The following is a 60,948-nucleotide window of genomic DNA, read 5'->3' as shown; positions in this document are numbered from 1 at the left end:
TAATGTATTATATAGAACTGGGGAGGGAAGTGTGTTGACTCATTTCAAGCAGATTCAGAAGTTGTGGCCTGAATTATTATTACAAACAGACCTGGCATTGCTGCGCAACTAATTCTCTACAATTGCTGAATCAAGCACTCAAAGTCTTAAAAGCTGACTAACAAAGGAAGTGTATAAAGTGAAAATATGCTGCTACCAGTAAGAAGAAGCAAACCATGGAAAAACCAGAACAGTTAATGTGTTTAATATAAAATCACTTTCTTTTCCCCAAAGCAGCAGCACTGCATTACAGGTGTATTACACTTAAATTAAAGGAACACTGTTATAATTGAGGACTTCTTCAACGATGAAGTAAAATCTTCTAAATAATTCACAGTCCATTTCTGTACATTTTAACTTATCAAAATGCAGTGGAAAAAATAATATTTGTTTTCTCTTCAGCAGGTCACTACCACCATTTCTCAAAGAAAACACAGTTTCTAGGAACACCAATGTTAAACAGTAGTTTGGATATAGATTCTATCATTGGAGGTGGACCGCAGATGTACCATGAAGTGTTGTTAGATACATGTTTTTCTAGATCCTTTTCAGATATTCTTCTCTCTGACAAAGAAAAAGTGTAGGAAATGAGAACAGAAATATTAATCATGAAGTCATTTGAAAAAGAATGTCTGGTTAGCAGCATTTCAGCCACTCATTTCTTAAACATGCCTGGCCTGTTTCAGGATAATAGGTATTGAGATTTCAGGCTTCCAAACCCATTTATTCTTTTGGGGATTTAGATCAGTACTTTCACTTGGAATGCAGAGGGTATTAGGCACTGAAGAGGAATACAGCTTACAAGTAACACTTCCACATGAAGAAACAGGTAAGTATCTCTAACACAAATACAGCACAAATGGAAACATGCTGAAATACCTCTTACAAGCAGTCAGCTTATCCTTCATCAAGCCCACTTTAAGCAAAGTAAATAGGAAAGTAAATACTTTGCTTCATAGTTTCTGGAATAAAGTTTACAGTGGGAAAAACCAGTATAAAGTTTAGCATTAAGAGAAGAAAACAAAAACTGGAAAGGGAAAATTTTTCTGCAAAGCGTAGTATGTTCAGTGAAATTACTTAAACTCACATCTCATTCTGAACCTTTAAATGTAAAAATACTGAGTTATGCATATTAACTGCATCCTTTAGGATGTAATCAAAGTTGGACTTTAGATACCATCTCTGTACATTACCTGTAACATGTGGCTGAAGTTCTTTACAGATCTGTGAACGCTGTTGGGTAACGTGGAAACAACATGTGATCTTTCCAGGAAACGTGTTCATCAAACCAAGAATATTTTTCTGTAATGTTAAACACACTTGCTTACACCACAGGCCATTAAGTCAAAGCAGATGTATGCACGCAGTCCCAGAGCACCAGTGATTATTACTGAGAACCCAGACTTTGCATTTCAGCACTGGAAACCTGATGGGCTTGATTCCACAGGGCTGACCTGCACACGTACACAGAATTCCCACACCCAGAATGTAAATACCCTGCCAGCTCTGTTGGTGCTTTTCTCCTTTTCTGAGATAGGTCCAAATCTTACAGATGACAACCTAAGAACCAGTTATGTCATTTCCCAATTTCTTTTCCTTACCTTAAATAAGAGTTCACTTGTATTTTTTGCACTGTAGTAGAGCTTCACTGTTCCCAGTTTGTGTCCATTTCCTTTACCCCCTTGGTATCCATGAAGATCTGCTATATGCAGCAGCATAGAAAACAATGGGTTAATTCCAACACCCCCTGCTATCAGTACTAGGTTTACTGGGGAGTCACCAGGCTGAGGATCAAAGAAGAAATCACCTCCCACTCGCAGCGCCACTTCTGAGTCAACAGTACACTAGGATGGAAAAGAAAATATTTAATTGCAAAACTAAAAGCGAAAGTAGAAATCTTACTCTTCTTGCATTCCAGTCACAAGACTTACTGGGCTGTGATTTTTTTATTTCTATTGACCAGTGAGGGAAAAAAGGTACTTTAGAATATACACACAATTTTGAGCCATCTGAGGTAACTCAGTGTCTCTAGGGATCTAGTTCAACTTTCAGAAGTTTCAGTCCTATGGTAAGGCAGGATGGTGACTCCCCCTTTTCATCTCCGTAAGAGCTGAAAGAGGAATGATTCACTCAAGGGTTTTCCAACAGCAAGATGTGGTTGTGAAAACCTGAGGTCAACATGTGAGATCACATTTCTACCCAAATCCAGCCTCATGTCAAAAAAGGCCTTGCTATGAGGTCACAGAAGGAAATCAGAGTAAGTTGCATAGACACAGAAGGTTTTTGCATCCCCATTCCTAAAAAATTAAAAACATCCAGAAGCAAAGCAAGTATCCACAAGAATACTTCTTGCACAATGATTCTGCACTTGCAACTTCAGAGGCACAGAAGAAGAAAAATCAGGGCCAAACCTTCTCCACTTACATGTAAGATACTATTTCTTACAGAAATTTGTCCAAGCATGTTTTTTGATACATAGAAAACAAAAGCTACAACAAAAAAATTCATTTGGGTCAATATCTTCTTGGTAAACTGGCACTGCATCGGTATGAAGGGGGAAACAGCAGTACAGAGAAGTCAGGTGAGTTCTCTCACATCGCTGAAAGCAGACAGAGCAAGTAAGAGCAGAAAACAACTCACTTCAGGCCATATATAGGTTTTAAATAATGAAAAGGATAGGGAAAACAAGAAAGGGGGGAAAAACAAGGAGAGCTACAAGAACTGCTGAAAAAATAGCTTAGAGAAAACATTTCCTCCAAAGAATCCTTTTGCTATGAGGAAACAGTAAATTGAAACAAAAGGAGTTCCATCACTGACAACTGCATAGACAGCACAGGTCTGAACACATCACAATTCCACTAGAAGGAAGGAGTAGGCCCTCGGATGCAGGTACTGCACAGGACACACAAGTTCCTAAAGTAATTAGCATGATCATTATAAAAAACCACCCCCAACTTTCTTTATTAATTATTGCATGAAGTCTTGTCTCTCAATTACAGTGCATGACAATCAGCCTCCATCATCTGAAGCTAATTTCTCTCTCTTCTCCTGTGCACTGCCAGGCTTTCCCACCATGTTTTCCTCTGGTTTATTGATGCACAAGTCTGCCTGCAAGTGTTCCAGATTCACAGGGCAGCAGGACACAGAATATGGTACCCTTTGAGGAAATAAGCATTTTTAGGGAGAAACAATCTCACTGTCATTTAATCTGCCACCTTAACTAGCCGTAGCTCATCAGGATTGGACATGGGGAGAGTCTCTCTTAACAATCAGTCTCCCACATATTTCCAAGTTTTGGCCATGACAGTGATAACAGTAAGTCAGTGTAAAAGAAAAAAAGTAGAATTCTGGAGTAATATGATGAGAAAGTGTTGTCCTTTAGTCTAGTTTATAAACACAGCTCAGGCAGAGAAATTAAGCAATGAATGCATTACACAGACGTTCTTCTAACAGACTACAGTTCCTGAAGCTATAAAGTACATGATGCTGAAATTTATGATTGTATTAGTAATATCAAGTAATATTAAGAAATGAATACTTCAAAAAAACCCCAGGTACAGTGAGTAACTGAGTGCTACCTATTCCCGTAACATCATCTACCCTAAGACAGCAACTTCCTTTAGAAGTAATTTTTAAACAATTAAGTACTGGAGTTTTTTCACCATATATACAGTATTTTCAAGTTCTAGCTTGCTTTTTTTTCCCTGCTTTTCCCTAACTAAAAGCATGCCAGTTTGTTTAGCTAGAAGAGTCCATGTATAACCTGGAGGTTTCTCCACAGCATCAGGTTTGGAGTAGTTTACCACTTGACTAAAGATTTACCCTATAAATTCAACCAGCAAACTCAGCAACAACAAACTGATTTATGACATACACAAAAAGTCCTAAAAGAATCTCCAGAGACTGTGAAAAGAACAGCAGTTGACAGATCACTGATTAAATATGTGATTCCTCTGATTGTAACTTAATGGAGTAAATGATGAACAAAACACTGTAAGAGGCTAAGTTTTAATATAGCAAAAAATCAAGCCTTGGGTTTTGTCTCTATTACAAAAATATTGCACATTTAAGAGAATATTACAGCAATCCTAAAGTATTCTGTTGTTTTATCATTTGAGAAAAACTGATCTAAATATCTCCCATGGCTCCCCCTAATCTAATTTATCTGTGATTTATCAATGATTCCCAGTTTATATTTGTAGCAATGGTCCAGAACTACAGAAAGTTATCAGATGTACCTTCGTAATGTGTAAGTGACACAAGTTAGAACAGAGGGTTTCAACATTTTTAAGCTCATTAATACCAAACATGCACCAGCTACAATATCACTCTAAGTCCACTGTAAGCATTAAGTGGAGTCAAAAGGTCACAATAACCATATTACCACATAAACATACGATTTCAGTCTAACTTGACAAAAGATTTTAAGATTTATGTTGTATTAAAAATGGTTGAAGAAGTCAATGTGAGTTTTGCAGTCAACAGCACAAAGTGGTCTAAAAAACACACACACAACCCCCTCCACCTCCCCAAAAAGCCACAAACAAACCAACAAACAGGAGCAAAATCTCACAGTTTATGTAATTTACCTCAGTGTGAATCCAGTGAGCAGGAGGATGAACAGTGTGCTTTACTGCCAGCTCTAGGATTCCTTCCCGTTCTAACAGGCCAGGGCTTGAACATATTGAGAATCCCCCAACTACAGATACTCCAGGAATAAAGAAATCAACCCTAAAAATAGACCAGAAACAGAAGTTTAAAAACAAAGCCAGCAACTCCAAACATAGAAGACAACACCCAAAACAATAGGGCTGCCTTTGTTTCAATTATCCTTTCTTTACAAAATCTTCATTTCTGTAACATAACTTTCAAAAGAGAAGTTAATCTTGAGTAACACCATTTCCCAAGAATTATTTTCATCTAGAAACATCCTCACATTTTTTTAAACTAGAAGGTTTTAAAACAAGTCTGCTTTTAGCATTAGATGTCACATCTTACAACAGACTAGAATTCTCAGTGTTTTAAACAAATTATTTGCGTATTACAACAAAAACACAATATGGTCACAGAGTGGCTTAAATCCCACTCCTTTTTGGTTGCTTTCATGTGCTCTTCCATTTTCAAACACAAGAAGATTGGGATTCTAATTTTAGGGAAATTACTTTAGATTAAACACTTCATTTTCCTGGAAAGATGAAATATCTGAAGTAAAACCAACAGTGTAAAAAATTTCCACGGGGAAAGCCAGTTACTGGCAGCAGAATTGCAGCTCCCTCTGGTGGCAGATATCGCTTTCTCGGTGATAGGAAATGGAACTGCAACAAATCCCTGCTTTTTTTTTTTCCTGTCTTTTAAAGTTAAAAGTAAATCATGCATGAGTTTCCACAGATTAGAAGGTAACATATGACTAAGCTGCTGCACCAGCAGACATTAGAGAGTATGGAAGGCAAGCCATTACTACATAGGAACTATAATACATTCTCATAAAAATAAGGCTTTGATATTCCAAATAGCTAGCTAGCAGAAGAAAATTAGGTGTTTTGTGACCTATCATCTAAATTCCTCTGTGTCTCATAAATCTTAAACACTGCTGTTTTCTACAGCACATGACAAATTCCCTGTACTTCAAAATAAACCTCATGTTTATATGTAGTTGTGATGCTCCCCTTAGGAAACAACCACACTGGTAAGAAATGCCAAGTACCAGAGAAACATCATTAATTCAAGCCTGGGTTAGGCTGGCTCAGTATTAGTCAGATGAGGATGCAACAACAAATACAGACTGGCTTCCACTGTGCAGGTATTTTCTTTAAACAGCAAGGCTGTATCCTTCACAGAGATCACAAATGCTTGAGGGAGAGAAAAGCACTTTGTTGAATAGTTCACGACTTTGTAACAAAAAAAAAATCTTGCCTGTTTAATCCCCACAAAGCTTCACCCTTTGAAGAACAAAATCCTCTCTTTCTCTTGAAGAATGCCCAAAGTGTGAAATACACAATAGTGGTACAATTTTTAACTTTATGCTAATAAACTTGATGGCCTATAAACATGTGACTGCAAAAGAAGGGTTAACAACCAAAAAAGTTGAGAAGGCTCATTTCACTGTCCTCAGCTTCCGCAGCCCCACTGCCATGGGGCCCAGCTTTCCCGGCAGTCAGGCTCCGAGAAACTCAAAGGACAACTCTTGTAATGCAGCATTTATGGGATCAAAGAACATCTCACGATGCTACTGAAGCTCTTTACCTCCCTCTGGTGGAAAAGATCTTACTACTTACATTGACGAAAAAATAAGAACTTATTCTGTAATATAAACAATTTACATTCAAGTCAAAATGTTCTGTTTGACGTTTAAGGGAAAACTTATCTCTGCCCAGTGGGGAAACACACATACAAAACCAAAAGTTGCTGCAAAACCCAAATCAAGCATAGTTTTAACCTTTCTAAAATACTAATGCAGATTTATGTTTCTTTCTGTATTAGTAATTCCCAATTACGTAAGTGTGAGAGATTTTAGGGCACAATACAGTACATTATAGTGGGCGAGCTGATATTTCTGATGGCGTGTCTGTCTACCTTAGCCATGTTAGGAAGGATAAGAAGGCTCCTTAGGAAATTCTACCAGTGACACCTTAAGGGGAAAGAGTAGCTGAGGGAAAAACCAAAGAAAACCTTTGTCAACCCACAACGAGGAGCAGCACAAAAAGATGTAAACCAGAGATCTGAGGGTGCTTTTTCATTTCCCTCCTTTTGAAGGCTAACTAAGCCAAATCCTTCAGAAATGAACAATAAGTACCAATTGCTGGAGGAAGAGATTAGACACATTAAAACCACAAGTACTTTGAAGTAGCTTTGTAACATGCAGATACCTCAATGCATGTTCTAGTAAATCAAAGTGGGTAACAGCAACAAGTCTCTTCATTATTATTTGAAGTCAGATAAAGACCACTATCTACCAACATGCTTACAAAACAAACTCACTTTTGCTTCTGAAAAACACAATAATTAGAATACTTTCAGAAAATTTAAACACTTTAGTGACAATCTTTGGCTGTGACATCTTACTATAGCACATCCTAACAGGTTAGCCTTTTTTGTGGTCTAGTATTTTGTACTGCTAATCAAAAAATGCAACCACGGTTTATCAGCCACAAGTACAGCTGTTGTATACCTTACAAGAGCATTAGAATACTTCCAAGGAAGAATATGAAGAAAAGTAATTATAATTAAAGCTTTCAGTTTTCAGCATGATAATTTCAAAAACATTTTTGAAGGGTAAAATTCCCTTTCCAAGTACTGGCAAGCAAGAATTTAAAATGAGTCACTGTACATGTGCAAAAACTGCAGCAAATTACTTCACAAACAAATTATTGCAATCAACATCTTGTGTTCTGGTTCTAAATTTAAAAGCCAGTGTATTAACACTCCATGAGTAACATATGCTGTTAATACCCTAGCAGCTATACTTTGATTCCAGCAAAACCACTTTCAGATGGCCTAAGCCAATAAAAAGTATAAGAACATTTAAATGTCCATTGCCAAAAGCAACTACTCATAGTTTAAAATTAATTTCTAAGAGAAAAAAACAGGCGACTGAACAAGAGTAATTTTAACAAGAAAGGATGACAAACATGAAAATCCACTACTTCCTTGGGAAAAACCCCAAACCTACCACCTGTAAAATTGCTTAAATGCACAGCTAATTGTTTCAAAGATTTTTATTTCCAAATTTGCCTATCTATATGAATACATTTTTCTGACCTAACAGGCTCAATTTTAAGAGTGGAAAATTCAAGGGGAAAAAAATAAAACTTAACAGGCAACCCTGATTTAATTATAAACAAAAACTAAGTAACTTGCAAAGCAGCAGTCTCAGCTCCACTGTAAAAATAACCAGTAAATAAAGACAGCAAAGACAGCTTGCAGAATAAAGTGCATTGAACTTCAAAGTACTCTTGAAGAAACAAAGTAATATATATAAACCAGAGAAAAAGACCAAAACAATCAAACATTCAAAGAACATCAAACCTTTTATTAGTGATATTAGGATATTTTATAATGACCATGTAAAAATTATGCCAAATATCAGCTATTTGGCAGAGTAACCAATAAGAAAAAAACATTGTATTATATAAATTAATGATTTTTTTCCAAAGTTCAAGGATCAGAGGACTTTTAATACTTTGCTGTAGTGGACTTCTAGTGATTTCTCCCACAAATACTGGAAGACCTTACCATTGTCCTGCTTTGAAAGTAAAATCCTTGTTTGCAACAGCCAGACGAAGTCTTTTGACAGTCTCAGACTCATTGGTGATTCCACACACTTTTGCTTGTGTAATTACCTAACAAAAGGAAAATAAGCTATTGTGATATGTAAATATTTGCAGCAGAAGCACTCAAGAAGCTGTGCATGAGATCTCTGTCACTTCCCTGTTATTTGCAGCATTTCACTTGCTACAGCACTAATTTCTCACTGGGGTAGAGAAACAAAAATCGATTCCACCTGTGGAAGTGTTCAAGGCCAGGCTGAGTGGGGCCCTGAGCAACCAGATCCAGTAAGTGGCATTCCTGCCTACCTAAAGGGCCTCGGAACAAGGTGGTCTTCAATGCAAATAATTCTCTGATTCTATGATTCACTCATATAGTCATTGAATGAAAAAATATTTTTGTACTTACAGTCCACCATGTCTTCCAATTTGGTCAGAGTTACTCTAAGATTATATACAAAATTACTTTATTTCAGTTGAAAACATAACTATAAGGAAAAGTGATTGCTACTTAGCACTTTTCAGGTTCTTTAACCAGCTATACAAGACACACACTCCTGCATGTTCCAACAACAAAGTAAAAAGATTTCTGATAAAGAGGCTGACAAGGGACACTTGTAAAAGATCAGCTGCAACTGAGGTAAAAGGGAGAATTCTGGATTTGTATCTATTTTTATTTAAATAAATAAATGCATTACTGAAAGATTATGCATTAATGCATCAATGAAAGAAAACCAGTAAGCCTTGTGATACTGGGTTTGCACCCCGCCTTTGACCACATATGTGATCCATCAACACAGGGAAACTGCAACTCCAGTTTTACTGCTGGTTACAGACAAGTTTTGTTTGGCAATCAAATGGGATGTCAGAGCCATGGACGACACCACTGTTAAAGAGTTTAAAAAAAAAAAGATGAAAAATGAAAAGCAGATTTGCAACAGGGCCATTGGGGATGAACACCCCATTTAAAGGCTTTGATGCCCATCAGCACAACATAGATTTTCATCCCCTCCCTGCCCTTTTCAGATATTTTTTAGTTATAATTATTAACCTTTTTCCTCTACAAAGAAAGCAATGCTCAAATCTTTTCTACACAGGCCTATAGAGACTTCACTCTGTTAAAAAATGCTGATGTCACTTACCACAGTAGGAAATTCTCGTAATACTATCACAACTCTATCATTTCTCATTTGTGTAAGATCAAACAGATAAAAAGAAATGTAAGCAACCATGCTGTAATTTAAAACACATGGCAGGAAATTAATTTATTCATAAAGTAACATCTGAACACGTCCCCTGTCCCATTAAACAGCAGGACATTTGCTAATTTAAAATGAAGTAGCATAGATTTCTGTTCCACTTTAGCAGACAGTATTAAATGGGGAACACAGTCAGTCTAAGTTAATGAGAGAAATGTCAGATATGTGACTTAAATGGTTGTTCTGACGGAGAAACTTTAAGTGCAGGAAAAAGACATTAAGTTTGGATCTTCTTCATTCCCTTCTTTATTCTTCAGTACACTCCTTAATTTGTTATTTGGCTGAGAGAGCTGACAGAGCACTGGAAATTTAATTCTTAATCAGTATAAAGTTATTTCAAAAATTAAATTTGCATCAGGGTGATCAGTATTTTGGACCACCACAAGAGTATCCAAGTGGCCCAGAGCAGGCTTCAGTGAAAGGGAGAAGGACACAGGACTCCAGATTTTGCAGCTGTATTTCAAGAAAGCATTAGGCACTTTTTCCTGCCCTAGTCCTTCACATTATCACTCCTCAACAGGCAATGTTCTGTAGCATTCACACTAATGCAACACAGATTTATGATTCTTTCATCTTTTACAGGACTGAAATGGCCAAATAAGGCAATATCAACTGAGGGAAGTCAACTGCTGATTATATGGAATTTGAAACCAAGCCGAGGACTTAAAATAAACTGATTTTAAAGTGGCTGGAAATAAAGTAACAAAGAATAAATCAAGCATTAAAAAAAGAAACAGCATAATCCTCTGATATGCAGAGAATGTGCAGTAGCAAGAACTTAGCCCTGCTCTTTCACCTATCTCATACAGCTTCCTTCTCTTCCTCAGGCCTTACAGATCTTCCAAAACCTCATAAGGATCCATTTTCCATGTATTTTTCAGCTACTCACATTGAGCAGAAAAAGTAAGCAAGCCAAGCAATCAGAAATATCCAAGATAACAAAACCGTGGTTGCAAAACTCAAAAGCGCCACCATTTTTATCATGTCAGAAGCAAATGAGAAGATGCATCTGTGTGTGCCTGTCTCTACACTCACTGTCTTGGGTAGCCCAGATCCACCTGAGCAGCTGTGTGTCCACAAGGGATGCTAATCCACACTCAGGTAAGAGCTGGCAAGGCACAGCCCTGAGACACAAATCTGGCTCACACTGACAGCTCTGGCAACAGGCAGAGCGAGGCTGCATTTGCCTCATCCATCTACAGCCCAGTGCTGAACCTTCTGGTCTGGGGGTTACCTACATATCCCCTCCACCTTGCTGCCCTGCAGGAAGAATTCACTTGGCCTGTGACTCATTCTCAGCTCTAGTTAGAGAACACCCTACCAGAGAAGGACTTAATGATGTCCTCATACACACACTGACATCTGTGGGGTGTGGCTGTCCTGCTGTGCGGCTCATGCAAGGCTGGCCCATCACAAATGGCTCCTGGAGACTGAGAGAAGCTATCTAAACGATGAAGAAAAACTGGGCACCGTTTCCAACTCCTGGGTATTAAACACAGGATTTTTCTATCAAAAAGTGCCCTATCTTCTGAAAAGGCTAAGAAAAATGCAGAATTATTTCATTAGTCAAATATTTTTGAGAACTGAAGTCATATTCATTCTCCCAGTATTAAAAACTTCAAAATACCTACTTCAGAAGGGAAATATCTGTATGAAATACAACAGTATGTTCACCTCTGAACCTTACAAAAAAGAATGCTTACTGCTCAAAACTAAGATTCAGAATAAGCATTTCCGAATTTTGACGGAGAACAATGCTCTATCTTCCTTGTATTTGTCCATTAAAATAGATACAACTATCTGTCAGATCTCCCTTCAAAAGCTCGACATTTTTTGTCTTACCTCCTATGTTATAAAAGGACATTTTCCACTTTTTTTAATCTCAAATCTGAGCCAGAATTGTAGAAATCCATACAAATCTGAGAAGTCTGTGTAGACATGATGGGTATCTGTGTCCTTTCATTACTTTTTACAATTCATACTTGACTAGAAGTCTATTAAATTTCTTGTCCAACTTAAAAAAAATACCATCACATCACCGACAATTTTTATAACTCATTGCATTTCACCCACTGAATACAAAATATTTTAATTTTATAACAACATCAAATATGAAAAATTAGGACAAAAAGAAGTAAAACAGATTCCAGCTTTAGGGAGAATGGAGCCTAAGAATCAAATGCAATTATCCAATACAATTACCTTCACAGCAAAAAAAAAATTTACTTGCATCCTAAAGAACAGAACACTAACCTCCTGGCGAAAATTATTTGCTGTCCTCTCTAGATGATCCATTTTCCTTTTTGATTTTATTGTGCTGCAACAAAAAGCAAGCAAAGATAATTGTCATTTTGACAGCTGTGCTACTGCCCCTTACAGATATAAATTTCTATTAACATAACAATTTACCAATGTAATATAGATGACATAAATCTAAATAAGTATAAATATACAACTGGGAGTTAAATTAAGTATTTATAGGTTTGTAGTACTTTGTCAGCTTGATTTTGACAGTGCTACCATGTCATTGTCTTGAAAGAAATTAAGAAAGTGGATCACCTACCCATTCACTGTGCAGTAACAAAAAGCAAAAGGCCTCAAAACTCCCAATGCAGAATGAGATGGAAAAATTTTGCTAGCACCTCTCAGTAACTGAGGAACAGTGCAACCCACATAAACAGTAGCATGAGCCATGACGACTGGGCACTCTTCGGAATCACTCTTTCCTAAAAAAAATCACATATATATATTTTTAAATGAAACACTCGATGTTTGACATAGCTTATCTTCACCTTTTCTTTCCCTTAAATCAAAAAGGCCAAAGGTCAGATGGAGCTAAAACTAACAACAGATACACAAGATAATGGGAGGGAATTTTAAAAGTATGAAAGTATCATAGAGAAGTGAAAATGTGCATCCATCAAGTGAGGGAGCCTTACCCCTGTTGCCAGGTAAACTGGGGCTCTGCTTAACAGATCCCCTGGGGTGGATTAGAGTGAAATGACACTGAATGACCAGTGTTGATAGATAGATAGATAGATAGATAGATAGATAGATAGATAGATAGATATGGTAGGTTTATTGCAGAACAACTTGGTTGTGATGGAAAGGAGTATGTACCTGTTTTGAATATTATCTATAGAAATACGGCACTGATGCACTGCATCAGTGCAGCTGAGCCAGTTATGCCCCATCAGAAGGGAAGAATACCTTCAGGCCTAGGTGTGGATGTCCTGATATCTCCCTCGGGGTACGGCAGTGGCTGGGGGGAAGGATCCTTACACCTGGGCCAATTGTGTTAGGGAGGAAATTCCACCTCCAAAGGATCTGCTTCGTACTAGTCTTTTATCTGGCTAAAGATTCAATTTGTTGCGAACCAAAGGCTGGTTTGTTGTGGTCATTCTCCTCTGCACCTGGGCTGTTCTTATGCAGATCAGATACCCAAACCTTGGCCTCAGCTTGGCTTCAGCAAAGCACCCTCTGCTAATGAAAATGGCCGATTGTTTGAGTCATTACCTTTTACATTTCAGTCTCTCACAAAGGGAAGACAATCTTGTCACAGTCAATATGGAAAAAGCTGAAGTACTCAACACTTCTTTGGCCCGAGTCTTCACAGGCAAGGTCTGCATGCACCCTGACCTCTGCTTGTACCAGTGGCATTCGGGAAGGAGAGGGATAAATAGGAGCAAGGCCAGCAACTGCTCAGGGACACAGCTGACATGTTTGTGAGGCAACTGTGTATTATCTATGAAAAACAGTTATCACACTAAGTCTCCATTTGCCTTAAAACAGAGTAACACATGGTCATTTTTATGAGAGGAAAGAAGCAGTGCTTATGTCCAGTCAGCCCCATCTCAATCTCTGGAAAAATGGTCAGAGCTTGTCCCCTTAGCTCTGTGAAAGCTAGGGAAGCAATCAGGAATCCTGGACACAGATTTACCAAGGGCAAATTACATCTGATAAATCTGAACAGCTACAGTGATGAAATAAATGTCTGGTCACACCTAAGGGGACAGGATACAACACACCTTGACTGTCCTGTGGCTCCTGACACCACCTAGTACAGCACATTAGTAAGTCGAGGTCAGAGGTGCTGTTGGAGCAGATGAAAACTGTCTGGGCAGACAGAATTGGAGACTGGATAGCTTCAAGTTGCTTCAGTTGTTGGTAGTAACAGTGAGAGCACCCCGGGAGTGCTACCAGGGCTGACACAGGTCAATAAATCAAGAACTTCGATGATGACACAGAAGGTGTCCCTGTCCATGGCAGAGGAGTGGGAAATAGGTGACCTTTGAGGTCCCTTCCAGGTCATTCTAAGATCCACAAACTTGTGGATAATACTGTGTTAGAGGGATGACTGACATCCTGAATAGTAGAGCTTCACTCGAAGTGGCCCTTAGAAACTGAAGGAATGCTAAGCAAAAACCTCATTAACAAAGTTACAAATGTCTATACCCGGGACTGGTTTAAGCCAGTGCAAGCAACTGTCCTGCTCCAAGCAGATCTGACTGGATGACCCACAGAAGTGCCTTCCAGCCAATGTATCTATGATTTTAAATGCTCAATCAATATGCATGTTTGAAAGAAGATCAAACACTGACTATGCATTCCCTTTCTATTGGTAAAGAAAGGGTTCTGGTTGGATGATTTTAGAAACTTCAATTAAGCCTGTTTGTTCACAGGTTTACTTAAAAGCACATTAATCCCTCACACTTCCATATACCCTAATAACACATCTCTACCAGAGTTTAGCACGTGAAGGACACTTACATGCACTACAGTGGAAACATGGCATGAAGGTTCAACTGTCCACTGAAACAGAGCCATGACACCCAAAGTAACCTGAAGTCAGAACTACCCTTCATTTACAACCTACAAATCGTAGCAAGCCAAGAGATATTTCTCATACTTTGTATACCTTTGTTTCTCCTAAAATGGACTAGCATAATTATATTACCATCACCTATCAAATAATATTATTTCTGTGATACAGTTCATTGCTTTTTTAAAGCATTAATATTTTACTTCCATTAAAATCTCTTTTCCTGCATTCTTTTAAGGCATGTAATTTATTTTCAAAATGTTTTTTATTTTGAATCTTCTGAAATGGCATCAGTCCAGCTTGTTTAGCTGATCAGGCCTATACTCTCTAGGCTTTCACTAATAGCTGTATTGGCTGGTCATTTAGTTATTTGCCCTGTTTGTAATCTTACACAAATGGAGACAGGGCTTCCTTAAACTAGGCTGCTCAGAAAGGGAATGCATTTACTGTCACCACTCAAAATGCCCCCTCTCAAGCATAAGAAGTACTTCCTGCAGCTTCTAACTGTCCATAATTTTAATAGCTTTTCACCATTTAATTCCTCTCTGGGCAATCTGTTCCTGTGTGCAGTCACCCACAAAGTAAAGTTCCTCATGATCAGGTGGAACTTGTGCATCATTTCTGCCCACAGCCTGGTGACCAGTGGCTGGCACCACTGAGAAGAGCCTGGCTGCATCCTCTTGGTACCCCCTCCTTACAGGGCATTTATACACTTTGTTTGCTCCACGGAGAGAAATGAGCACTACTTTTATAACTGCTACGTGACTCCTTATTCTCCTCACTTATAATCAATGAAATATTCCTTCTCCTTTTCCTCTCACCCACTGGCCCTGGGTTAGTATTGCTTGAGACCTATGACCACATCTCTTCTCTCAATCCTACATCGCCATCTGAAGGGAGACGGAGTTCCTTCCAGCTCAGCCACACCAACCACCCTGAAGAGCAAATTATCACCTAAGTTAATGCAAGGGAGCGCTGAGGAGGCGGCAAGGGCACTTGTGCCAGCAGGATAAGGAAACCTTTTACCAAAAGCTATCTCTCGATAGGAGACACCCCTCCATACAGACAGTACCTCCTGCAAAAGCCACCACCGAAAATAAGGTTCTTCCCGTTTTCCCAGGACTGAGGAGCACACGGTGAGTGCGGGGGTGGCTGGGCCCGGCTGGGACGGGCGGCACCGCGGCGGCCCAGGGGCTGGGACAGGGACAAGGGCGGGACAGGGACAAGGGTCAGGACAGGGACAAGGGCGGGACAGAGACAAGGGTCAGGACAGGGACAAGGGTAAGGACAAGGGGCAGAGCAGGACAAGGAACGGGGAAGGGGAAGGTCGCGGCAGTCCCCGGCCGCCCCCCCGCCGCCCGTGGAATGGCCGGGCAGGAGGTCAGGGCTGAGTCGGCAGCGCCATCGGGACAAGGGCGGCCCGGCCGCGGCTCCCGCCCGGCGTGCGGGAATACCCGAGCACGCTGCCCCTGAGCCTCCCGGCCCTCCGGCTCCCCTTCCCACCCGGCCCCTTCCTGCCCCCGTCCCGGCGATCCCGGCCCCGCTCCCACCGCCCCTACCCGCAGCCGCGTCACATGACGAAGGCCCCGCCCGCCTGTCCCGGCAGGCGCCGCCGCTTCCCGTGCGGCCCGCCCCCCCCGCCCCGCGGCCATGGCGGTGTTCCACGACGAGGTGGAGATCGAGGACTTCGAGTACGACGAGGAGACTGAGACCTACAGCTACCCGTGCCCGTGCGGGGACCGGTTCCTCATCACGCGGGTGAGGGGCGGCCGGGCCGGGCGGGCAAAAGGACAGCGCCCTGCTTCCCGTGGGGAGAACAGCACCGGGGGCCGGGCTGGGCCGGGCCGGGCCGGGGTGGGAGGACAGCACCGTGTGCTCCTGGGCCGGGCGGGCAGGAGGACAGCGCTGTGCTGCCCGTGGGCCGGGCCGGGCCGGGCGGGGAGGGCAGAAGGACAGCGCCGTGGGCCAGATGGAGAGGACAGCGCCGTGTGCTTGTGTGCCGGGCCGGGCGGGGAGGACAGTGCCGTGCTTTCTGTGGACCGGGTGGGCAAGAGAACAGCGGTGTGCTGCACGTGGGCCGGGCTGGGGCCGTGACCACTTTCCCGGGGCTTTTGCAGGAGGACCTGGAGAACGGGGAGGACGTGGCCACCTGCCCCAGCTGCTCCCTGATCCTGCGGGTCATTTACGACCAGGTGGGTGCGGGCAGTACCGTCTCCTGCGGGAAGCGCCGGCGCGGCCTTTTAAAACGCCTGGTTTGGGATCATCTCCTGCCTGATCCCTTGTTTTTCTGGGCTCCTGCTGCCGTGCGTGGGCTTTAAAACGCTCGTGACTGGGTGGGCGTGGGACACGGACAGGACGGTCTCGGTGAGGTGAAGAGCTGCCTGTGACTGGCCCCAGCGGCCCTGCAGCAGTCGGGCAGCTGCTCTCGCCTGGTAGGCATGTTATGGCATTCATGTTTTTGGAAACAGATTCATACCAGTTACAATCACTCTGTTTTCCCGCCTGGGTATCTGAAGTCTTTTTGCGAGAGAGGAGATGCAAAAATAACGTAAATCGACTAAAACCCTGCTTGCTGTCTTTAGGAGCAGTTCATGCGTGATGAAGTTGTTGCAGAACCTTTGCCAAGCAAGGAGTTGGTGAAGTGCTGACAAAGGCATCGTGGACTGCTGCTGCTTTAGAGTGAGCAAGTATGGGGATGGCGACTGGAAGGAAAGGTGCTGCACCTCCTGGAAGTGCTTGCTGCTGTGAGATACAAGTGCAATAACTGTCCATCCTCTTAACAAGAATGAGAATTTGCTGGGACATCAAAACACACGAATTGGTTTTGTTCCAAAGGGTTATACATTAAAAAAAAGATATATAAGTGTATATAAGTTTGTATTGCAGAAGACTTGAAGGTTATGATCCCAATTTACAGGAAGTCAATATACAGAAGAGGAGTGTGTAATTGTGAAATTAGAACATTTAGTCCAGCAGTGGCTGTGGAGCAGAAGAGGCTTTGTGTGGGTATATACCAGTGTGCAATGGCATAGAGAGCTGAATGGTTGGGAGACAAAATTTAGGAGTCCATAGGACTTGATGCCATACAGAATTGACATGGTGCAGCATCTTCCAGGACGTGGTCTCGTGTACTTCCAGCCCATACTGAATATGGGAGAAAGTAAGAGACCCAGAGCCAACATTTACCCAGTGTTGGTAAATGTGTCTTTACTACTGCAAGCATAAGGAAAGTGCAGTTGTCTTTATATCTGCAGTGGGGGCAACACTTGAGTTTGGGCAGATTGGTCTCTTAAATTGCTTCTGAAGTTGCTTTGAAACAACTTTGGTAGCTGTTACCAAATGACTCTGACATGACAGTGATACACTTTTATGGGTGTTGTGTGAAATGAAACAAAAGGAGTCAAACTTTTTTTAGCCCTGCACAGCTACTAATATATGCAAGATTGTAATTTACCCCTGTTTTCTCAACAACTCCGTGATTTTACTGTTGCAGCAAATATAAAATGGGCTGCAGTTCTTTGTGCCATTTGTAGCAGTACATTTGCTGAATTTCTCAGCCTTCCTTAGTTACGTTCTGTCACCTCCTGGATAGGACATGCACGTATTTCACTTGAAAAGGCATTTTTTATGGTAGAAAAAAGTTGGGAGAACATCCTCCGCATTGATTCCAAGATTACTTCTTGTATTGCAAGCCACTGCACTTAAATATTTACTTAAAATGATGGTAATTCCTGTGTTTTAATAGGATTTGACATCTAGAAAGTTAAATTCGAGGAAAAATACTTTAGAAGCATTTATGCAGTCATTTTGCTCCAGGCACTAAAGATCAAGTCTTACTGGATTATTGCATTTAGCTCTTTTTGTTCTTACAACATTCTGTGAATGTCGAAGTTACTTTTAAAAAAGGAAAAAAGGAAGAAAAACAAGAAAAACTACCCCTTTCAGCTGGAAGTTTTGAATGCAGTAAGCACAACCTACAGTGCTTCCATGCCTAAACCAGGAGGTGGCACTCATGTTACTTTGATACTTGCACTTCAAAGGAAAAAAAAAGTTGTGGTACTTAACAAATATTTATTTTGACTATTTAAATAAAGATGTTTAAGACTCCACCACTGGTTGTAACAGGCCATTGTTTATTCTGTTTCTGCACCAGCCACAATGATTTCCAGGGGTCCCGAATTGCTGCTGCTCTGGTAATAACACTGGGATTTCTTCAGGTTAGTTAATAAAAATTGTTTTAGTTTATCAGTAGATGCTGTAAAGCAAATTTACAAGAACCCCACTTAAGCTCCTGTTCAGATTTCTACTGCATAAATATCTCCAGGATTTTTCCACAAGTATTCCACATAAAATAGAACTGTCTGAGTTCAAGAAGCATTTGGACAGTGCTCTCAGGCACATGATGGGGTGTCCTGTGCAGGGCCAGGATTTGGACTTGATCCTGATGAGTCCCTTCCAACTCAGCATATTCTATAATTTTATGACTAAAAGGAAGTGGAACAACTTTGAGATGCAAGACCAGGGAATGTATGCTCTGATATAATTATCCAAGTACATTGCCAGATGTAGTATCTCTAAAGGGGCATAGATTCTGCAGAAATCATTGACCAGATTTCATTTTAAATTGAAGGTCAGACCCTGTTGTAAAGACTTAGGAAACTTGTGCAGTGAACTATTTGTAGTCCATGTGATCAAATTCCTACATGGTTGTAGAAAGTGCTTATCAATTCAATTTTACTTGTCAGTGTGCCAAGGAAACATGACATGTGACAAGTTTTTAGTTGATTCTCTGTAGTGTTTCCCACTCATCTAAAATACTGGTAATGGCTTTTCTAACAGTAAATTTAGCAAAATTAATTAATTCATTAAATTAGTCAGGACTGGTTTAAGTTGGTGCTTAAGGTTTCTTACCAGGTGCAAATTGGATCCAAATTGTAGAATGCAATTTACAGGCACATTAAAATTACTTGATCACACAGTGTATATAACAAAGATTTAAGAAAGTATACATTATGTTTGCTTTTCTCGGCTTTTTTTACAGCATGACAGCAGTAAGGTGGTGTGGCTGACTTAGAAAAGGATGTGGCCACATTTGCCCACATAAATTGCTTTCAACTCTCTCACTGCAGTGTCTCGGGGGTCTCAAGGCAGTAGTTGCTGTCCCCAAAAAAGGAGGCAAAACAAGGTTGGATGTCGTGTATCTCTCTTTTTGGTTTTTTTTTTTTTTGAGAATCTGAAAGAGATGTTTCAAAAATTGAGTTGTTTTGTTGCTTTGCCTTCTCTGTAGAGAGGAATTCTGTAGCATGAGTTCATCCTTCATGAAAGCTCAGTGGTGCTAAAGCCAAAGAGCTGCCCACTTCTGTCTTTTGTTAACTTGTGAGAAGCTTTTGACTCCAGTGATCGTAGTCATCTTTTAAAATATTCTTTCATACTGTATAATTCCAGAACACCAGTCAGGGCAGTGTGAGTAACTCAGCAGAAATGTCCCTCTTCAGGAATTCGGTCACAAGATTTCCTCACAGCACCACAGGCTCTGGCCTCTCATGCATTACTTGTGTGTTACGTGTTCTTTGAAACCAGTAGCTCACTTTTCTTTTCAAAAGGCAATTGTGTCAGACACAAAAGACTTCTGTCTGCTGCTTGTATCTGACAAGGAGATTGATTGATTATGTGTTTGATTAGGTCCTTGGCTCTGCACAGAAGAGTCCAGTGTGGTGAAAACAGCATAACATGAACGTTAATAGAGTAATTCATACTTACTAGAGATCAGGGAGGGTGGAACAACGTATGGGCAGTTTCAGATATTCAAGCTCTAAAATTGTTCACACTGTTAAGCACCTCAACTCCTGTGTAATACTGAAAACGGGCAATACACTCCATTGCCACATTTTTATGGGAAGAAATAGAAGATAATTTGGTCTTCATGAAACTAAAGAGGCTTAGCTTTTCTGAGCTGTTAGATTCTTGTTTGCATTTCAGAGAAACTCACTGAGAAGGTCACATTCTTGTGGCTGATTTTGCCTGTATATCAGTGACATACATAATTGGCTTTTAATAGTTGCTCTAGAAGTCTGACAGACCATGGATCTCCAAGAGCTGAGGTCATTAGGCCACTAATTTTGCTGTTGCACTTTTTTCATTGTCTGTGTATTGGGGAAGTCCTAATGTCCTAGAGGACCCTTATGCAAATACCTTGACATTTCTTCCCTCCATCACGATTTTTAATTTTGATTCTCAGCATCAGTCAGAAAAAAACCAAAACATTCCTTGCAGAACATCAGTTAATTAAAGATCCTTACACAGATTACCACGTCTATCTACCAAGAAGCACATACTGAATAATTTCAAATAAACAGACAAAATTTCAGTTAAGAAAGTGAACTGACAACTCTGTATTGTCACAAAGACAAGCAGTTTCTGCATATTCCATTTCAGTCTCCTCTATTCCTGTTTAAAGCTCAGATCAGGCTAACTGTAGGGGTAGATATTTGTTACACTGAAAAGTTCTTGAAATGTTTTTACCACTAGGATTTATCAAGATATTTAGTGCACTAATTAATGTTTGCCATGAATTTTCTCCTAGCACAGTTCCATGTAGATTGCTTTGTCTCTACCTCATGGAAACTTGAAATGCTAATTTCTTGATGTCTCTCCATAGTAGCCATGGCATGGAGGAGACAGGGAGGATCCAGAGGATCCTGTGAAGATGCTGGCCTCATCAGCCCTGAACCTGGTCAGGCCTGTTGAGTGACAGAGGCAACAAGTGACAGAAGCTGTGCCAAGCTGGAAAACAGTTGTCACAGTGTCACCTGTGGTCAGGGAGGAAGTGGGTTGAAAGGGACTAACTGAAAGAGTAAAACCTTAAGTGACCTGTCATCACTCCTTCTCACCCCTTCCTGTCACATTTTTGATATGTTTGCCTACCAGGTCACCGCTCCAAAATTCTTGGCAGTCGAGCACAGGCTTCCTGTCCTGTGGGCAATTATTGCCATAGCGTTTACCCCGTCAGTGAGCACAGCCAGCCAAGAGAAGCTCACTCTGAAGGCAAAGAGTAGAGCTGCCCTGTCCAGGGATGGTCATCTTTTATTCTTATGTCAAAGCCAAGGTCCTTGGCTTGTTGTTTGAATGCTGTTGCATTTGGAAAAGATCCAACTATCACAAGACTCAAAGTAAACTTAATAGGAGCTGACAATACACTGATTCAATAAGTCAATCCTTCAGTGTCCTCTTTTTGCTTCATGGCAAATGGTTTTACCTTGGTATCAGTTGTCCTTCTGGACAAGTCAGAGGACAACATTTTGACACATTCATTATTTCAAATGAAAGATTCCCATCCACCAGAACACTAAATAGCTGCACAGTTTCTGAGCATGATCTTGTTGTACATAGTCCTGTGGTGTTTACACAAAATATGAATTTCTGGTATAATCTTAGGAAGAATGACTATTTCACACTCCATAGGAAAAAAATTACATTTTTCAAGGGAGGGCTTTTTGTTTTTTTCAAATACATTGAAAGAGAAACTGCTTAACAGTTTTTATTTCTACATGTCTGGTCATAGGCCTGTTGCTGATTGTTTCCATGAGAATTGTGTACCTATGCAATGCAATACCTTAAGGTATTTATAGATAATAGTGAGACTGCAGCACAGATGTATTGTTTTTATCACTGTATAACAGAGACTAGAACTGACATATAGCTTGTGACAGATGTTAAGATTAATGTTTCATCTAATTAAATATAGAAAACATTAGATAGCATATGAACCCTACATTATATTCCCTTTTCTCTCATCACGGTAGAACATTTTGATTTCCTATATTATGCAGAGGCTTCTGTGACCACCAGTGCACTGCATGGGTGTTTCCACACTGATGGACTCTGGTGTACATCCCATAGCTAGAACCAGACTGAGTTTAGATATGTAAACAGTCTGGAGGCAGATACACAGCCAAACAACCTGTCAGAGGGCCATTTCGGAGCCAGTAACAAAAGCTCCTGTTCTGGAGGTTGAGCTGAACTGTGGCAGCAAAACAGGTAAGTGCATCAGAGCAGAACTGGCTGTCCCAGGGCAAACTGAGGGTCTCCTTGGTCCCATCTCATTCCCAGCACTGCCCAGATGCTAATGAGGAACCTAATAATGACCAGGGCAGGCATTTGGGGGTACTTCCCTAGAACACCCTTCCACACAATTTCAAAGCTGTGGAGTTCTTTAGACTGATGCATTTGTATCTAATAGCATAAATATGTATTTCTGTGAATTTGTCTAATCACTTTTTGAATCCACATCGCAAAATCCTCTGCATTGCCTGGAAAAGAATTACCCAAGTTCAATGTGCTTTGTGAAGAGACATACCTCTTTGTGTTTGTTTTGAACCCATTGCCCTTGTAGTTCGCTTGAAGATGCCTTTTGGATAAGAAAAGACGGTTTTGTGCTCTCATCTCTAGGCTACTGTCCTGGTTTAAAGACTGATTACTGTTTAAAATTTTTTTTCCTCCTTCCAGCATATAAAGTCCTTATCTAGTCAGGCACATTCCACATTCCAGCTTCTCCATACCTGCAGTTGTCTCCGTTGCCCTCTCTGAACCTTGCCCAACTCTCCTGCACCATCTCTGAGGGGCACAGTTCTAGACACAGGTGCATCACACATATATTGTCATAGAGATATTTGTCCTCTTATTCTGCTCTCCTTTTTCCAAAAACTCAACATATGATGTGCTTTTTTGACATTTGCTGAGCACTAGGCTGACATTATCTTAGAACTTCCGTTTTATTAAGGGAATAATTTTTTTAGAATCTGAGCCTCAGAATAACCATGTGTTTCACCTCCTGTCTCTTGCTTATGGCCTGGGTGACTTTTAGAAGATGAGGTGACCATTGGCTCAGGTGGTTTTTCTGCTAGTCCCTTCAGTAGTAGTTCTACCACAACCTTCTAAAACAGCTGATGAAGGTGTGAAAGCTCCATGCATTTTGGTAGGACTGTTCCAGACATGACTTACCTCTTTCTTCAAAGCTGCATCTGTGTGTCTCTTGTATTTTCTTGTCTTTGCTACAATGGCTTTCCTGGTTGGTATCTGAGTTTACTATTTACTTGTAACTTATTTTCTAATATTTGCCCTAGGGGGGAAATCTTAGGCTGATTAAATAATGAGTGATAAATGTGGTAGAGTGAAGAATTCTTGCTTTTCCTTGTGAGGAAGGGGTTAATTATAACTCACAGTCCCTCCTCTTGCAGAACTACTCAAGATAAAGCTATTTCTTGGAAGAATACCCTTAGGAAGTTAGTGACCTAGAATGAGCTTGGCATAGAATTGCCTTTTAGCCTTAACTGTGATATTTGCTGCTGCAATCTCCTAGACAAATGGGTTTTGACAGGCTTCACAAACAGCCTGAGGTCAGAGCCTACGAGCTTTCCTTGGGCAAGTAAAAGCTGTGGAGCTGGGTGTTTCTTCTTGAGACAGACATCAGAATTCCCAATCCTGAGGACTGTGCACAGTGGGACAGTGACAGGCAAACACAACCCCTTGTAGGACTGTGGAAAGGACATGGCAAGCTGCAAAACATGCTGCCTGCCAGGGACAGTTCATGAAGTTCAAGCACTGCTTTGAACTGGAATCAAGACTATTTTTAATATCCCTTGACATAAGGCCCAGGGGACAGCAGGAGATGGCACACCAAGGTGGCACCTTGCCTTGGGCATCATGATATGCTTCTGTGACCCCCACACCTCCACCACAAGCTGCTGAGCAATCTAGAGATGGGATTTTGCTCTGGAAGCAAGGGTGAGCAGCAGAGAAGGCTGTTACATAAGCCTTTCCTATGTGGATCTCCTCTGTATGCACACTGAGCCCACAGGAGTGGGGCAGCTGGGGATGGGTGCACTGAATCAGGGCCCACCTCCTCCTGCTTATGAGGAGGATTTTCTTCCCACCCCAGCTATATTTTCAGGCACTTACCTCAGAATTTATTTATCATTAAACCTAACAAGTCACCTAGCAGTTGGGGCTGTGTGGTTATCTCCTGTGCATAAACAAGTCAGGGGTGATGTATAGAAGACACACTGGAAGAATTTAATCTGGCTCCTACAAAACACTGATCCTTGCAAATCCTTTTTTTATCCCTCCCATGATACTTTCCAAGTCTGGGGTTTTCTTATCTGAAGGGGAATTCAAATAAATCAGCAACCGGAGAAAATGCCAAACAACCACTGAAAAACTTTCTCAGTATTTTAACCTAATAGACCCCCTTCTCAAGATACTTTGACTAACAGGATTTGATTGTGCTTTCTCAGCCAGAGAATTTCTGTCAGTGCCTCTGCCAAATGCACTGTCTCACAGAGGGAGGATTTGATAGAGATCCAGGTTAAGTCAGCCTCTTCATTCAGAGACAGTTACTGCCAGCCCCACACAGCCTGCAGTGGGGCCACCCAAATGTTGAGTTTCCACTGAACAAGGCCAAGTTCCCCATACTCTTTTTGTTTTTTGCAACCGTAGCAGGGCTGTGTCCTTGGGCTCTTTCCATGCCAAATAAAGTGTCTGCACATTTTGTCTAGTTCGTTACCGCATGATTGAGGCATTTTATACCAGGAGTACCTGTAAAAATAGAGGTTTGAAGAAACAGATTAATTTCTGACAGGTTAATCAACTCAAGGAGTAAGAAATTATTGTGCTAGATCTGTAAACATTTGCAGCTTGCCTTGCAAGGGCAGCTTGTGAAGATTAAAGTGGCTGGGAATATTGTGAGTCCTCAGCACAGAGCGCCCTGTGAACCACTGCTAACATGGAATGCTCCAAGGCAGATCCTGCCATCCGGCACAGCCGTGTAAATCTGGGGTAACATGGGCTGCTTCAAGGATGCTACTTCATATCCACCCAAGAGAAGGGCAGAATTTAAATGAATTACTCATGAACAGGGAATAAAGGACATGTGCAGTAAATAATATATTTCTGGGTTTTCTGCCCTTCATGACTCTCTCTCATAAATGTTTCAGCCTCAGTCTGATTGCTGCTTCACTGTGTCAGCCAAAAAAGCAGCCTGAGCAAGTGCATTTCAGTGTCGTTCACATCTGAGGTTGTAATGGCTCAGGGTGAGGCAGAAGCACAGATAAAACCCTGATTTCTAAGAGCATGACATTGTCCCCACTAGTCATGTTTAAAATGCCCCAAGACACATTCTGTGACTGCTCTTGGTCAGATACAGCTCCCATTTTGTTTATATCTTGTTGAACTGAAAAATAGATAGGGGAACCAATTTTAAATTCATAAAAATCATGTTGGTCCCAGAATGTCAGTTGAAGCATTTCAGCATTTATGAAATGATTCATTTCATTCTGAAGAAGACAATATGAAGTCTCACAGTATTTCTCACCCTGCACAATTCTGCCACACAGGCTGGCATTTGACATCAATCTGTGAATAGTTTTGGTTTCCCCAAAACTTAATTTTTCAGGGGATATTAGTAAGTAATGAGTCTTATTTAGATATTTATTTTTTTACATTAGTGTTGGCTTCTTTCTATTCACTTATTTTGTTCAGCAGCTGTACAATCTATTACTATACCTTCCAGATGTAAGATACCCAATTAGAATCAGCCTGTGTTGCCATAACTTGTTGCATGAGGTCAGGCTGTTGTCCCCACCTGGTTGGACTTGAACACACCCTTACTGTGTTACAAACACTGTTGATGCTCCTGACCCACAGTCCGACACTAACTCAGGAGTAAAGTGCCATAGTGAGATTTGAAGAACTACATCCACACTTGGACACACAAAGACTGTTAAGAAACATCCTTTTCAGAAAATCTGAAATACACAGTTTTAATTTCTACTTTCTCATTGAGCTGACTGTCATATTTTAAACCTGTCAAATGTCTTATATCAGTGTGAAATACTGTTTATTTTTGCACTTTCCAGATCGTTATCATGCAGACTGTTTCCATCATTTGCCCTCAGATGGAGCTTATTGTAATTCATTGCTCATGACACCCAAGAAATGACAAATCCAAGATTGTCCATAGTTCAAAATACAGTTATTTTTCTTCTAGAAATTCCATCATTTTTTCATTATAGTCAGTCCAGCAGAAAGCAACCAGAAAGCTAAGTGCTTCTTAAATAGGGCAAGGATGAAACCTCAGTTATAGATTCGTGCATATTTCTGACACAGCCAGCCAGAAAAAGAGAAATCTTCATTTCAGTCGAACAAATGACCACCTGCACATTCTCACTATCTGGGAAATTACTTCCTCCATCTTGTCAGTTCTGCTGTTACTTGCTCTCCTATGTTCTCCATTAGGATTTTCTTTCTAATGCCAAAACCAAGAAAAAAAGGATATGGCTCTCCAATGTTCTTGCTGAATGTAGACTTTGTCCTCATGTAAGGGTTTTATTCATTTTAATATTTAATTTGCAGGTATGTATTAAACATTTCTAATAATAGAATTGCACCAATGAGACCTAGTGAAGGAGCAGGTATAAATTGCTCTTGCCTGTTTTGCAGGTTAATATTCTTCTCAGTTAAGATGGAGAAATCACTGACCTGACAGAACTAGATCCACAAGGAATGGGAGCTTTTAATGGTACTGGCACAGTGGGAATGATCTGGCTAAAGGGTGCAGACAAAAACCAACACTTTTTTACTGTCAAGGGTCAAAATAGGAATTTTCTGGAGCGACAGGGTTTCATGGGCTGCAGTACATTTCCTGTGTTCATCAGTATTCCTGCTGAGAACCAGAAGATCAGGGGTTACACCTGTCATCTGCAGAGTGACCTTGAAGCCCCATAATGAAATGTCAATAATTGAGAATAGCTGTTTGCTAAAAAGATTACTGGCAGGCATAAAACAGCAATCACCAGTAGATATAGATGTATTTTATGTCTTGGTATTTTCCTGGCAGACTATAGTAGTCTTTCATTGAGTTAGGCAGTAGCAGCCCTGGATTTGAACAAGTTGTGTTCAGAAGAATAGTAGAGTGATTTTTTGGGTGCTGGAGGGGAGAAAATGGAGCTTATTTCTTAAATCAGTGTACCATAATTTTCTTTGGTTAGCACAATAGCATAATTCCCTCCACAGATGGAGTGGTCCATTACAGTTTATTCTTTTTGCAATATGCTGTATATAAAGAGGAAGAAGATGAGGTAACTCTTCCTAGAGAAAATCAGAATGTTAATTAATCGCATTTTGGCATTGATTCCTTACTAGCTGGAGTTCATGCCCATACTGGTATTTCATGTCTAGCTGTCAAAGAAAATTCCAGCAAAACAATTTTTTATCAAAATTTGCCAGCTTGTTGAAAGGAAAATGTCCCAGAGTAAAAGGTTCTTTCTTATGATGGGCAACGAGGAGGCAGAACCCAGCACCTTGCTGCCTGGCCCGAGGACTTCTGTCATCACTGTGTGACATCCCAGCTCTGTTTCAGAAAGCAAAGGAAACAGTGGGTCTTGTTCCACACTGAAACCAAACTTTTAAACCTTGGAAATTCCGCAAAATGGAATCATTACTATCTGCCAAGCCTGAGCATCATGTTACGTCTAATCTTCAATGAAGCTGTATGAAATTGTGTATTTTTCAGAAAAGACAGGCATCTTCTTTTAATTACCAAATTATAGTCTTGTTGTTATTTTGCTTATTGAGTTATTTTCCAGTGTCAAGACCTATTTTGTTTCACCCCTCCCTCTCATCATTGATTAAAAGTTGTTCTTGGCACTAGAGAATCCTAAGGGTTCTATCATGGGCTGCATTCAAAAGGTTGTTCCAACAGCAGGAGCTAGAGCCAAAACTGTTCATTGTTTATGTAAAACTAAAAGTTCCTTCCTTAACATCAGCACCAGCCTTCATTCCCAGGCTTTTATGTGTGCATATCCACGCAGACACCACAGACTGACCTCAGTTTGTTACACTAGGAAATTAATGTTTTCTTTGCCTCTGCAAATAAGGGAATCAACAGCACTCTGCCCTGAAGAAGTGGCTCTTGCCTCTGTTTGGGAGCTTGCTATGGCAGCTGGTGATCCATCAGCTGAGCTGCATGAACTCAGGAGGCATCAATGCTCAGGCAGACTTCAGTGGTCTTCCAGGCTGTATGGTTTGTTGCCTGATTTGTAAGTGAAGGCAGCTCCTGGCACCACAGATGATGAGTTTTCAATGGGTATGACATATACCTGAACTAGATAAGATGTTGGGATTTTATCTTAGATCTAATCTTAGATCTAAAGTGTGAGTTGTGTGTTGAACTTGTTTCTGTGCTTAGCGTGTTGTAGCTTCAAGGACTAATTAATGAGGTCAGCAGCTCCTGCCACCCTCTCAACAGATGTGTGTAATCGGCCAATTAGAGCGGGCATTGTCATGTAAACAGCATTGTTAACCAATTATCAGTGCCAAGGTGGCAGAGCTGCGGAGGGATTCAGCTTTTGAAGTGTATAAGAGTTTGTGAGCGGATGAATAAAGTTGCCTGTTGCTGCTAACTTCTGTGAAGTCGTCTCTGCAGGTCACAAACCCGCCTCCCTCCGTTAATAAGACAACAAAAAGCCAGGGGTTTAGGCAGACTCGTTCAATGAGAAGTTTACTGCAAAGCTTATTTTGCAATTGACCTGATGAATTTTATGCATCTACCTGCTTGAAATATTCTGTGAAACACTTTGTTCACTGCTTGGCTCTTGATTTCTAAGCAGGCCAAGAGTGTGCTAATAAGAGAAGGAGACACAATGCAGTGATCTGTTGTCTCTGTAGCATTAAACATTTTGGTTTGGCTACAGCTTTTGACCACTTTTGGTTCATTCAGTAATTCCAAACTATATGTATAAAGAGTGATTGACAGAAGCAGCGTCCCACTGTCTTGTACTCAGGTATAAATATCTGATGTTCTCAATCTTGAGATACGTCAAAGTAAGAGTTGATTTTCTTTCACAGCTGTGATTAAATCTTTGTGTAATTGTTACATTAAATGATGAAAAAGAGACTGTAAAAAATCTGTTTTCACCTAGTAGGATATTAAAAACTTTAGAAAAAATATTATGAAAAAATATAATACTAAAGGATGTAATCCTTTAAAGCTCACTTATGTCTATAAGAATATGAGTGACATTATTATATTATTTGGTACCAGTCTGTAAGACTGCAAGACTAATAAATGTGGGAGCAATTTTTTAAATAATTGCACAAAATAGATTTGATATTTTAAAATATATTTAGTATTTCTGTATAATGGATTTTTTTAAAAAAATTGATGCCTTTCACAATTTTCTCAATTTGTAAACAGAATTAACCATTGGTGTAAATAAATATTGTGATAGTATTACCAGAGGTCATGGACTTTAACAAAGGTCATTGTGCAGCTACTTAGAAACTGAATAATGTAGTTAGCCCTTAGGCTGGTCTGTCTGTAACATAGGTTCAGACTATAAAAAGAACCTTGTTAACAATCCTGGCACCTCTATCTGTTCTTTGTCTTGAAAATTCTGCTGTAGCTTTCCGCCTACTCAGCAGAAAGATATAAAAGACTCTTCATTAACACAGAGTTAACATCTTCAAAATATTATAGAGACTTTTCTGAAAATTCAAATTCTTATACCTTTGGGACCAGATCATGCTGGTAACACAGCATCCTACACAGTGGAGTCTCTCAGTTTGTGAACAAAGAAGCTCTCTTGAAAAAAATTGTGCTGTTGGATTAAACTCATTTGAGAAAACTGAAGATGGTAGCAAGTTTGTTCTTGGCTGTCATCTCTCTGCTTAAAGCCAGATCTTGGGGAGACTGGAAGAGCTCGGCACTGGGGTTGTGCTCCTGGAAGGGACTTTAGCCTGGGTACCCTTCAGATGATGTTCCTTTCATATAACTCCAGTTTAAAATTTACACATGCCATCTAAATTAATCATCAAGACTCCCTCCCTAATCAGTAGGAAAAAAACCACTTCTAGGTAGTGATTCACCCATCTTGTTTAAATACTTGATTACCTCTGGAAGTGTTCTCTGCTGAGCAGTAGAAGGAGCCTAGACTACCTTATTTGTGACTACTGTTTAGGTGGGCCCAGTTAAAAGACAGGAATCCTGTTCCATTTGTCTGAAGAATAATAATCCCCAAGATAGCTAATTTACCAAAAAAAGTAACTAGAAAGACAGCAAAAACACAATGCCTGCTGTCTCAAGTCATGTAGCCAAATTGTTTTTCTAGAACTTCTTTCCAAGCCACCTGATGAATAAGCAGCTGTGAGCTGCCTGAAGTGTGTGCCAGAGATCATGCCTTCCAGAGATTCTCCTTTCCAGGGTTTCTACTTGTTTAGTCCCTATTCAGACCTTTCCACTGAAACCAATAGAAATTATGGCAAAGGTCTACAAAATCAAATCCTCTATAAGACGTTGGTGGAGGCAGAATCCTACTGTACATTTCTGTAAGACTGTTAGGTGATGGCTGAATGAGGCTATTGCCACTGGAGGTTTTCCAGCTGGGTTCTTTGCAGACCAGCTGTGCTGCAGCATGAGGAAAATGAGGCATTAACAAATCATCACACAATGAAGAAAATAAAAATACATTTCACTATGCACTGATACACTTTATTCAGGGCAGACGTGCAGTTTGCATAGCTTAAAAACATGAGCTTAAAAACATGTGACCAATACTTGCAAAACACTCCATTTTTACTCTTCCAATACCTTTACCATTTGAATCAAACTGATGGATACAAAATGAGATACAAAGTCAGAATCTGAAAGCTCTCACTCATGTGTCACCTTCCAGCTGTTATGGCAACCTAGGCTGTTACTGTTCTGGTCTTGGGTGCCTGAGCATAGCTCCATTCCTTCCTGAAGAAATCTGTAGTGGAAGCTATTGCATTTTAATCCACAGACAGTATTACAGCTCAGGCAGCATCTCTAAGGGGGTACCTGGAGGCACTTACAGGTGAGCTGAGACAACCCTGAACATTTCAGTGCTACAGGATTTAGCATGAAGGTTGCTCAAACCTTCCTTCCCTCAGTTTAAACTTCAGATTAGCGCTTGGAGACAAATGCTGCCATTCCATTTCTCTGTGTCAGTGATGGCACCCACCTTGCCTAGCAGAACAAACCCCAACCTACAGCCACTGACTGCATCAACTGGGTCTCAGTTGAAAAGTACATTGAAGAATACCAAGTCTTTATTTTCTTCCATTTGCCATCAGGTAGGAGAGGAATAAACCATATTTAGTAAGCATTGTCAACTGAAAGGTGACCTGTTCTTGCATCTGACCTTTTAGCTCAGCTTCATGGGTGGGTTTGGCTCAAAGCATTCGTTATGTCTGAGTTGCCAAATTCAAAGAAACAGGTGGAGTTAGACTATAAGATGTTTATTCATGTTGTGCTGGAATTCGTTTGCTCTTGCCCAAGGCTCTACTTTGGAGGCCTTCAAAGTTTAAACTGCTTCATTCTTGCATGAAACATTTTGTTCTTACTGTTTCTCTCCTGTCAGTGGGAATTAGCAGAACCTGAAATTTTTACCCTGTCTAAATACAGAGCTGAAAGTAATTCCATGTTTTGTGATGTTGAAAGCATCACTCTCTGCTTGTATTGCGTGAAAGATGGGGAAAAATGAGGAAAACGCACCAGCACCCTTAGCAGAGGCTCCTTGTTGAGCCCACTCCCATGAGGAGAAGGCTTTAGCTGGTGGATCCAACTAGAGGGGCAGGGTGTAAATGACCACAATGAGGAAACAGTATTGGTACAACCAACCAATTCATTTAAAAGGCATACAGGAAGGAAACTAGGAAAAACAGGGACAGATGCTTTGCTTTCCCTTTGGGGTTTTTTTGTGTGTAATAACAAGTTGTGTTTATAGTGGAGGGAAGTGTGTTCCATGGTACGGTCCACAGTCTGTGTCCCCTTACTGTCTCTGCATGGGGACCTCCCAGACCACCTTGTCACTCCCTTCTGGCCTGTGCTCTAGAGTTCAGTTCTCTTGGAAACCAAACACACATTTACACTGTTACTAAATGGAACAAATATTTTAACAATTATTTTCTAAAAGGTACTGAAACATATATTTTCATTTTATTGTTGGAAGAGGTATTAGGTAGTGTATTTTTCTATTATACATACATCTACAGCAAACCTTATTTTCTAGGTTTTTATCATTATGTTAAAAAGTAGTCTAAGATGAAGATGTCCATGCCTCTGAAATTTAATTCCAAACATTTCCTCTCTAAACCAAAATCTTTTAATTCTTCATTGTGATAAATCCCACTTCTGTTCAACTACTGTGTTTGCATACACATTTTTTTCACATTAATCCAAATGCTGAAGGAATGATATTCCCAGTGTAGTGAGTGTCCAAAATAAAATAAATAATATATAATTTATAATCTTGCATACTTATAATTTAAAATAAAGGAATCACATGTCATTAAAACAGCATTTTACTCAGTTTTTGTGCAATTCAAAAAAATTTTTTTTTCTCACCCTAGATTTGGGCAATGGTCAGGGATCACTTGGTGTTCTGGAAGAGGTTGCTACCATCTTCTCAGCTGAAACCTGAAGCATTTTCAAGAATGTCACAGGAAATTTTAAATGACACAGCAAAAATAGTGTTAGATTATGATGCTACCAAAGAAAGTGTAAGTATAATCAGGACGATTGGAGTGATGCCTGAACATAGTGGGGAATCTGTAGCACTCAAAGTAGACAGGGAACTTGACACTGGGAAATGTTTTGGACAACACAACACAGAATGCTGTTTGTGTCTTCTGTTGTAGCCAATTTTATACGCTTGATACCAGTTTACTATGATTTACTGAGAGCTGGTGACTGGAAGGCGCTGAGCAGAATATTTTCTTACTCCTCCCTTCCTCTAAAGTTTAAACAATCTGCTGTACATTAAAAAAAACCCAAAACCCACAATTTTTTCTCTTAAAAAAAATCTCAAAAGCTAAGTTTCATTGATGATGCCCTCCCCCTTTAATAAATACATAGGATTATGACTGATTTATACTATAAATCAGGTGTGGTGCTGATGTGGGAAGACGCCCAAATCTTTGTTCTTCTGCCTTATCAGGCTCTTGGAAAGTGTCATCATTGATTTTAACTCCAAAATTGAAAGTACCCTAGCAAAGTACTGAAGTAGAAGTTTGTTTGGCTAGTGCATACCCTGTAAGACCATTCTTGTTACCTAACCTCAACTCTCATTCACCCCTTTGAAAGACAGCAGGTCAGCAGTGATGCAGGCTCTGCAGAAGCTTCCCTGGAAAATTTGGTCTGGAGCCCCATGACAGCAAGAATCACTACAAGATCTTCTTGGCTAAAACTGACAGCATGAAGGACTTGACTCAGGCTACAAGCAAATGGAAGCAAGCACCAGTATTTTCTTCCTAGGTAGCCCCAGTTGAAACCTGCTGTTTCCCTTCCCTTGCTGCTTTCAGCCAGCACTTTTGTTACTGTAGTAATAATAACAACCTTATCCCATGGCTTTACACAGGAGCAAATGAGTGGCACTGATTCTTTGCATTTGCAAATAAGCAGAGAAGTTGTTACCCTTCTTTCTACCATAAAACTTTCCTAAGGAGTGGTTCTTAAATGCCAGTAAAACAAAACAAAAATGTTTTTAAATATTTTAATATTTCAGTCTCATTCTCCCATTTAAATTAGACAGTGGACTAAGTATTTAAGGAAGGGCATGCCAAACGCTGAGGACTCTTAGTATTCCAAGTCAATTAGTGCCTAATAAAGTGATAATTTATGCTCTGCGTAATCTCATAGAGGGTAGAAATTTGGCTCAGGCTAGTTGGAAAACAAAATTTTTGCTGTTATATGTGGAAACATCTACTTTTATACATACAAAACCTACTTTGTTTTATATGAGTCGAGTGCACAGTAAAACAAGGCTAAACTCTTATCCTGGTTTGGCTGGCTTTCTCTTACAGTTTCAAAAGTCTCACAAACATTCTCAGAAGTCACAGGAATATGCTGAAGACAAGCTGTCTGGAAGCCAGTTTTCCATGTTTCCTTCAAAGGGCAAATTTATTGCCTTCTGCAATAGCAGAGTTGCAAATCTATTGGTGCTCACAGTCTCTTTATTCCCTGCTTCACAAAATAAATAGAAATTTTAGATAGGGCTGAATAACTCAGGAGCCAGGCTTTCAAATGAGAGACCTTCCTAACTTCCCTGCATGCTACAGCAAACACAAACATTTCTTTTGTCCATGCAGGAAATGCATCTTAAATCCCAAGCAGAAGTAATGTTAAATTTTGGAGACCTGACCTCCAGAGAGACCTGTCAGTCATCTCTGACGTAACCCATGGGAACGTTCAAATTGCCACACCTGATTTGCATTCTTGTTACACGCATACAAAACCAAGTCCTTCTCATCTTCACTCTTTGCTGCCTCTATGCATTTGCCAGAAAGGACATGGACAATCATTCCATTCTACAAGATGAGAGAAGAAGAGAAAAAAAAGAAAAAATTTAAAAAAAGGGATTTCCAGTAAAATCTAGAAAATTTCTATGTACAGTAGGTCACCAGTAAGGACTTGATCAAATTTTTTTAGGTATTACTCCAAACACAATGAGTAGGTTTAGCTTTGTGCTCAGAGCATGGTGAATAATCATAGTTCCTTTTGAAGCTGATAGGAGTGGTAGGTGCAGATTTCTTTTCCACCACTATTTGTTTTCTGTGGCTACAGGTTGTTATCAGTATCAGCCACAGCACTACTGGCCAAAAAATTCAAAAGGACCAGTGCTTCCCGTGGGAATCAAACCAAATTACAGTAGGAACCATACCAGAGGCTTGCTGCATCCCTACAACTACAGTAACTGCTACTCTCTGGCTTTCCCAAAGCATGAGATTTTTCAGTCTTGTATAGGAGTTCCTGCCTGCTCTGCTGAGTGGAGTCCACTGACTAACACTGAATTCCTCTAATAGGAAGTTTGCTCTTCTCTTACAATGCAAGAGGAAATTTAATGTTTCCCATTATAAGCTCCTCCCAAAGGGGTCTCTTTTGGGAGAATTCAGGATTCCCAAACCCTTCCTCTATCCAAAAGAAGTGGGTAAAGATTTGCCCTGCTCTTATTTTCACAACCACTGATTCTGATTCTATTCCTATAAAGCCAGTAAGACAAACAGTGAAAAGAAGGACATAGGATTTCTGTACTTTGTATTTCCAAACCAAATGTATTTCACATAGATAGTGTAAATGGGCAAGAGGCATCCTAAGTTTTCTGGCTGAAAATGGTACAGAAGTGAAACTTGCCCTTCAAATACCTCATCCCTTCCCCACACACAAATCCTGTAAATCACCCAGTGATCCCACAGTCACCAGCAGTTGCCTTTCCCTCACAGCAGAGACACTACTGACCTCCTGGACATCCCAGTGCTGGTGGGTGTTGTCTGTCTCGTTTGTACAGTTTTGAGGGATAACCTTCCCGTGTCTAACATCAAAGCACAACAGCGGAGCAGAACCAAGCCGGATTTCCCTTAAGTTGTTATATTCAAAGTGCTGGAAAAGGGAGGGTTTGTTTGAACAATGATGGACAGACATCCCAATCCATTTCTAAACGGTAATTCTAAAAGCAATATCCTGTACATGTTTGTTAAGATGCAACCCAAGCGATGAGTGACAGAGAACCCACAGCCTTGACCCTTCAAAGCAATCCCCCCTGCAAGCTAATTCTGGCATAACTATTTACTTAAGAAAAGGCTTTGTGAACTGAAATTCTGTATAAAGTAAACTCAACCTATAATAAAAGTTTCATAAATATGTGAACAGAAGGGTGTTTCTGACAGTGTCCTCACACACTGCAGTTAGAAATGGGCCTGCACCTCACCCTTAGCTCAGCATGAGCAGGAAAACTTGCCTGGGACTTGAAGTAAATATCTGCAATCAGTCTGTGTTGGTTTGGCTTCTCTTAAAGCATGAACTTTCTAGACTAAAGTCAGCTTGGAAGTCTACATGAATTTCCCTCCAGCCTTAGACTGCAGTTTAGACACTAATCTTCAGTTTTAGTCACTAGTGGGGGAAACCCATCCCTATTATTCTGGAACTGTTATATATTTTTTACTCATAGGTTTTTTGTTCCCCAGACATTACCAAATATACTAAACAACTAAGCACTTAATAACGTCTGCTGGAGGAAAGCGTGAGTATCTGGCCTCAGTAACACAGGGAACATTGCCATTTTTCAAATGGCTGCAGAAGAGAGGGAATCATTGCCTTAGGAATGCCTACTTTTGAACACATCAGTTATTTCCACCAGTGTCAGCCCAGCCACTTACATGTTGGAGTGACTGTCTTCTCTATGGTTCCCTAGATTTGACACAATGCCTATATATTCTATACATTACCTGGGTGAGAATGTCACTGCAAGGGGAGAGTTTGATAGAGCCTTCTGCAGTGGCTCTTTCAGGTCTGTAATCTGCACAGAAGCCAACACCAGTGTTGTAAAGCTGTAAGTAAAGATTTATACTGAAATAAATCACAGATACAAACAAAATGTCCTTCAACTAACATTTTTGTGACTATGTCCCTTCATGGTACATGTTTTTGTTGATAATTCAGGCACTATTTTTTTTTATTTTCAGACTAGATCTTGCATATTGACCTTGCAGACTGATCTGGTATAAAAAGGCAGAATTTCACCAAAGGTCAGTGCTACCCAGTGAGTTTTGCTTAAGTTAGAGATACCCACTTCTGGTTTTAACTATTATGATCAAAATTTTTATGCTAGTGGAAAATTGCACATCAACTGGACACTGTAGTCAGAAAAAACCCAAGATATTCCAGAAGAAAAAGAGCAGACAAAATAGTAAAAGGATGCAGTAAAATCTGGCTACAGATAGCAGAGTAAGAATTAATTGGTAGATCTTGTTGACTCTCGTCCAGTAAGGCTTCTGGGAATAAATCCATGTTTAATGAATTACAATTATCAGCTATGTGTTTAAAAAACCCCAAACATTGAGACTATTGCCTCCTGTACAGAGTCAGCCAAGGAACTGCTATTGCTACCACTTCTGTCCTTGGGGGAAGTGCAGAACTGAAGAAATGCTTTTTCTGTTTGTGCACATGGATCAGCACAGAGGTATCGCAGCTGCTGTTGCTGTTGCCGTTGCCATCTGCATGAGGTGATGCAGTTCTTTTCCTTTATGTTGTAGTTTGGGATTATTATGTAAATTCTCTCCCCTGCCACTTAACTGCCCAGGCCAGCGGTTAACAAAAGAAGCAGTTAACTGTGATCGCTGGGGTGGGGGCAGGTTTGTCTCTTTTGGTTTTTTTTTTTTTTTGGATATTCTCCTCAGTCTTGGCTCCGCGGAACGGGGGAGTGGGGACTCCAAGGAGGCAGGCTGCCCTGCTGGTTACTGCTGGGGGTTTTTCGCTGGCTGCCTTGCCGCTGCCTACTTCGGACCACCTTTTCCTGCCGTGCTGCTGCCTGCCTTGGATTTGCTGCTGGTTGCTCGTACCTTTTCTGCTTCTTGGACGGGGAACACAGGGGGAAGAGACTGAGTCCATCTGAAAGCCCACTGCTCGTCTGTTTCGCTGGAGAGGGACTGAAACTCACTCTGCAGCCAGCCGAGCTGTGACAAGGACACTTAAGTATAACCTTTTCTCCCGGAGGAAAACCTGCTGGGTTTTGTTGTTGTTTTTTTTTTTTCTTTCTCTTATGGTGTTGGGGAAGTGGGTTGCACTAGTCTGTTTACATATATATATATATATATATAGCAGTTATCCTTCTTGTATTAAAATTCCTTTTCTTAAATTTGATAAAGAGTGGTGTGATTATTGTGGAGGAGGCCCCTCCCCTGCTTGTGGGTAAAACATTTTGGTTTTTCCCCTCAAACCGAGACACTTTACTAATGGCACCTGAAGAACCTAAGGTTAGGATCCTCTGAGCTGTGACACTGCACTGAGTCAGACAATTTGGATCCAGTTCCTGGCTGGTTTTCAACATCTGTGTGAGAATTTGGACCAGCCCTTTGTCTCTGTCCTTTTCTTTCTCCTCCCACCCTTGTTGCTTGTCTGTTTGGACAATAAATATTTCAAAGCAGGAACAGCCTCTGACTCGCCCTGTGCTCATTGAGTGCACGGAAGTGACACTGGAGGCTTTGAAAAATTTAAAACATTCTTTTGATCATTCTTTATAGTATGTTTTCTCTTACCTTGCCAGAGAATCTCGGTGTGCCTCCAGGTTGGGAGAGTTCAGGGTACACATTTGATACAAACCACTGAAAATTTCTACAGCCTAATCTCTTCTGTAGCTGAAGGCGCTCACTGCAGTCTGGCTTCTCTGCCTTTATGGAGAAAAGGAGAAAGCATAAGGGCAACAAGGTTACTGGTGTATTTGTGTTAGAGACGCTAGGAGTGAAAATGACTACATAGGGATTATTTCTACCACCTTTTCTATCCTGTATGTTACAGATATTGATATATGGAACATATGAGTATGCAAAGGAGAAGGTCCAACTGTAGCCTTTCTCAAACTTTGTGCTAAAACATCCGCAGTCTGGCATTGTGTAAATATTTCAGAAACAGTAAATATTTCAGAAGAAGCATACATTGTGAAAATAAGTATTCCGTCTAAAAATTATTATTATACTGCAGAATAAGTCAGTCTTTGTCATACTTTTATTTTTAAATGTCAGGACCAAGTTTCATACTTTTTGCACTGAAATTCAGTGGGATTGTATTGGATTGTCATTCAGTATAGAATTTGTCCTGCTGATTAAAACTCAATTTTCCTGACCTGTAACAGCCCAGATTACCCAGTTAGTGTCAGTCTGCCATGATCAGAAGGCATAAATAGTGACAGAATTTAACCCAAAATATCGTCTATCACAGTCTGACAGTTACTAAATCTAGTAAACAAATGTATTTTGCCACTATAGATGTATAAAACCTTATCTATGATTTCTGTGTTTTCTTGAAATACAGACACACACAATATCAACTCCCCTTCCTGGTAGCAACTCTGTTCTGAAAAAAGACAAATACCTTTATCCCTTGGTGCAGTTACAGGCATCTGCACTGCAAAGGACCAACAGTCTGAATATTTGAAGTTGTTTAGCACTAAAGATGGCTTACAGGGTTCTGAAACCTCTAAGCAGTTTAGTGTTTAATCCTTCAGTTTCAAACCCATACAAAACACTTCTAATCTCGTGGTGCCCAAATATTAAAAACATCTCACAACCCTTAAGAGTCTTTCTTCTCTTTCTTGCCAGCAATAGGTCTCCCCCCTTAATGCTTTTACTTTTTGAAAATGCAGTTGGGATGGGATTCCAGGAAACTGGTCTGGATTTCTATGTAAAAAATGAAAATTGGTAACATAAGCAAAGAATTGCCTGTACATAACTTTTTCTCAGACCAGCTGTTTCTCTGCATCCATAGAAAGGACTTTGCAACATGGAAAAGACTGACAATTGAAGGGCCTTGGAGATCAAGGGTGAGGCATCAGTTTCTAAAGGCAGGGATCCATTGTGCTATGTGGCACTGTTTGCCAGCCGCTGTACTGCCAGCAGTTGCACTATGTTAAAGAGAACCTCATAGTTTAGTGTTAGTCTTAGATTCAATAAACATAACAACAAAGTTCAGCAATTCAGCACCACACAACCCTGTCCCTAAGAGGTATTCCTGGAAAAAGGAAAGAGAAAAGTAAAATGCTCCCCCTAAAAAAAGATGTTTCTCATGAGACCGTGCTTATGGCAGTAACTCTCATTTTGTCATATTAGTTACAGTTTGCTTTTGATGCTGAATAAATGGTGTAAATAATGTAAAGAAAATCATTATTGCTGTAAATCAATCTGAAAGGAAACTGGTTGTAAATTAAATAAGCAAATCACACAAGAAAAGAAGCAAAAGAGATGGTGGCTGAAATAACAGAGAGCTGGGAAGATCTGTATTCATCTGCTTAATGCTCACACCATGGGCATTCTGTGGAAGATGGGATTCAGACCATAAACCAAGAATGCTTACAAAGGCACCTGAATGAGGGTCACTGCTTGTTTTCTGCAGTGGGCAGTGTCGGTGGTCAAGGCTCACAGAGAATTTTGTAGTGGCCCACAGGCTGCTCTGCTCACTCTCTCAGTGTAATAAATCCCCGGAGGGCCCTTTGCAGCTGAGCAGCAATAATGTCATTGCTTGCTTGTGCGTTATGAATGACATCCCACTGCACTGACATGCTGAAAATATTGGCTGTGAAAGAGAGGAACAGAGAAAAAGGGCTGTTTATGTTATCGTATGCTGGGTACAGAGATCATAAAGTGAATCATTTGAGGGAGCGTCATTCTTAGAAGTATTAAAAGTAGTCTGGCTAGGATAAACTCAGGCAAAAGGTCATGCTGCTTACAGCTAGTAAATTGTATCATTGGTGACTGTAGTTTTTATTACAGAAAATTGCTTCTGAGCTGACAAGAAAAGCCTTCAGGAAATTATTAAATGATTTAAGGACCTAACTGCCCATTTTAAAAGACTTGGCCTAGTGTCCTCCTTACAGGTATATGGCTGTAACCCTTGTGGGTCAACTGATGAACGTGTGGTCTGTGGACTTTAAGCCTAAAACGCAGACAAGGAGGAAGGAGCTTTTAAAAAGATGTGAAAATAGAATGAAAAAGGAAATGCAATAGTTACAGACTATAGGATTAGCAGACTGACTGGAGAGACAGATCCAATGATGGAGTGTAAGGAGGTCAGACTAGGTGACAAAAGAGAAGTCCCACTGGCACACAGCTCTGTTCCTCTCCCCTCTATGAATGCAGCTCCTGCTGGGCAGTCCTGCAATGAATGAGGCATGCAGGACTGTCTGGGTATTAGACAAACCAACCAGAGGTGAGGTGTTACTGGACCTAGTGATGATCACGAGTGCCAACAAGCTCATTAGAGCCATTAGAATTGGTGGCAGCCTAGGCTGTAGCAACCATGCCCTTGTTGAGTTTGTGATCTCAAGGCATGTGAGCCTGGTGAGGAGCAAAGTCAAGGCTCTGAACTTTGCACGAGTAGAACTCCAGCTGTTTAAGGAGCTGCTGAAAGAGATTGCTTGGGAAATTTTCTTTAAGGACAGAGGGGCTGACTGAAGCTGGCAGCTCTTTAGGATAGTCTTTGCAGGCAGTCAGGCTTCCCACTTCTCTTAAGTCCCTGATCGTCTGAGTGGGTGGGGAGGGCCAGGGAAGTCCCGTCCATTAGAAGCGAAGTGCAGATTTGGGATCATTTGATGAAGTTGAATAGAAGTGAGGGCTTTGGAGAGATCTTTGAGCAATCTTCCAGTACCTGAAGAGGGCTTATAAAAAGGAGCAGTGGTTTCATACTGAAAGAGAGCATGTTTAGATTAGATGTTGGGAAGAAATTCTTTACTGTGAGGTGATGAGGCACCGAAACAGGTTGCCCAGAGAAGGTGTGGATGCACCATCCCTGAAAGTGTTCAAGGCCAGGCTGGCTGGCTGGAGTCACGAGCAACCTGATCTAGTGCGTGGCATCCTTGCCCATGGCAGAGGAGTTGGAACTAGGTGATCTTTGAGGTCCCTTCCAACCCAAACCATTCTGCAGAAGTGAAACTGAACAGGAAACTGCACAGCACCTACCCATTGTCAGCCTAAATGCTTTCAGTGAATCTTTTTCTCCTTAAAAGCATTTGTTAAGTAAACAGGAAGGTGAATGACACTTTCATTCAAAACTGCTCACAAGTTTGCCCACTGCCTTGTAGGAGAGGATATCATTACAAGAAAAGAATTCCTGAGAACTGCAACAATGTTAACAACTTAACTACACCAACAACATTTACCACAGTTGCATGACTCCAAATAAAAAAACAACCACCAGTTTGTAATACAAAAGATATACTGTTCCTTGACTGACCCTAATCTGCAAGGGATTGTTCAGTGGCTTAAAAAACAGGCATGGCCATTCTGTAGTTGTTGTCTGTCTTGTGTGTGTAACCTTCAGATGACTCAAGTGTGACTGCATGCCAGGGCTACACCACACACCTGGCTGCAAGCCTGTCTAATTCAAATTCCTGGAGGTTGGCCTGCTGTCTGTGTGATGCTTCTAATGAAAAATTAACTTGCAGCATGTTGAGTTCTGACTTTCTCAGATCAGTTGCTTCTGGACATTTGTCACTTCAGGAAAAACCCCCACTTTTTGTCACTAGACCACTCATATATGTTCCTTTCCAGTAGGATTGACACCACAATTTGCCATGTCTGTGAATAACACTGAATATCCTTAGGAACCATGTAAGGAAGACCTTCAGAAACAAAGCATGAATCCTCTAGGAGGCTCCTTTGCGCACACAGCACTGTTAGCTTCCACTGCAGATGCGCTGCAACCCTCCATGTACTGCTGGTGAAAAAATAAACCACAGTTTGTTGAGCAAGCTGGTGAATGAGTCATTTGAAGAAGAGGTCATACTGAATAAGCACGAGGCTGAACATAGGCACAAGTTTATCTCTTCCCTTGCTGATCTGTCAGCTGTTCCACTGGAAGGTTTAATGAAAACTCTACCCCCAGCACCATGCATGTTGAATGTTTGACTGCACACAGATACCTGCACCCCTATTCCACCCTTGTCACCTGCCTCAACTCATATGCCTTCCCTCAGAAACTGACTGCTACAGATGTCTTTACCTTGCTGATTAAGAGAGCCACTGTGTCAAGCTTGTAGAAGTTCTCTTTAAACGGGCCCAGCCAGGTCTCTGCTATTCGGATTTTGTTCCTCACAATGGCCTCTTCATAGGAGAAAGTGTAGGGAAAGTGATCTCGATAGACATGCCCAACTCGGGAGCATGGAATAACTTCTACAGAGCCACCACAGAGCCAGGTCTGGAACACAGGTGAAAGCACAAAAAGAGATTACTTTATTTAGATTACCTTTCTTACAAAAGGAGAAGCTCCTTTACTCTAGACTCTGCCTCAGGAAATCCTGAGCTGCACATTGCTGAAAACAGCAAGAGCATTATTATATGCTCCTTTATACACTGTTTCCCACAGATACAGAGAACACAGAGAAGATACTGGGCATTCAGACCTCTGATTTGACCCAGCATGGTTATTTACATGCTTTTATGTTTTTCTGTGCACAAACAGTGCAGTGTAGTGGAGAGACCTGGGGATACACCTTCTCTTGTCTGGGACATTAAAGACACTATACCCTTTGTGCCTGCAATTTTCATTGCTTTTTAATATCAGTTACTCTTTGTATTCAGCAAAAATCAATGCTAAGGACTTAATATAAATAATTTGTTATTAAAACTACAGGTTGGCAAAGAAATAAAGCTACTCTCCCTTTGCTGTATGTTACATGCCAAAATAGAAGAGGCAGCTTTCAGAGGGTGCCAAAAACAGTGACTCGGTCCTCGGGCAGATAGTGATAGCCAACAAAACTTCCTTCTCCTGCCATAATGCTCCTAACTCAGAGCAGCTGTATGTTTTTGTCCTGACAGACTGCAGAACATGGAGATAGATTTCTGTAAGGAAGGTTGTAATCTCCATACCCCATTGTTCTGCACTTACTTTATAAATATCTTCTTGCCTTTTAATGCAGGTTCTTTAAAAGCCCAATAGTTACCACAGCTTGATGTTTTAATTAAGGTTCTTACCCTTATAGACAGCTCCAGATTTTCTGCTCCCCACAGGGTCATGTCAGAATCATAAGCTCCAGTATTTTGGAAGTAATGTCGATCCATGGCCACCACTGCCCCAGCTACCACAGGACTCCTGTGTAGAAAGCAGTTTGAAAGTAAACACCTTGACCTTTGGAAAAGAAATTAATGCCAAGAGTGAAAATCCCACCATTTTCATAGAGATAGTGTTACAAAATGATTCGATACAGCTCCATTTAAGCTTGAATGAATTGATTATCTTACCAAAAGAAAGAACAACTGGAGTCTTATTCAAGGATATGCCTGGGGAGGGGAGTTAAGAGCTGAATTATCAAATGAGACTCAGAACAGTGGGAAATGTTGAATACATGTACATCCAAATAAGAGATAAACAGAACATGATTAAGATATCTCTTTTAATTCTTTATTACCCATTTTTGCTTTCCCTACAAACCTCCACACCTTTTCTGGTCAGGCTGTACACTACTTGTGTCAATGTGTGGAAAACATTCGTCATGTTGAAAGCATGACTGCAGTCTAGTTAGAAGGATTACTAAGGCCAAAACAGTGTAAACCAAAAACCTATCCCTTCAAAAATATTGACCAAGCATATGCAAGTAAGCACATCTCTCTCCTGTTAGCTGGAAGATGACCCAAAATGTACAGTTTTGCTGCTGAGCTGAGCAGAGGCATATTGTCTGAGGGACTGTTACCTGATAGGGCTGATGGGAGACTGTCGTACCTTCTCTTCATGCTCTGGCACTGGTTCCCAATGAAAATCTAGTTTCCAATCAAAACCACCTCGATGCAGGCCCACAGAGTGATAGTACTGAAAAGTCTTCCAGTCTATGACATCTATGACTGGGGAGACGACACTGTTTCTGAAAAAGACAATACCATTTATTTAGTGAACCAAAGCACGAATTAAGTTCAATACTCTATTAGTAAGCAGTAGTTCTCCTCTTTGACACTGTCAAGCACAAGCACTCCCTGAAATGCTGAGTGCCTTTATTTTCCCTGATAATAGAAGCTCAGATACTCAATGCATGGGAGTACTGAGTATGGAGTGAGGTATCTAAGGATCAATAATTTATCGATACCCTGTCCCTTGCATTGTCACTTAAAGCTATTCAGGATTTTGCTATGACTTAACTATCAAAATTCTTATAAAGCTATTTCACACAGAGACCCTGGTCTCTGATGTTACAGTCACTGCATGAATGCAAAGTTTATAGCCTTAAACACTTTACCATCCTTTGATTTTCCTGTAGATGTTCCACACACTTTACACACACTCTACACATAAACTGAAGTTTGTTACTTTACGTCAATGCGGAGTGCACTCATCCTTAGTTTGTTCTGGTTGTTTTGCAAAAACATCTATTACTGCGTTTATAAATCAGCTTCTGTTTGTGTTTTATCACAAGCTTAAAATGCTCTTGCAAATGCACTGTCACAGTGTGGAATCTACTTTTAAGAGCTAGAATAAAGCCATTATACTGTAAGTGGCATTCCTTCAACTCATTTCTAGCTTGAGTTAAATTTGGATTAGTCTGAGAAGAGGTATTAGATGTTTCCCCATGGCAAACAAGTCACAGTATTTTACAGTGTACTTGCACATCCTCTTGGATTTAAGTGGTAGGTCAGAGGAGTCTTCAGTGTTTCTTGTTTCCAGGTCAACGACATATCACACTGGGAAATTTTCAGAGTATAAAGGCAATGGTATTAGGGACTGCAGGAAAAAAATGTTGAATCATTATCTATTTCCTCTCTGTTATGCAAAAATGATAGCCTCTGGTTTCAGTGAAAGGGCTTGTCTATAGACAGAAGTTCCTCTGGAGAAAAACCAATAACATTTAAGATGGATTAAAGTACACTGGAAAAAAATACTCTTGTTCTACAGTAGGAATACCCATATAGGAAATTATTCTGGAGTAATTTCCCTAGAAAATATCTTCTGTTAATGAGAGAGAGAGACCGAGCAATGAAATGGTCAATTTTGGGGCAAAAAGTAGATGTTTTTATCTCCACTTTTAAAGATTTAAATGTTGGTCAGAAATCACATGACAGAAATTTGCTTAAAACACAATACTATCAATGAAGAAAGGACATCTCAGAAGTCTCCAGTGCAGTGAGGCATTTGTACTTTTCCACAGCAGAGACCAGAACCAACTGAGGACGAGGGTAGCTCTGGGTGATGTTAATGTAATCTTGACATATAATTTCTGCCTCTATAACCACTAATGTTTTTTCAGTATCAGAGTGGGAGGAAACTCCAAACTTTGTTTTATCACAGTTGACATACCCTGTAGAGAATTTTAGAAGCCCATGGAGAAACAGAAATAACTGATTATCAGTGAATTGTACAAAGACAAACTATGAAGGGGATTGCTTTAAAATGATTCAGTTATTCCTTTGTTTCCTAATAAGAAAAGAGTTTCCTACGATGAGCTGAAGGCAGGAAGATTTAAAACAGAAAAGTGATTATATTTCTCCATTCAGGTGTAAAACCATCCTTTGTAATATGCAGTAATAGGCACTCATAGAAACAAGCACTTGGTCACAAGAAGCATTGGTAGGCATGTACATTAAGGCAATGAGTTGCTGTCAACCCTCTGCAGGAATCAAAATGAAATGGAAGAAATTATACTAAAAGCAATAAAGCTGATATCCTCCTCTGATTATCTTACTAATATAGTTTTGCATCCAGGACAAGAGAAACTACCTAGTGCTCAAGCCAGCAGGAGCCTTTCTACTGAAAGCTTTACTTGCTAACAGCATGGAAAGGAAACTGCTTCTAACAGTTACTGAAAGGTAGTGTCCTGATGGACTCACAAAAACAGGTTATTTTTTGCTTTGATATGGTGCTACAAGTTAAATGGATTTTATATGACTAAACTTCAAAAATTAAAATTCACTGTAATAGTGATCTCCACAACCTACTGCATTCTCCCATTCTACCACTGTCTGGTTAGGAGTGCAGCTGCAGTTGTACACTTCCCACCTTGGCCTGGTGCTACTTGCTGAAACCCACACTATATCACTGCTGGTTTATCCACTCTCATCCAGGAAGGACTGAGAAACTAATGACCCCAGGGTACTTTATTTTACTATTTCAGAGCCAAGAGGGAAATACCAGGAGGGAGTATTTGAGTGGAAGCCAGAGGCAGTGTAGACTAAACCATTCAAAAGACCTTGACCATGAAGATTAGACCACATGGATTAAACTGATCCTGGATAGTTCAGACAGAGACAATGCAGATACTTAGATATGCTCAGATATATTCTGGATCAGATGATCCAAACATTTCAGACTATCCTACATTTTTATATTATTTCATCCCTTTAAAACCTGTCCTTTTTGGATCCACCTTGAATTTGTTGCCACTAACTCCAATGATGCTTCTGGCATCAGTGCAATTGCTCACAAGTACCACAGTAGTACTTCTTGTAGCTGGGCATTAATCCTTTAATGCTGTTCAAGAAAAATACCTGTAGTGATGTAACAGATTCTGATGTTTTGGAGACTGAGCAATTATCCAAAGTATGTAAAGTATGATGTGGAAAATTACAGTGCTTAAGACAGCTGAAAATAACTCACCAGATAGGTCACCTTCTACATTCTACCCTACTAATCGAGTAACTCCTTCAGAATGCCAAGATTAACATTTTTCAAGACTACTTTTGTAAGAGTAACTCTAGATCTTCACTTAGTATAAACTGGTGTTGCTCTGCTGAAACCAATAGAAATACACCTTCTTAAAACTAAAAATTGGGAGGATCTTTCTGATCTGAAATAGAGGAATCCAGAAATCTTATCTTGTGTGAAAACTGGTTCATATCTAATTTTAATCTTAATCAAGCAATGCTTTACCTATTTTTTGGCTGGTATTAATGCTTTTAAAAAAATAAGATATCTGTCCTCTGCATATTTAGTGATGGTTTGATATTTGTGTGGTTCTAAATGCAAATTTGCAGCAGAAGGTAATTGAAAGTTGGATGATATTCTTAGCTATTCTTCTTGTTTTTAACTGGGTAACTGGCAGACAGCAGCTTCTTGGCACTTTGAAATGAAACACAGGCAAACTACTGCTAATTTTACTCTGTGGAATCCAAGGAAAGGGAAAAACAGGAAATTCAAATACAACTAGCAGCAGGGCTTTGAACCATTTGACGAATTTGAGAATATTTCAAATGCTTGGAACACACATGAACTACAAAAGGTCAAAATTCCATGAAAAAGCAACCCAAACAAGAACTATTTCCTGGTTTGGGATTTCTTAATCAAATACAATTGGGAACAAAATGTGTTCCCATGACCCTTTACAGTCACCATGGACATTATGTTCTTTTCTATTTTTAGATTAAGTAATGTGAGGAGAGGAAGATTTAATTAACAAGTGTTTTGAAGTTTTAGATACACTTTCTTTGAAAGTGTTTTTTATTGACTTATATGTTCTTTGTATTTGGTGTTTCTGGGAAGGGAACAGATTTTAATCTGTTTAAATCCTGCCCTAAATAAGGAGGAACAAAAAAACCTCAAAACGAAGAGGAAAATAATGTACTTTCCTCAACCGGTTTCAGAGTGGATTACTCCCTGCAAAAATTAGATATCTAGGAAATCTAGGCAGTCCAAGTTCTCTGTCTCTGCACATAGTTTAAACTTCAGTGAGTAACTGAGGACCCAAGCTGGTTTCATAAAAACACTGCATTTTCACTGAAAACACCTTCCTGGCTAAATGAAGTCTTAGCAATGCAAAACATTTGAAACTAAATAAAGTTAATAAAAAGATAAAATACAATGATCAGGAATGGCAAAGCTATTAAAGGATTACTTAAATATTGCCTTACAGACCAACTCCAGACTAACTTAGGGCATATGAACAGTCTCCTTGAATGGATGGACTATTCATATGCTAAGCACTAAACAAATCTCTGCTAGGTAGAGTGCTAAAGGAACGCTTTATTAAAAAACTTGTATGTGGGGTAACAAAATTTATAGGGGCAACCAACACCTTTTTACATGATGCCATGAATTGTGCCTAAATCCTCATTGTGTTTGGCAGTAATATTTGCTTTGGTTTTAGATTCTGATGTTCAGTTTCTTTACCTCAACTTCTTTAAAATAGGTCACCTTCTGATCCTGATTAACTGTGAAAGATTGTAAAGAGACAGCATATCTTTCCATAACATACCATGGAAATGCAAAACATTTACTGAATTTGAAATGAGTGTTATTGACAAATGGAGGATATAAAAAGGATCAAGCCTTTCACTGCCCTTGGCCAGAATACAAAATAGCAGCTGTCTTCTGCAGTCTCCTGGAAAAGGCAAATCCTTCAAAAGATGACTGTAATAATGGCACAGCTGCATTGCTATGCCCCATACTACTCACCTGGAATTAGCCTGGAACACAAACAGTTGTCAAATTAAATGAACTGTGGGGCATATGATCTAGTTTTCTACTATTGCCCAGGTACCTATGGTATTTGTCCTTGAATAAACAAAATGTCAAGGAATGCTTTACAAAACGTTGAATCATTCTCTAGGCAATATACTAAGCTGATGCACAGCTTCCCAGTCAATTTGTTAGGTATGGTTCACAGACTACTGCCAGTCAGAGTGCCCATAAATGCATGTCCAAAGATTTTAGAAAGACTTAATACTTTGGGGGAAAAATAAATTTTATTGGGTTAGTGAATAAAACCATCATGAAGGAGATGAAATATCACCACTGAGAGCCAGTCAAATATCTGTCAAATATTTCCATACCTGTAAAACTGGAATAATTTTTCTTGTAGTTGTCCTATCTGTCATTATCACAGGTCAATAAAGACTGGGGGTAAATCTCTTGTTATGAGTATGTTCAACTCACAGTGAGATCTCAGCTTGGGCAAAGATCTCTCAGCATCATTCTAGGACAGGTCAAAATAATAGTCATAGGTCTACGAGTCTAGAAAATTAGGCTTAATGACAATTTTTAAAGTTAAAACCTCCATCCAGCTCCTTTAATCTCCTGAAAAGGTTTGAGCTTTGAAAAGTCTGCTTTTTTCCTTGCCTAACAACTCACTCACTCTGGGTGCTTCAGTAATTCCCCATCTTGTCTCTCTAGCAAAAGTGCATGAGTTACAGATTGACTGGAACATTAAGAGGAGGAAAGATGGATAATTCAGCAGTCACTGTAAGCTTCTTTTCACCGTACTTTCCTCATTTGGGTAGTCTCAGGGAGTGCACATGATTCAATTTAACAGCTCCTCAACTGCTAAACAAAGCCAAGTTGACTATGCTAATGCATTACATTTCCATGGTGATCTCCATGCAAGCATTGCAAGCAATTTACAAAAAATCATGAATTAACTTCCTTATCAGGTCAGTGTTATTATCACCATTCTTCAGCTGGAGAAAGAGGGACAGCAAAGGAAAATGATTGCCAGATGCCTTAGAGCTTGTCGTCCCTGTGCAATGGAGAATGTCACAGGTTCTCCACACCAGCAGTGACAAAGCTGCCGGGTCAGACACAGTGACTTAGCCGATACTATTATACATACTCTTCCACCTTTGCTTCATTAATCCAATTAGACATTAGCTAACTCAGTGTTAAATTCTGCTCTCCTGGAGCAGTGAATGATCACACAGGCTGTATAGAGGAAGAGAATTCCTTTTTTCACTACCTGATGACAGTGCTACAGAATCTCAGAATGATATTAGACTTGGTGGCTTTGCATTCCCTCAGCAGGGGTAGTGTTTGACAGTGAAATTTTGACACTTGTGGTGGGATCCTAACTTCTCTCTTGCAGTTGTAATTCTTCCTTCACTATTGCTCTCCTCTGAGACTTTTGTAACTCTTAATTTCAGCAATATACCCTTGGATAAGGGCTGGCCAACACACAGGAGTTTTGTATGAACATGAAAAATAGACTATAGTTCAAGGCAGAAGAGTAATGAAGTATATTCATAATAAACCATCTAATTAGTCAGCAAACAAAAAATAATCTGCTTTCCCAAGGATGAACCTTTTTGGACAGAATATTCCTGACATCCTATGGCAGCATTACTCTCGTTTTCAATATTCTTAATGTTTTCATTCAAATGATGTAATAATTTCTAAAAACTCACATTAATTCTCTTACAAACAAACATAATGATCCATAAAGCCTCTTGTTGCGGTGCCTGGGAATGGCCTTTGAAGGTCTTTAGTGTGACTCTTTAATGGTCTGGTAAGCGTTTTAAAGACCTTTTTTTTATTTTACCCCCTCTAGCAAGTAATTTTTTCCTAAGTGGCTTATGAGTAATGATGGACAAGTTAATGTACAAATTTTTCTTTCAGAAAAGTCCCTTTAATAAAGGATTTACTGATATGTAATTCTAGAAACACTTGCATTGGTTTAATATTTTTGAAGGACTTATGGACTGCATAGATGAGCTTAGTTGTACATTAGAGAGCAGGACCAAGCACCACCCTAAACATGAAAGACTCAGAATTATGAATCTCTTGATTTACTCGTCAATTTGGTGTTAGTGAAAGTACCTGCAATTAGCTGGAACTGTCTAGGCTGCCCAGGAAGTTTGGGGTTTTTCCATGGAAGGGAAATGGTACAGGTGATATTGGTATGTAACCAAATTGGCTCAGGAGGACAAAGAATTTTCTTGGCTTCATCACTGAGACAACTGAAAATTAAAACTAATGGAGTTGTGCAGTAGTTTCTCTGGTGGATGTTTGCCCATTTGCAAACAAGTTGAGACTGCAACCTTTTAAATTCAGACCACCAGAAAGCCTTCTTATAGCTTTAAGTGGATCCAAATGCTGGAATTTCATTGGGTGTGAAGTGAGGGTAATCAGCTGTGTGACCTACCCTGCTTCCCATATATCACAAGGCTGCATGTGGTGATTAAGGTAGAAAATAAAAGCAGTGCGACCAGAAGCAAGAAGGTGACCAAAGGAAGATAAAAGAGCTACCCAACACTTTCCAAGTACATTCCTTCCAGCAGAAATGAGCATACCCAGGGAACTCAGAGATCACAGGGGTATTTACCGGTTGCTGGCCAGCCTGGCGAGGAGGGGCTCCAGCCAGCCCTTCTGGCACTCGCAGTGTGAGTCCATGAAGATGAGCACATCGCCGGTTGCCCGGGCAGCTCCCAGCATGCGGCCTCGGATGACGCCAAGCCTCTTGTTGCTCCGGATGAGCTTCACACCATCCAGCTTAGAGATGTATTCACTCAGAGCTGACTTCAGGGGCCCTGTCAGAAACAGAACAGTCACTGAAGTGTTTTAGCTTTGATTCAAGCAGTTAAAGAAAAGCAACAGATAGTAGGAGATGCTACTTCTTGCAGGTAAAATGTTTTGGGGGTATTTGTTTTAAATGGCCAAATAGGCCACGTTCCAAATATTTCCTCAGTATAATGTGAAAAGGAAGTACAGACTAATGGATACTGAAATTCACTATGTGTGAAGCTGTTCGTGCAGGAAAATTAATAGCCTACTCTCCTATTTTCAGCAAAATGTGAATGCTCTCACCATCTCAAAAAACACACAGATCAGAGTGAGATACTACAGGTGTTTGGCTTTCCCGAGCACTCTGGATTACTTTAGCAATGTGGAGTTTTCCATTCTATGTTTCAGCCAAAATCCAAGTCTGGAAATTATGACAGATTTGGTCCAGTGGGAAAGCTAAGATTTGCACACTGAGATCTTATTGTAAAGTAAGGTAGTTCAGAGTGGTTGTAAATGATGGGGGGAAAGAGAAACATATTTCAAAGTTGAAAGGGTACACTGAATTCTAGGGGTGGATGAGTGAAATCTGGCAGCCAGGTCTGGGCTCTGCTTAACACTCTTCCTGAGGGTCCTCATTGCCTTTTACTCCTCACGCAATTCCCGGAGGGGGGCAGTTTCTTCCCTGAAGCTTTCGAAAAAAGAGCTCACATACAGAGAAATGGGGGCTACCTTGCTGGCTGAGATCATCAACCAGGATGATATCCTTGAGGAAGGCCTTTGGGGCTGTGTCCATAATGCTGTGCACAGTTCTCAGCAGAGTAGACCAAGCTTCATCATGGAAACAGATGATGACACTAGCTGTAGGCAGGCTGGAGTCATACTTCTGCTGTAAGCACCTGCATGGGATCAGATGAGGAAAACACTGGAAACACTGGTACAACTGGCTACTTTTTTCTCACAGCAAAGTTGTAAGGAACACAAACCTTTAGGGATGCTAAGCAGTTTAAGATCTCTACTCAGTTCTAAGAAAAGGAAGTATTAAGGTGTCCAAAACTGGAGTATAAAGTGAAAATATAGGAATGACATTATAAAAATTAAAATACAAAAAGCGGAAAGTTTTGCTGTGTTCTGGAATAGGTTTTTTTCTGCTTTGGCTGCTTCAAGAAACAGAGCTCAAACAGAAATGGTCCAGAGAGAAAAAAACCCAAAAAGACAATTAGAGCAGAGAGGGGGATAATGCAAAACAGTCAGCCTCTGCCAATTTCCACATTTTCTCAAGTAAGAGAGAAAAGAGCAAACTGAAATGCAGTACCTTTAAAACTAGCAAATAAAATAACTCATCTGATCAACAGAGCAGTATACCTGTGGACTACCTGATCAAGATCCCAGTGAATGAACCCAAAATCTCAGTCCTCTCTCTACAGGAAAGAAATGGACCATGAATACAAATACAGACATGTTTAAGAAAGTAAATGTATTTTTACTATAACTTTTGTAAAGGTTGGTTTTTCCAATGAAAATGAGTCACTGATGAGTGAGGCTGTCAACTGAGCAGATTCTCTCTATACCATTTTCTGCTATTACTTTATACCTCCAGGCCCTTACGCAACCTACCACAAGACACCTGGCTGCATGGGTCAGTGTATGGCATTCCTAGAGGTGCTCCAGAGTGCAGCTGGAGCCCATGGATCCTCAGTTTGCCAGAGGGCTAAGAGTTCACCCATGACATTGAAACAACCTCCATAAAAATTACTATGAATTAGATGCTGCTTTGACAACTCAAGCATTTAAAAATTAAAAACACTTCCTATTCATCCTCACTGAAACTGCAGATGAAAACCATAAACCCTCATCAAACAGTGGCTGTTTCATAAATGTAAGCAAAGGATCTACAAATTGTGTTCATGACAGAAAGTGTTTTCTTTTGTACCAGTCCGAGTTCAGAGAGACACAGGACATGCTATCCTGGCATGAGGATGCACATTTTGAAGAAAATGCCTTCAAATATCCATTGTAGAAAGGCAAAGACTGTGTCTATATATCTGCTCTGCTTACATTAGATCTGCTTTGCTTACAACAGAGAACATATTTTAAAATATTTTCATTTCCTGAGTAACAATCATTCAGTGCCCTCACTCATTTAATCTCCTGCAGCAAGAATTTCTTCAGGTGTTTACAGAATTGGATGAATGTGGCCCGTTGTTATTTCACCAGTTTTGTATTGCCAAGCAAATCACTACACAGGTTTCACAGTGGTTGTTAAACTATTAGCTACTCAGCAAAAGCTTGTATAAGGGATATAATTTTAATATTGCTATGTTTCTTAGCATTTTCCATTAATGGACTGATGTCCTATACTGCTAGACACTATCCAGACACAAAGCTGCTAATCATTTGAGAGAATCCATAGACTGAATGACTTAATTACAAATGCACATAAATGGTTATTGTAGATACATTTCTGGGAATATAAATCTAAAATGAGCACAATTGTAATAATTTGTTAAAGTTTTTAATAGCTCACATTAAATTTTTTTTGTATAGACAGGTAAATTTTCATGATGATATTTACACTGTAATAAATCTATTTTGTCTTTGTTTTGCTAATTTTCTTTAATCAATAATGTTGTTTCCTCACTATTTCATATGGGATATTTATTTTTATTTTCAGCAGGATGGAGAAAAGAATATTCTTGTGACTCAGCAGTGAATATTTTCAAGCAGAAGAATCTAAAGGTTATTAAGAAAAGTGAAGATCTGATGCTGCCCTTCTACTATCAAGCAGCTTCTAACCAGAAACTCTACAGATATTAGCATCTATATTTTGCACCATGATATTACAATGCCTTTTTGCTAGTACTGTGGCTATAGCAAGAAAATAAGGCTGTTGTGAAATCTTAATTGGAAAAGAATTGAAAATAACTGTACTTGAATATATAACCTTGGTGGCAAGTGCTTAGTTGCCATGGAGATTGGCAAAGACTTGCAATATAGATATCTAAGCTCCAGAAAAATGCAAAAAGGTACTGGTATACAGAAATACCTCCCCTGTAATTTGGAGCAGTTTCATAGACTGTCCATCAAAAATTGGCATTTCAAAAAATCAGGACTATGACTGATATGAGACATAGTAATTTAATCTAATTTGTGAAAAACAAGGAATTGTCACATGCAGCAATGAACAGAGAGCAATTCTGAAATGGCAAAGGCATAGACTCCCACTCACCTTCAGGAAAATTTCTCATTGAGATTCAGCTCCCAACAGCACTCCAGTGGGAGCTATACTTTTGTAATGAAACTTAAAACCTTTGTAGGTACCTCGTGAGTTTCTGTTGCCTGGATACGTATGACACTCAAGCCCCAAAGACTTTTGGGGGGGGCAGAACCCCCATCATAAAAGTCACAACGGCAGGCTTGTTTCAGATGTCCTAGGAGGGCGTCAATTGCAGCTGGACCAACTGATAGCAGCAAAAAGTATGAAGGGATGAAGGTACCTCAGAGCCTTTTCGGGTGTGAAGAATTTGCCATCCAATTTCAAGTGAAATGAGAGAGACAGTCCATGGAGCTAACTCACTGAAACATCTCTAACTGTTTGGCTTTGCTGTAACTAAATAATAACTGACATTATTATGAACAACACTATTCAACAGAACAGAGACATAGACAATCTGATTCTGGTTCACTCTCGTTTTATACTACTGTAAAACTGGACTGACATAGTTGTAAGCCTGGCCCCCAGACTAAACTATGCCAAAAAAATACCATTGTGGTTTGTGTGCTGTGCCGTAAAGGACAGGACTGGCTTAGAGATATACCTCTGCTGCAGGTTTATGGTCTGGATTCAGATCAGCCTCAGATGCTGAGATCTGAGGTTTCAGTCTGGGCTCTGTAAGCTGTGGTGTTGAGAGGTTGTAACTAGTCAGACAGCAAAATCCATCCAAGAGCTCTGAGACCATGGCTTAAATCTCACCACGATTAGTATTACCTAACCCTATCTCTTGTTAGATGGCCCTTCAGCTGCCAAAGTAAAACTGTTTTTTTGGCTCACATCGCAGGCAGTAAACCAGGGTCGTCATTCCTCCTTTGAACATTACATAGTTCAAAAGAGTTTCCAGTGAAGCACGCCAAAAAATAACAGAAATAGTATCAGTGTCTCATTATTTAATGGAATTATCCAAATTAACACTGAACCTAATAGAAAACACTGCTTCATTTCTCTTTCTTTGAGACTGTACCCTTAAATTCGAGTGGCCAGATGTTTTTAAACATGTGAAAATGAACACTAGAAAGCAAAATTATTCTGTATCTTACTTCAAATGTTTTCTGTTGCATCTTTCCATTGTGTCCTGGAAGAAAGCTACAACAGCTTTCATTTCAGAAGACCAGAAATAAAGACACCCATCCATGTGCTTTCCCTCTCCCTTGGGCAGGGAAGCATATCACAGAATCAATTAGGTTGGAAAGGACCTCTGAGATCATCAAGTCCAAGCTTTGACTGATCACCACCTTGTCAATGAGACCATGGCACTAAATGCCATGTCCAGTTTGTCCTTAAACACCTCCAGGGACAGTGACTCCACCACCTCCCTGGGCAGTTAATTCTAATGTCTAATCACCCTTTCTGTGATGAAATTTCTGCTAATGTTGAAACTAAACTTCCCCTGGGCAGCTTGATCATAGATACCCTTCAGATCCTTTTTAAGAACTGTGATGAGCTGCCCCTCCTGGACTGGTGGGACAACTGACTCTTGAGTCTCCAGGCTTCAAATGTAACACATGGGACTTCAAACGCAGCACTTGTTCCCAGTGGCCTTACAAGCCACTTATGGTGGTGCTGGCAGCTCTGGCCAGACACACTGATCTCCACCCTCCCCCTTCACAGGAGTTTCCTTTCAATATTTGTCACAGAATCACAGAATATTCTGATTTGGAAGGGACTCACATGGATCACTGAGTCCAGCTCCTGGCCCTGCACAGAACCATCCCCAAGAATCACACCATGTGCCTGACAGTGTTGTCCAAATGCTTCTTGAACTCTGTCAGGATTGGTGCCGTGACCACTTCTCTAGGGAGCCTGTTTCAGTGCTCAACCACTCTCTGGGTGAAGAGTCTTTTTTGTAATATCCAACATAATCCTCCTCTGACACAACTTCAGACCATTCCCTCGGGTCTTGTCACTGGTCACCACAAAGAAGAAACCAGTGTCTGCCCCTTCTCTTCCCCTTACAAGGAAGTTGTAACTGCAATGAGATGTCCCCTCAGTTTCTTCTCCAAGCTGAACAGACCAGATGACCTCAGCTGCTTCTCTTATGGCTTCTGCCCGAGGTCCTTCACCATCTTTGTTGCCTTCCTTTGCATGCTTTCTAAGAGCTTTATATCTTTTTTATATTGCAGTGCACAAAACTGCACACAATATTCAAAGTGACCACACCAACTCAGAGTCGGGTCCACTTTTGTAAGTGACTATTAGGTCACTTTTATTCTAAAAGAGCGAACGGCAGCCCCAATTCCTAACTCCTTCATCACTTTGTAAGCCCTTAGCCCATCGCAGCCCTGGGGCCTGGCCCAGGAGGACAGCCGCGTTTCCCGCTTGACAGCCTGGCGCGGATCCCCTTCCCGGCTGGAGCATCCCGCGGGGTCCCGCAGCATCCCGCGGGCCCGCAGCATCCCGTGGGGTTCCGCAGCATCCCGCGGTCCCGCAGCATCCCGTGGGGTCCCGCAACATCCCGTGGGGTTCCGCAGCATCCCGTGGGGTCCCGCAACATCCCGTGGGGTCCCGCAGCATCCCGTGGGGTCCCGCAACATCTCGTGGGCCCGCAGCATCCCGCGGGCCCGCAGCGCTGCTGCCGCGGCGGAGGGGCCGGCAGAGGACGCTGCCGGCCGCTGGTGCTCAGGGCGGGACCCCCGCGGGCTGTGCCGTGCCGAGCCGTGCCGGGCTGGGCTGGGCTGGGCTGCCTCTCCTGGCATCCGCTCCGCACCCCCCCTCCGCCTTTGCCGGTTCCCAAGAGCTCGAACCTCCTCCGGAGGGAGGCTGGGAGCGTCCCTGGCTCTGAGGGACGGGCTGTGTTCCCCACGCAGCGCGGGGAAAAGCGCTCGCCCGATCCGGAGCGAGGAGTTTGATAGGAAAGACGCGGGGTTTGGAGGAGGAGAGATGCGGGATCCGGAAGAGGAGAGGTGCGGGGTTTGGAGGAGGAGAGATACGGGGTCTGGAGCAGGAGAGGTGCGGGGTTTGGAGGAGGAGAGGTGCGTGATCCGGAGGAGGAGAATTGCAGGGTCCGGAGGAGGAGAGGTGCGGTGTTTGAAGCAGGAGACGTGCGGGTTTGGAGCAGGAAAGGCCCGGGGGTCGCGGCGGCGGGGAAGGAGACGGGTTTTCCCCCAGCAGGGTATTACTTACAAGGGGTGTCGTACCTCGGGCAGGTCCCTGCGCAGCGCGATCCGCTCGCTGACCGCCTCGTTGAAGCCGTGAGTTTCCAGGCCGAGCGGCCGCTCCCCCGGGGCAGCCCCGTCCCCGGCCTGCAGGGGAAGGGACAGCGGCAAGGACTCGGGGGCCCCCTCCGCCTTCCCCTCCGGCCGCCTGCTCTGCTGCCCCACCACGCGATACCCCTTCCTGGCCTTGCTGAGACTCCTTTTGCCGGTGGGGGACACGACGGCCACGATCAGCTCGTCCTCCCGCAGGGAGATGAAAGGCGATAGACCATCCAAAGGGTAGTACTGCTGGCTCTCCTCCTGGGTCTCCAGCATCTCTTGGGTCTCAGCAGAGTCCATCTGATACCCTTCCCGGGGGCTGAACTCCACAGGCTGGAAAGTCCCTTCCTTGCTCTGGTTGCTGGGTGGTGGGTTCAGCGTTGTAACCATCAGTAGCAAAAACCCCAGCATTAGAAACAACAAGAGAAACTGCAGTTTACGTGATCCATATCTGCACTTCTTCCTCAAGAACATACTGTTGGTGACAAAGCAATACAGATGGTCATGTTAAATACCACTTTGATCTTCCTCAGATTCCAGTCCTCGGGTTGCACAAAAGCCCTGGTTTTCACTATCTGCCAAGAGGATTTTTTTTCTTCCCTCACATTTCACTGATGCAGTTTCATGCTTTCCTCTCTATTTACAGAAAAAATACAACATTCCTATTAATATTTTACTTACTGTAGTAAAACGTAGCATGGATCCAGTGAAATAAAATAGATCCTTTATTATACAGAGTCCCAGCCCAGTTAGGAAAGCACATGTTTTGCTGATTAAAAGAGTAACTAAAGCTTTGATTTTTTTTTCCTTTAAAAATTCTAAGTCAAAAGGAATCCTGTTTCCTATAGTTTCCTTCCAGAGTAGATCCTGCTTCTTCAAAGTTTCCAATTGCTGTCTGGATTGAAGCGATGTATCTCTGAAAGCAGGTCTGACAGCTCTTCCCCGTTCAGAGGCTTCAACTTAACTGTGATCAACAGATGAGAACTAGTCAGTCCCTGACTTTCTTTCACACATAACTACGGCACTCAGTCAGGAAGCACTTTGCCAGACATAATACAGAGCAATGTGTGCGTCTTTCTCTTGGTCCTAATGCCCTCACTGTGCTTGTCCTATCAAATCAAAACTTTGTGAAAGCTGTAAGAGGTGAAACACAAGAAGCAAAACTTTGTATTAGAAGAGAAATCAAGGCACAGCGTGGATTGCTGTACTTCTGAGTAGCTGTATTAAACTGAGAATGCTTGGAGCAAGAAACAAGCATTTTATAAACTGAATAAAAGATGGGAGTGCACATGTTTTATTTAAGGTTAGATTTATTAATATGATAATATGTTAGCTGGAATGTATTTCATATCCAATAAATATTTACAGCTGTAGGAATTTTACCACTGACAGAAGGGTGCCAAATTATCACCTGGCAGGCTGAAGTTGTCTCCTCATCCATAAACTTTGTACTGCAGGGCAAACAGCACTTCAATTTTTCTTTAGTCCAGGAATAACATGTAGAAAGCCTGGGCTGGAACAAGAATCACTGACACTGAGACAAAGCAACAACTTCTGTGATTAAAAGGGTAGCTCGGTCTCTGAGGTCTGTTTGCTAATATTGCTGGCAACGAGTGCTACTGGGCATTTTTTGCTGTGAGACGGATGCTTGTCCAATGGGAGAAGGGGTGAGACAGTCCACGTGCTTTAGCACCACACGCCTCTTGGTCTGGCAGAGGTCAGAGGTGGGTGTAGTTGAGGTGTTACCAAACCTTTTGATACTGGGGAATGGGATGCAGTGTTTTGCATATCTTGTAATACTTGATGAGCAGAAAGCTCCAACTGCAGGAGGCATGTGATTACTGGAGAACTTTCACATTCATGTATTTAAAAAAATCTCTGCCTTTCTAGACCTTATAGCTAAAATAAGAGTCTGAAGACAAGAACGCAGTATACTCTAAAGGGAACCAAGGATCTGTTCTTTTTTTGCTTTCTTCCCTGTTACTGTCTTCTAAGATGTTCTGTCAGTTCAGCCTATGATTCATGGTAGGTTGCTTCCAAAAAATTAAAAATGAGAGGACACCTACTTTCATATTAAAATGAGTCATAACCGTCAAAAGTCAGAACCTTAAGAGATGTAGTGCCTGTGTACACTTCCCTGTGTACTCCTCTACAGAATGCCTTGAGGTAGTGTGACTGGTCTGCTGTGTCTTGGCACCTTCCCTACCTCAGCTGTTCCTTAAAAGACACATAACTGCTTTCATCATATCTTGGGTAGAAGGAAGATTGAACCAATATTTTGATATGTAACCATTTTAAGTGTCTCCTTTTGTGAGCTTAAATTCACAGGAAAGTAACATTCCAACCCACCTTCAG

General features: G+C 40.9%; 3 protein-coding genes across 10 annotated transcripts; 1 reads left to right on the top strand and 2 right to left on the bottom strand.

The window, feature by feature from the left end:
• Nucleotides 1-228: 228 nt before the first annotated feature.
• On the bottom strand, nt 229-16,012 carry OXNAD1 (oxidoreductase NAD binding domain containing 1). 7 transcript variants are annotated; one of them, XM_071561036.1, is made up of 9 exons: nt 15,457-15,518; nt 13,079-13,307; nt 12,126-12,288; nt 11,816-11,879; nt 8,272-8,378; nt 4,629-4,770; nt 1,641-1,883; nt 1,233-1,341; nt 229-603 (listed from the first exon to the last, which is right to left on the bottom strand). In XM_071561036.1, exons 3-9 carry the CDS (start codon nt 12,254-12,256, stop codon nt 449-451), a joined length of 951 nt encoding a protein of 316 aa, XP_071417137.1. In that variant the 5' UTR covers nt 12,257-12,288; nt 13,079-13,307; nt 15,457-15,518; the 3' UTR covers nt 229-448. The 7 variants fall into 7 exon arrangements, with proteins under 7 accessions (XP_071417137.1, XP_071417140.1, XP_071417141.1 ...); XM_071561039.1 differs by lacking the exons at nt 13,079-13,307; nt 15,457-15,518 and adding an exon at nt 13,591-13,611 and having other exon boundaries at nt 1,641-1,741; nt 1,847-1,883; XM_071561040.1 differs by lacking the exons at nt 13,079-13,307; nt 15,457-15,518 and adding an exon at nt 13,591-13,611 and having other exon boundaries at nt 1,641-1,738; nt 1,847-1,883.
• DPH3 (diphthamide biosynthesis 3) lies at nt 15,992-18,496 on the top strand. The gene is made up of 3 exons (XM_071561042.1): nt 15,992-16,142; nt 16,502-16,576; nt 16,967-18,496. The coding sequence occupies exons 1-3, from the start codon at nt 16,035-16,037 to the stop codon at nt 17,030-17,032; spliced, it is 249 nt and encodes an 82-aa protein (XP_071417143.1). The 5' UTR covers nt 15,992-16,034; the 3' UTR covers nt 17,033-18,496.
• GALNT15 (polypeptide N-acetylgalactosaminyltransferase 15) lies at nt 18,442-59,656 on the bottom strand. 2 transcript variants are annotated; one of them, XM_071561034.1, is made up of 11 exons: nt 58,523-59,656; nt 52,858-53,024; nt 51,950-52,154; nt 44,630-44,797; nt 43,914-44,031; nt 42,943-43,137; nt 38,490-38,621; nt 36,681-36,782; nt 35,695-35,835; nt 34,662-34,766; nt 18,442-24,977 (listed from the first exon to the last, which is right to left on the bottom strand). In XM_071561034.1, exons 1-11 carry the CDS (start codon nt 59,065-59,067, stop codon nt 24,963-24,965), a joined length of 1,893 nt encoding a protein of 630 aa, XP_071417135.1. In that variant the 5' UTR covers nt 59,068-59,656; the 3' UTR covers nt 18,442-24,962. The 2 variants fall into 2 exon arrangements, with proteins under 2 accessions (XP_071417135.1, XP_071417134.1); XM_071561033.1 differs by lacking the exon at nt 18,442-24,977 and having other exon boundaries at nt 30,864-34,766; nt 58,523-59,655.
• Between the last annotated feature and the right edge of the window lie 1,292 nt (nt 59,657-60,948).

Source organism: Pithys albifrons, chromosome 7 (assembly GCF_047495875.1).
Source record: "Pithys albifrons albifrons isolate INPA30051 chromosome 7, PitAlb_v1, whole genome shotgun sequence".
Classification (NCBI taxonomy): domain Eukaryota; kingdom Metazoa; phylum Chordata; class Aves; order Passeriformes; family Thamnophilidae; genus Pithys; species Pithys albifrons.
The sequence above is the reverse complement of the archived record's forward strand: the minus strand, read 5'-3'. Positions and strand labels throughout refer to the sequence as shown.

Excerpts from the sequence above, each read along its gene's own strand:
- GALNT15 (XM_071561033.1), bottom strand. The coding sequence starts at position 59,067 with ATGTTCTTGAGGAAGAAGTGCAGATATGGATCACGTAAACTGCAGTTT. Across the intron at positions 53,025-58,522 it reads CCCGAGGTACGACACCCCTT|GTGCTTACAGCAGAAGTATG; the intron begins GTAAGTAATACC and ends GATCCCATGCAG. Across the intron at positions 43,138-43,913 it reads ATCTGGAGCTGTCTATAAGG|ACCTGGCTCTGTGGTGGCTC; the intron begins GTAAGAACCTTA and ends CCTGTGTTCCAG.
- DPH3 (XM_071561042.1), top strand. The coding sequence starts at position 16,035 with ATGGCGGTGTTCCACGACGAGGTGGAGATCGAGGACTTCGAGTACGAC. Across the intron at positions 16,143-16,501 it reads ACCGGTTCCTCATCACGCGG|GAGGACCTGGAGAACGGGGA; the intron begins GTGAGGGGCGGC and ends GGGCTTTTGCAG. Across the intron at positions 16,577-16,966 it reads TGCGGGTCATTTACGACCAG|GAGCAGTTCATGCGTGATGA; the intron begins GTGGGTGCGGGC and ends TGCTGTCTTTAG.
- OXNAD1 (XM_071561035.1), bottom strand. The coding sequence starts at position 12,256 with ATGGCTCATGCTACTGTTTATGTGGGTTGCACTGTTCCTCAGTTACTG. Across the intron at positions 1,884-4,628 it reads CTCACTGGATTCACACTGAG|TGTACTGTTGACTCAGAAGT; the intron begins GTAAATTACATA and ends TTTCCATCCTAG. Across the intron at positions 604-1,232 it reads ACTTCAGCCACATGTTACAG|AGAGAAGAATATCTGAAAAG; the intron begins GTAATGTACAGA and ends TTTCTTTGTCAG.